This window comes from Girardinichthys multiradiatus, chromosome 12 (assembly GCF_021462225.1).
Source record: "Girardinichthys multiradiatus isolate DD_20200921_A chromosome 12, DD_fGirMul_XY1, whole genome shotgun sequence".
NCBI classification, from domain to species: Eukaryota; Metazoa; Chordata; class Actinopteri; order Cyprinodontiformes; family Goodeidae; genus Girardinichthys; species Girardinichthys multiradiatus.
This window is the reverse complement of record NC_061805.1, coordinates 25,171,166-25,243,254: the sequence shown is the minus strand read 5'-3', so window position 1 is coordinate 25,243,254 and position 72,089 is coordinate 25,171,166. Positions and strand designations below refer to the sequence as shown.

At 40.1% G+C, this 72,089-nt stretch overlaps 2 protein-coding genes across 4 annotated transcripts; one reads left to right on the top strand and one right to left on the bottom strand.

The window, feature by feature from the left end:
- Positions 1-43,254: 43,254 nt before the first annotated feature.
- Positions 43,255-45,162, bottom strand: htr1aa (5-hydroxytryptamine (serotonin) receptor 1A a). The gene has a single exon (XM_047382081.1). It carries the CDS (start codon positions 44,904-44,906, stop codon positions 43,626-43,628), a length of 1,281 nt encoding a protein of 426 aa, XP_047238037.1. The 5' UTR covers positions 44,907-45,162; the 3' UTR covers positions 43,255-43,625.
- Positions 45,163-47,231: 2,069 nt separating this feature from the next.
- On the top strand, positions 47,232-61,306 carry rnf180a (ring finger protein 180a). Of its 3 annotated transcripts, XM_047380765.1 has the most exons (5): positions 47,242-47,367; positions 47,441-48,356; positions 58,383-58,632; positions 60,496-60,621; positions 61,044-61,306. In XM_047380765.1, exons 2-5 carry the CDS (start codon positions 47,457-47,459, stop codon positions 61,247-61,249), a joined length of 1,482 nt encoding a protein of 493 aa, XP_047236721.1. In that variant the 5' UTR covers positions 47,242-47,367; positions 47,441-47,456; the 3' UTR covers positions 61,250-61,306. The 3 variants fall into 3 exon arrangements, with proteins under 3 accessions (XP_047236720.1, XP_047236722.1, XP_047236721.1); XM_047380764.1 differs by having other exon boundaries at positions 47,232-48,356; XM_047380766.1 differs by lacking the exons at positions 60,496-60,621; positions 61,044-61,306 and adding an exon at positions 58,777-59,065 and having other exon boundaries at positions 47,232-48,356.
- The last annotated feature ends 10,783 nt before the right edge of the window (positions 61,307-72,089 follow it).

The window sequence follows — 72,089 nt, the reverse complement described above, 5'->3', positions numbered from 1 at the left end:
CTGAAGAGAGTCGCCAGAAGTACAGGCAGACTCTGCTTAAAGTGAAGGTAGATGCAGCTAAGGTCGAATAAAGGGCATATAGTGACTTGCATGATAGGTTGAGAAAGAACAAAGTGACAAAGAAGAGACCATTGTGGATTAGGAAGTAGCAAAGATCGGTCAGGATGAAGTAAGGATGGCGTTGAAAAGGACGAAAAGTGGAAAGGCAGTTGATCCTAATAATATACCGTGGAGGTATGGAAGTGTCTAGAAGACACAGCACGTTTATCACAATTGACTAGACTGTTCAATGAGAACAGATGGCAACATTTAGTTGCCATTTGTGAAATGATGTTTCCTTTAAAGTGCCTTTGACTTTGAATTTTCACAATAAATCCAATTACAGTTGTTGAAATATATGGTCATATTTCACTAAAAGGGCATTTCCAGACTACTCTTTTGCGATTTTGTTGCGCTCTTTTATGATGTCAAAGTGGACCCCCGCATGTAAACTGACTGCTGCTACAATGGCCAGCAATACAGACAGCAGTAAAGAATCTGATATATATCTTAGATATATTTCAGTCACTATTAGAGAAATACAGCAGAGTCAGAGAAGAAAGTCAGATGGCAGAGCACAAGTGCTACGCTGTGCAGACAGCCAACTAATTCAACCAGAGTCTATTATTGCCATATGCCGGAGCACGGCTGGAGTAAATCTGCATGAATCATACCGCACCACCAGGAAATGGAACCAGCACAACATCCGGATTTTCAAAATAATTCCAGGCGGACTAGATCTCGCTATATTAATAAATACGCACATATTTATACAGGGGTTGGACAATGAAACTGAAACACCTGTCATTTTAGTGTGGGAAGTTTCATGGCTAAATTGGACCAGCCTGGTAGCCAGTCTTCATTGATTGCACATTGCACCAGTAAGAGCAGAGTGTGAAGGTTCAATTAGCAGGGTAAGAGCACAGTTTTGCTCAAAATATTGAAATGCACACAACATTATGGGTGACATACCAGAGTTCAAAACAGGAAAAATTGTTGGTGCACGTCTTGCTGGCGCATCTGTGACCAAGACAGCAAGTCTTTGTGATGTATCAAGAGCCACGGTATCCAGGGTAATGTCAGCATACCACCAAGAAGGATGAACCACATCCAACAGGATTAACTGTGGATGCAAGAGGAAGCTGTCTGAAAGGGATCTTCGGGTGCTAACCTGGATTGTATCTAAAAAACATAAAACCACGGCTGCTCAAATCACGGCAGAATTAAATGTGCACCTCAACTCTCCTGTTTCCACCAGAACTGTCCGTCGGGAGCTCCACAGGGTCAATATACACGGCCGGGCTGCTATAGCCAAACCTTTGGTCACTCATGCCAATGCCAAACGTCGGTTTCAATGGTGCAAGGAGCACAAATCTTGGGCTGTGGACAATGTGAAACATGTATTGTTCTCTGATGAGTCCACCTTTACTGTTTTCCCCACATCCAGGAGAGTTACGGTGTGGAGAAGCCCCAAAGAAGCATACCACCAAGACTGTTGCATGCCCAGAGTGAAGCATGGGGGTGGATCAGTGATGGTTTGGGCTGCCATATCATGGCATTCCCTTGGCCCAATACTTGTGATAGATGGGCGCATCACTGCCAAGGACTACCGAACCATTCTTGAGGACCATTTGCATCCAATGGTTCAAACATTGTATCCTGAAGGCGGTGCCGCGTATCAGGATGACAATGCACCAATACACACAGCAAGACTGGTGAAAGATTGGTTTGATGAACATGAAAGTGAAGTTGAACATCTCCCATGGCCTGCACAGTCACCAGGTCTAAATATTATTGAGCCACTTTGGGGTGTTTTGGAGGAGCGAGTCAGGAAATGTTTTCCTCCACCAGTATCACGTAGTGACCTGGCCACTATCCTGCAAGAAGAATGGCTTAAAATCCCTCTGTGCAGGACTTGTATATGCCATTCCCAAGACGAATTGACGCTGTATCGGCTGCAAAAGGAGGCCCTACACCATACTAATAAATTATTGTGGTCTAATACCAGGTGTTTCAGTTTCATTGTCCAACCCCTGTATATTGAATAAATCAGAAAAGAGTAGAATAACATAAGATGTATGCATACAAATGACCTTCGCTTTGCTAGCTGAGGGACACTCACAAGTGTATGCAGTCAGACTTCTGAACGAAAAAGGGTCCTGTCTGATTGGTACACAAAGCTCGACCCATCATTGGTGTCTAGCTTTTGGTCCTTCGCTCTTGACACATAAAGCCGTCATTGGATCTCTATCAGATGTTCGGATCCACCCCCTGTTGCCCCAGCAACAACTCCTACAGATAACCTGTTTATCTGCTGCGCAGTCGTGCTTTTTCCGGTCACTCTGACTATAGAAGAATTTCTACAACTACCCATGTCTATTTATTCTTATTAACTCTTATGGTTATCAGTGGAAGTTAAGCTTAAACATAACAAATAAGAAATGGGAAAACGCCTGTTTGACATCTGTGCATGTGGAATTCAGCTGCAGAGACTGAGCGGCTACTTCTGTTTGTACAGCAATAAATACCTCCACTCACTAACAGCAGAGTTGACACAGTCAGAAAGTCACTGAGAGGCCACTATTAAATCTATTCATAACTTAAAAAATATGATCAAAAGTAAATAGCATGCTGAAACTTACAAACTGTAAAAGCTAGCATAAACTTCAGCTAATAAAAACTTTTAACCTAACAAATCTTAGTCAAAACTTTAAAATTGTTGTGCACAGTCACTGAACTTGAGCTATTTTGAAGAATGGACAAAAACTTCAGCTGTGTAAAGCTGGTAGAGACATACCCCAAACGACTGGCAGCTTCTTGGGAAAACAAATGCATACCACAGTTTCAGATTTCTTTTTTAAAAACAATTGTTAAAAATCATTTCTCATTTCTCTGCAACTGTGCATTACTGTTAGGGTTTGAAAACTTTTGTATTGTTTATCACTCATGTCTGCTCTAAGTGCCTTTCCCTCCTTACATGCCACAGGAAGGGAGATGGGGACAAGAGTCAAGAGTGAGTTGTGCGTTTATCAGCAACATCTAGGGACTGGTACTGAGTCCTCACTCCCTCTCTGTTTAAGATCAAGACACATGAACCCTAACCTTTCTGACCCCCCCCCCCCACACACACACACACACACACACACCCTGAATGTTTGTTCAACTGTGTGTGAACCAGCATGTATAAATAAAGAAAGAGGGGTGCCAACATTTTGTAGTCTGTACTGCAGAGCTACCCTTGTCGCAAGTAAAACTGACTGTATCTTTCTTGCCTCTGAGTCGACTAATTAATACCTAACAATTACTTTGAGTTAGTCTATCATGTTAACTTACATTAAATACATTTTATTTTTATCAGTGTACAAAATGTGAAAATGTTGAAGGTGCATAAACACTTTGGCGGAGGACTGTAATTCAATTCAATTCAGTATATTAATATAGCTCAAATTCACAACACATGTTCTCTCAAGGCATTTTACAATACATGTAATGTACAACATTTGAAATTAAAAGTAAATGTTCATCTTTCTTTTTCTGCAGGTTATTCTCTTTGTTTTCCTTTGTCTCCTTTCGTTGACAGATGGTTATATTTGTCCGATTGCCCTTTTTTTATTTAGTGGCATAACCTTGGACCTGTTCATGTACCCCTGAATTATTCAAGCATAAAGAATGCACCCAGCATCATAGAAAGAACCCCTGTTGTAACTACACTTACTTATTAAAAGAGCCAATTTTAAATGTTATCTGCAGGCACTCTATTAGCAACAGTCCATCAGAAAGATATAATTAGTTCCTGTTTCTCAGTTGAGCACGTGAAAATACCAAAGTTAACTTGGTTTGACAGGCATAAAATTGTATTCTTGCTTCAACAAGTTGCTTCCGTTAGTTTTTAAATGTAGGTTACAGTAGATGAATCAACTAAGGCATAATGCATCTTTCGGGGTCTTTTTGGGGATCTTTTAGGCAGATTTTATTTGTCAGTTTGTTTTTGACATTTTCTCAATAACTATTCATCTAATTAATGTACTTTTTCACACTAGAAGCTCATTTTGCTTTTCTCTTATTTGTAAAAATAAATAGGACCCCCCCCCCTCTAAATCCATCATCATATAACAATGTTCATAATGTAAGTCTCAGTAATACACAGAGAATGCAGTCTGTTTTGGAAATAGATTTGTCTTGAAAACGAGACATGACGTGACAATAACATTATCGTTGTTAGAAACGTTAAACTCTAAAGATACAGTGAAATAAAAACAGAAAATTAACTTTGTGTTTAGATTATGATAGGATTCTCTCATGTTAAGTTGCAAAGTGCTTACTCTGAGACTCCTCCTTGACCTCAGCTCAGCATTTATTTATTCAAACCCCAGCAATTAATGGAAAAGCTGAGTTCGCAGGAGAGGGATAGGGGGACCTATAATTAGATATTGGACTTCTTGACACAAATGAAACTGTCGGAGTTGACAGTCTTGCATCAACTACCATCTAAGAGACGGCAGGCTTACCATAGGACTTTCTACTGAAACCCTGCTGTTGACCTTGTTGACCCATGACTGTGCTGTCACATTAATCAGTAATTACATCATTAGGTTCACTAATAATACCATAGTTGACAATCCCATCAGCATAAGTGATGAGTCAGGTTGCCGCACACACGGTCTCACACTACAAAAGATATAAATGATGAAATGACTTTAGGGGGTTAACAAAAAGTACCTTCTACTGGTGATCACAGATGTCATGATAAAGATGAATGTTCACAGATGAAGGTCCACAGTACATTAGTTTGTTATTCAGCCCTCGCCAAGCTGTGACATCCTCACCGACCTCCAAGCCTCTTTGCTGGATCAAGCAGCCTCCAGGTTGTCCTCCTGAGTTTCCTTGTTAGCTCTTGTAGCCAGGGATATGCACATAGACACTAGGTGGTGGTAGAGCACCTGTCCATTTTTCCTCTGGACAAAAAAGTGCCCTCCTGAAATCTTTTTTATTTTTCTCTTGTGAAATGAGACAGTGGATTCTCCATGCTTCTTCAAAGTTTTTCCCCACTGCTATAAATTAGCCACAGTGCACTGTAAGGATTAATCCTGTGAGGTCTGAGCGCTTCTGCAAGCAAATTTTAATCTGACCTTATGGGAATTGTGGTCACATTAAATGGTGATTACGTGCTGGGTTAGGCGGTGGCACGTGAAGTGGGATGTTGGGAGTGGCCAGGCTGGGCTGGAGTTGCTAGGAAAGGTTGGAAAATAATTTTTATCCCAGTGGACCAATTTAAACATGAAGAAACATATATAAGACATTCTTGCAAATATAGTAATACAAACATTACTTGTATTTTGTTTATTGTTTATTTGTGTTTTTATTTTCTATGTATTTATTTATTTTTTATCGTTTCATACAAATTACTTTAATGTGACAATCTCACACAGTAATGTTAATACCGCCACAGCACACTAAACTGATGGCTGGAGGCGGGGCTTCAGCCATGGGTCAGTGGAAACACAACAGGTACTGTACCGAGTAGAGCGAAACAGAGTTGTGCAGAGTGCAGACCCGCGCTGCCTAAAACGAGCCAGTGGAAAAGGGGCAATAGACAATAGGTGGTGCTGTGCCTGTCACAAATCTCACACTACAAACACAGCCGGCAGCTCCATGTGACGCACAAGATGTCCTTTTTTTCCACTTGAGCACCTGTCCCCCAAAATGTCTGTGCATGCTACTGCTTGTAACCTCTGGGTTGCCTTCAGAGCTTGATCACTGGCAGCCTCTGAGTTGTCGTTGAGTGTCTCTTTTCTGACCCTGGTAACCTCTGGATAGCCCACCTAAATTTAGTACTTGGTTTGGATGGCCTTCAGACCTGGTTTTTCTAGTTCCCTATTGTATTAGCTTATTCGAAATGGAAACTGCTCTTACACTCACTAATTTACTTTACTACTACTAATACTATTAATGTTGCTGCTACTATTACTAACATAAATATTTATAATAATAATAAGCATTGAAAAATATCTAAATCTAAATGACCGCATTGCTTTATCCCATAATATCCCTTCAGTTACCCCCTGGGACAAGGGATAGATGTACAAAATGTAAAGCTAGGGGTAAAGGCAGGGTGGATTAATACATTAATAATTGTCATATATACCCATAACCCTCACACACCAGCCTAGAAAACATAATTAAGTGTACATAAAATTGCATCAAAGTTGGACTCCAAATATCTAAATGAATTTTGCATTGACCAGTTGCAGATTTTCATTTCAGTGTTTTTCCTCCATTAGGCCAGGAAAGAAATTCAAATATGAGCCCCACATTCAAATATATTCATATATTCATTCGGGACTATATAAATGAATAAAATGGGTATAATATAGCCTAAGACTTGACAGTTTGGGCTTGAAGGTAAATTTCTGTCATGGCCAATGACAATTACTGCACATTTTCCAAATAAACAGATTATTAAAAAATGCTAGATAAAGTCTAACAGTTCTTAAAAGAAAACATTTTTATTTATCTTGCAGTTCTCAGCCATGTTTATGCTTAGAATTGCTTTGCTATCAATTTATTTAGATATGACAAAAGAAAGGTTAAGTAAAAGCTTTTCTAAACAGTACTTAATTAGGTGAAAACTGGACATTCAACAGCTCAGTAGAAAGCATGTGTTTTAGCCTGTTCATTAGTCTGTGGACGGATGTGTGATTAAAAGTGACCAATTAATGAGCACATCTTCTGCCTGTGTCAGAGTCGTGTTCCCAATTAACGCAACATCACTGAGAGAAAAACTGTCTCCGTGGTCGTGGAATTGTAAGCAAGTGGATAATGTCGTTATTAAAGATCTATGATGCAGCCATATTGTTACCGTGGGAAGGGCATGTTACTGCCAGAAAGTGTCAAACTTAGTGGTGGATTTTAAGATGCAGATTAACATGTAATTAATCAAATATTGCCACTGAAAAAAAGCTGACATATTATTTAGCTTTGGAACTGTGCACATATTTATAGGATGCATGGTGGGATTCTGTGAAAATCTGTCGTAGGAGCTGGCAACAGATGAATCAAAGACAGTGGGTGTTTTTTTTTTGGTGAAAGACTTCATTTTAAGGCAGTAGGTCCTTTTCTTGGCAACATATTTTTCTTTCAGAGAGGCAGTGGAAATAATGCAATAAGCCAAGTGATTTTTCCTTTTCCAAGATCTCCACCTCTTCCATCGTGTCTCTGGCTCTCTGTCTCTTACTCTGTCTTCCAGTGGCATTAACAAGGTGCCAGAGGCGGTGTGGTCAGGTTTCTGATTTTGACTTGATCTTGTGTGAAAGTCACTGCCACAGAAACACCCTCAGAAAAATCATATTGTTATTTCTGACCAAATGCTGAAAAACACAGAAACAAGAAAGTGTATTTTAATCTTCAGCATCATAATAAATTTGTTTACTATTATAAAGTCCTTGCATAGACAAATTTGATGTTTAACTGAAATAATTTCTCACTTCTTGGTTTCCTAGTAAATGTCTCATCCCATACCATATCAGGTTTATACAGGTGGCCCAAAAAAAACAAAAAACCCCACTTTTTTTACATCACTTATTGGTACTCTTGGTGGTAAAAAGGCCACACGATAAATCCATCCATTTTATCACAGTGGCATAATCTCAAACTGAAATAGTTAGAAAAATCGAACCAGTTTGATCTGACCAACTATTTGATCTAAACCACAAGTTTGACTTTAGATAAACAAGGTCACCTGTGCAGGTAGTGGTGGCCTTAATATATAAGACCTATATAAATAAATGAAGACTTTTTTTAGGTGACCAACACAGAGTTGGAAAACAAACTGCTATTTTATAATTTTTACTTATGTGTTTAATACTAACCTGTATGGATTTTATTGTTGTGCTTTGCTTAATTTTAGCTTGGTCTTTTTAAAGTTTGTTTTCATTTGCCTTGTTTGTTGATGAACAGTAGAGGCAGTGTGATGGCATAAAGAACCTCCCTCACTTAAAAGACAAGGCTTGTCATTATTGGAGGCAATACAGAAGGATATCGAAACAAGATTCTGCAACCAATGGAAATACCATATTTCTGCTGTTGGAGTCCACTCTCTATACTCTAAAATGTCTTTGATTGAGAGCAGGATTTCTTAGCAATTACCTCAACAATTTGGGAGAGGAGACGATGGAATGGCCTTCCTGACCTCAACCTCATTGAACGCCTGTGGGATGAGCTTGGGTGAGCTGTTCAGGCCAAAGTGACCAACACAATCAACTTGGCTGACATGTTGTCAGTGCTAGTTGAGGAATGGGATACCATCTCACAGCAGTGCAACTCACATACTCAACTCTTGCTCAGCCCACAAATGCATTGTCCCTGCAAATATGGCATTATTTAAAAGGAAATTAATATACTTTTCAATTGTATAGGCTTAATTTCCTAGAAACATTGTTACTACAAATAAATAATGTGTCCTTAGTTTTTGTGCTAAGTTTATTCAATAGTCAGCAATTTAGTTAAAAACAGTAGAACCTGGGAGCCCAGCCTGGTGTAGTGGTAGAGTGGGCACCCAACATATCAAGACTATTTTACTCTTGCCCTTTAGGACCTTTGTTGCTTGTCATCCCTCACCTCTGTCTCCCCCCTCCTGTTTAAAAAACTGTAAATAAAGGCTACCAGCATCACAAAAAACAAAACAAATATATTGCTCTATAAATCACTTAGTTGTGTACATACTATTATAATGATCCAAACATATTTTCACTCAGAGATAGAGCAAAATGGCAGGTCTTAGCTACTCATGCATTTTGAGCTGGTCAATTAGAGCACATTGGTCTTGTGCACAAGGTTAGAGCCTACATGAATATATATATATATATATATACATGAATATATATACATACAAAGCAATCTAAACATATAAATGTTGAGATTGCTTTGTCTTATAATATTATTTGAAGGCCTGTGGAAACAATCTATGCAGAATTCACATTCAAATAATTTAAAAGACATTGTGCTTGTAATAATCTAAAATGTGTTTTGATCTAAGTTTTTTAATGGTTTCATTTAGTTGTTTAGCACCTTTTAGAGCTTTTACCTGTTAAGCCCAAGCAGTACCAGTATGAAAAAAGCAAAGTAGAGCAACGCCCATTTTTCACCATCTCTAAAACTTGATCAAACACCGCCAGGTTTCTTTTTCCTTAATCCCTTACGTAAGGAGGCTTTCATGTTCACAAAAAATTCCCCAAATGAGTTTTGCACAAATACATTTAGTTTTACAGCTATTTAAACACACGCAATAACATGTAAAGGTACTCAGACATGGCTGACTCTGTGAACAAAATGCTACATAAAACACCTTTCTTTTTTAAGCTACCCCCCCATGTCTAGTATGATCAGAAAATAGAGAAAATCACTTTTCCAACAAGACATAACTCATCTTTGTAGCACTCTCTTTGATGATGTAACTTGCATGCTTATCAGATGCACTACAACACCGTAAAACACTTAACACGTAATGCTCACCCTCTACCGATGATCCACATGGCCCTGTCTTTTAGTGTTTAACCCTTTCTCTCTCCTAGACATGGCGATTGACTGAGCTTAACTGTGACTAACTCTATGTGCTCTCTTTCAGACTCTAACCTTGAAAACTGGCTCAGAGTTTATCTGTTCTTTCTTTCTAGGTGAAACGACTAAAGGAGCTACATCCATTAACATTTACTTTTCCTTCCCATAGAAAGTACTCCTGGATCAGGGCTTCTTTGTTCTCTTTGTGTTTCTGCTCTGTTCTCTCAAACCCCCAGTCGGTCGTGGCAGATGGCCGCTCACACTGAGCCTGGTTCTGCTGGAGGTTTCTTCCTGTTAAAAGGGAGATTTTCCTCTCCGCTGTCGCTACATGCATGCTCAGTATGAGGGATTGCTGCAAAGTCAACGCCAGTAACTGTCCACTGTCTCTACATGCTCATCCAGGAGGAGGGAATGCTGTAAGTCACTGACTGGATGCAATCTGCTGGGTTTCCTTAGACAGAAAAACTTTTTATCCAATTTGAATAAATAACTAACTCCGACTGCACTGTTCAGTACTTGACTGTTGTGAAGTGCCTTGAGACAACATGTGTTGTAAATTGGCGCTATATAAATAAAACTGAATTGAATTGAATTGAATGAAAATGACAAGCCTCTGCAACTAGCTTGTGCTCTGTTCTGTTAGCTTCAAGTAGTGTGTTTTTTTTCTAGAAAGTCGATCATTTATAATGACACAGAAGAGGAAAATTACTCGTTTGGAAGTTTTGGATGACATTCAGCAGACCAGTGTAAGAATTATGTTTATTGATTAATTAACATTTATCAAGAATTATAATTTAAAATCATAATTTGAAAAAAATGTATTTCTTAACCAAAAATCCTTACTTACGAATAGAAATCAGAGATGTCCTCTGGTGTTGTGATTATGGGCTCAAAGCTCTTTAATAATTACAATTAGCTATTCATCATTAATAATTGATAAATTATCTAAAACCACAAAATGTCAAATAATGGCAAATAATTCTGATATACCATTATTCTGGTCCAAAAACCTTCACCTAACTAACAAGCACTATTCTACACAAAGGGAATAAAAATGACTGCCTAACAATAATAATAAAAGAAAAATATATGCGCATTGAGTGTCTATGAAGATCAAGCCAGCAGTTTTATGGACAAAATGTGTAATTTGGGTTAAATGGAAAGAGAAGTCCTCCTGGTGTGCTGATGTCTCAATTGCAGTGATCAGCTGATAAAACGGTGGGGCCACGCCCCTTTAGCCTCTAGCAGCTGAATGCCCCAAATCTCGCACAAAGAGTCAGAAAACTCTGAGGCGGGAACTCAGTGGAAAATCTCCAGCAATAAAACTGGAACAAAGAGTGGTCGGGCGAGGCTCAGACCGCAGTTGCTTTGAATGAAAAACTTTTAAAAGTCCAACTGCTAACTCCTGGTTGATTTGGGATCAGCCGGACATAACATGAACACGCATGATTCACAGCACATCAAAACACAGCTCAGCATAAAACACTTCAATCGGTATTGCATGCCACAAGTTGATACCTTGGATTAACTACTGGTGATTCTAAATCACCTTAACTATGCCTCATCCTGCCCAGACTTCTAAATGCACCTATCCGATTTAATATAAAAAGAACGAAATTACTTGATTTCTTCTTTCCACCGGTTGAGGATGGGTCAGGTCTGAAGAAAAACAAGGGAGGGGGGATCGCGCATCCGTGATCACCTCAAGAAAAAAAAAACGGTAAACCTCTCATCCGTCCAGGAGGGGAAAATATGAAGAACCGTTTAGTCGACTGAATTAACAAGGAGGAAACTCATCTCCTTGGAAATTAAACCTCTGTGGGTTTTTCACCTGCGCCGGGTGTCGATCGGCATATGAATCTTCTGACGTTCTTGTATCAGACAGATTTCCAGCTTTCAAGCTCTTCCAGGAATGGGCTTGTGGAGCAAAAGTTTCCCATGTGTTATGCATGTGTGTCATTCACATTTGAAAACATGGGATGCATATGTTGTCACATGTTAATCTCATTTCTTTATATTGTAGGACATGATTCCACACTAAATGACAAAACTGTACAAATTTGTACTTATGAATGCTATGAAGAAGTCCAACACAAAAATATTTGACCAAAAAGCACCATTTATTTGTTTTTATTTGAAACCATTGGTTTCCGTTGTTGTATTACCCAGCAGACTGCCTGTGTTAAGACAGTATGAGATTTTGTCTTCATACTGGCAGAAAACAGTAGCAAAACACACCAGCCATGAAGCTCATTTCTTCTTTATTCTCTCGTTCTCTCTTACATATCTATGCAATCACTTCTCTGTACTCACTCTACCTGCTTCTGTTATCATTTCGACATGAAGGCTTATTCCAGTGATGGGCAATGGGGTATATGACTGGTGAGGCACAGACTCCTCTAGAGTCAGATGTACAAATATATTAATAGAGACTTTCAATTTTGACCTTAATTGAAACATGCAAATGTTTTAAAAGCTTTTCATTATGCTTTACTCAGTTGTACTCTGAAGATCCTGTTTAGTAAAATCCTTTTCCAGTTTGGAGAAGTAATCTTTGGTTTTGTCAGACCAAATTTAAATAAGAATATGGTTGCAAGACTTGTCTTTGAAAATGCCCCTTATCCTCTGCGTAGCTAAAAGAAATGTAGCAATGTGCTGTTAGCTGTGTGTGCAATTGGGCTCAGCATTGCCCTCTATCAGTGCAGCACTGTACGTTTTGCCTCTCGCTGCCCATTTTCACTGTGCATTGATGGCCAAGTAGAGAGATTAAATAATGTCACACATATTAATCAAATACACTGCTCAAAAAAATAAAGGGAACCCTCAAATAACACATCCTAGATCTGAATTAATGAAATATTCTCATTGAATACTTTGTTCTGTACAAAGTTGAATGTGCTGACAACAAAATCAAACAAAAATCATCAATGGAAATCAAATTTATTAACCAATGGAGGCCTGGATTTGGAGTCACACACAAAATTAAAGTAGAAAAACACACTACAGGCTGATCCAACTTTGATGTAATGTCCTTAAAACAAGTCAAAATGAGGCTCAGTATTGTGTGTGACCTCCACATGCCGGTATGACCTCCCTACATTGCCTGGGCATGCTCCTGATAAGACGGCGGATGGTCTCCTGAGGGATCTCCTGCCAGACCAGGACTAAAGCATCCGCCAACTCCTGGACAGTCTGTGGTGCAACTTGACGTTGGTGGATGGAGCAAGACATGATGTCCTAGATGTGCTCAATCAGATTAAGGTCTGGGGAACGGGCGGGCCAGTCCATAGCTTCAATGTCTTCATCTTGTAGGAACTGCTGACACATTCCAGCCACATGAGGTCTAGCATTGTCCTGCATTAGGAGGAACCCAGGGCCACCAGCATATGGTCTCACAAGGGGTCTGAGGATCTCATCTTGGTACCTAATGGCAGTCAGGCTACCTCTGGCGAGCACATGGAGGGCCATGCTGCCCTCCAAAGAAATGCCACCCCACACCATTACTGACCCACTGCCAAACCGGTCATGCTGAAGGATGTTGCAGGCAGCAGATCGCTCTCCACGGTGTCTCCAGACTCTGTCACGTCTGTCACATATGCTCAGTGTGAACCTGCTTTCATCTGTGAAGAGCACAGGATGCCAGTGGGGGATTTGCCAATCCTGGTGTTCTCTGGCAAATGCCAAGCGTCCTGCACGGTGCTGGGCTGTGAGCACAACCCCTATTTGTGGACGTCGGGCCCTCATACCATCCTCATGGAGTGGGTTTCTAATAATTTGTGCAGACACATGCACATTTGTGGCCTGCTGGAGATCATTTTGCAGGGTTCGGGCAGTGCTCCTCCTGTTCCTCCTTGCTGCCTTTTTACTATTAAATACAATTGAAGTGGGAACATATTAACCTTTCCCAAAAGTGTTGTTTAAAAGCTTGTAGTGTTTGAATTGATCTGCATTATCTGATTTTTTTTTTCTTTTTTTCTTTTTACTATTAAATACAATTAAAGTGGGAACATATTAACTTTTCCCAAAAGTGTTGTTTAAAAGCTTGCAGTGTTTGAATTAATCTGTATTATCTGATTGTGTTTTTTTCTTTCTTTTTATTTTTACTATTAAATACAAAAATAAAAAAGGGATAAATCTACCCTCCGGTGTGTTTTTTCCTCATTATTTAAGAAGTAATCATCAGAGTGAGCATAAGGCAGAGATGGCAGGAAGACGGTTGACGAAGAAAGTATATTATAGCCCTTCAAATCCGGGAAGTTTTGGGGGTATAGATAGGTTGAGGAGGGTTATGCAAGATGAAACGGGAAAGAAGGTCGCGGTTGAAAAAGTTAAATATTTTTTATCAGGAGAAGATACCTATACTCTACATAAACCTGCAAGAATAAAGTTCCCGAGAAACAGAGTTTTTGTCACCAGACCATTGAGGCAGTTCCAGGCTGATCTCTGTGACATGCAAGCTCTGGCCAAGGAAAATGATGGTTATAATTATTTATTAACCGTCATTGACATCTTTTCAAAAAGGGCGTATGTACGGGTTTTGAAGAGGAATACAGCCGCTGAGGTGGTAAAGGCATTTGAATTAGTTTTTAAAGAAAGTCAGATCCCCAAAAAACGTCAGACTGATGCCGGTAAAGAATTTTTTAACAAGAAATTTAAGGTTTTAATGGAGAAACACGGTATTGAACATTTCGCAACAGCGAGTGAAGGAAGAGCTTCAGTGGTCGAGAGATTTAACCGCACATTAAAAACAAGGATGTGGAGATATTTTGCAGCTAACAACACCCGGCGATACGTTGATGTCCTGCAAAACCTAGCAAGAAGCTACAACCACAGCTACCACTTTAGCATTAAAATGAGCCCTATGGAAGTGATCTCACAAAATGCCTTTCAAGTGTTTCAGAATCTGTATGATGTCAAGTCCAACAGATATTGCAAGGACTCAGTCACAACGTTTAAATAAGGGGATCTTGTCAGAATATCCAAGGTCCATGGAGTGTTTGACAAAAAATACGAACAGAGTTTTACGGATGAAGTGTTTACAGTGTATGAGCGGATACCCCGATCTCCTCCTGTATACAAACTCAAAGATTTGGATGGAGAACCTATCGAGGGTTCCTTTTACACAGAGGAACTTCAAAAAGTACAAATATTTAACGACAAAATGTATCAAGTGGAAAAAATATTTAAAAGATGCACAGTCAAGGGTATCAAACAGGTTTTTGTAAGCTGGAAAAACTGGCCTGAGAAATTCAACAGTTGGATCAGGTTTGATGAACTTCGAAACGTATAAAAAGGTTTGCACTAAACCTCACAGTTGACACAGCATCATGAAACATCAGGTAGAGGATGATGGTTTTTACGTTACCCTTACCTCTAACGCTAGAAGGGAAGTGTTTAAAAATAATACCAGCTCAAGTTTCCGTGTAAATTTAGCTCAACATATTGATTTAGAAGGCCAATGGCTGGTTGCATTAGCAGAGATTTCATACCCTCATACATGGCATAATTTACCGGATCATGAAGACTACTTTGAATGGAGGAAGGTTGGTGATGTGGAGATCAATACGCAAAGGATTAGAGGAGGCTACTAAAACCTTATTCAACTCGAGACAGAAATGGACATGTTTTCCAAAAAAATAAACTCGGATATCTGCGTGAAATTCAGCAGAGTTCAAAAGAAATTTATATTTCAAGCAAGCGCTCTGTATGAAATACGCTTCTCCAACACTCTAGCTTATATGCTGGGTGTGAAACCAGGGGAATGGATTAATGTATCTGAACCAAAACTGCCTCCTTTTCCGGCAGATATGAAGGCCGGTTTCTATCATCTATACTGTTACAGTGACGTGGTCAGCCCACAAATAGTACTTTTGCACCTTTACTGAGGACCGTCAAAGTACAAGGCGACTTCAGTGATATGGTTACTCTGACGTTTAACCCCGCCCACTACCTTCCAGTTTCCAGAAGACATATTGAAAATATCCATATAGAAATTAAATCGGACCAAAACATTCCTGCAAATTTCGTCTATGGTAAGACCATCGTAAGACTACACTTCAGACTGGTGATATCACAACATAGCCTGAGATACATTTTTATTTGTATAAACTATTCCAGAGATGTATATAACATCTAAGACCAATTGGTTATCATTCATATTCCCCCTGATCCTTCAACACTGTGCACCAAGCAGGCAAAAGAGAACATAGCACAACTAAGTCTGAGACGTGATCCGAATCGGTTTGTAAATTATTATGTAAGTCAATCAGGCGTTAATCTGCCAGGGTTTTATGGGGCTCCGGTAATGTATGGACGTGGAATTGGATCATTATTTTCAAAATTATTTCGCTTCATATCCCCTCTGGTTAAAAAAGGATTTGCTATTGCAAAATCCCATCTGAAAACAGCGGCATCAAATATAGCTTCTGATGTCATCGGTAGAGCCGTGAGTAAAATGAGTGGTTCTACACACACCGACGGTCAAGAAGGTTCAGGAATTATGGTTTTATCCAAAAGACCCAGAACAAGACCCCCTGATAATCGTTTAAGGACAGTTAAAAAACAACGACAAGCACGAAAAAGGAGATCAGTCGGAGCTGACAAAAGAAGAAGATGGAAGTCTTGCGCAAGTTTTGATATATTTAAATATTGGCTCTTTTACATAACAAATCATCAGAGTGCACGCTGGTAGAGCTGGACTTATTTTCTGCCCCGGTGAGCTATCGATCGAAGATAAAATTTACACCGAGATCCAGCCTTTATCAGCAATCACCGATGGAGGCCCGATCGAGTTTTTCATTCTGGGAGACGGAGAAAAGTATCTGGATCTCAATGATACGCTGTTGCATCTCAGAGTGAAAATTACTAACGAGGATGGAACAAACCTGCCGGATGATGCACCTGTATGGCTCATCAACTACCCGTTAAACACCATCTTCAGTCAGTGTTATGTCACTCTCAGAGATCGATTGATTTCACAATCCAGCGCCACCCATTCATATAGAGCCATGATTGAGACATTGTTAAACTTTTCTGAGGATTCTTTAAAAACCCAGTTTAGCTCTGGTCTTTTTTATAAAGACACTGCCGGGGCTCTGAACTCTATTGTTACAACTAACGGCCCTAACCAAGGTCTTAACAGCAGAGCAGACTTTATGGCAAATTCCAGGGAGGTACATCTCGTAGGCCCCCTGCATTTTTCTGCGAGAGACTTCTTTTAAACTCTGTTGACCTCAAAATTAAACTTACAAGAACCAACGACGCCTTTTGTCTCATGGCAGCAAGAGACTCCACTTTCAAACTCAGGATATTAGGAGCCTCTCTTTTCATCAAAAAAGTTTCTGTCTCTCCAGCCGTTCGATTGGGGCACGCTTCAGCTTTAATGAAAGCAAATGCTCTGTATCCACTTTCACGTGTGAATGTAAAAACATATTCCATCCCCGAAAATTCAAGGGTATGCAACCAAGAGAATATTTTCTTAGGTGTCTTTCCCAAGTATGTGGTGATTGCATTACTGGATCATGACACTTTTACTGGAACACGCGATCTCAATCCGTTTGACTTTAATCATTTTGATATGGAATATTTAGCCTTGTGTAAGGATGGTAGACAAATTCCTGCTAAGGCCTTCCAGCCCAATTTTAACCAAGGTAATTCAGTGAGAGTATTACAACTTGTTTATGGCTACAGGACGACATCTAAAAGATCTTCCACTGAGTATATCACATCAGGAATTTAATGAAGGATACTCTATATTCGCATTTAATCTTAACCCGGGAGAGGATGCAGATGCTCTATCTCCAGTTTCCAGCGGAAATTTAAGATTGGAAATGTGTTTCAGAAACCAGTTGCCTCATACCACCACGCTGATCATCTACGCGTGTCATGACTCTATTTTAGAGATTGATTCAAAGAGGCGTGTGCTGGTGGATTATTATTAATCTAATCAGACATGAATAATCATGAAATTGAGAGCCTGATGCGTCATCTGCTGGGAGATTTGTTTTGCGGTGTAGGGGCGTGCGACCAGCTACCGCTGCTAGCTGACAAATTCCCAGGGCCGGCCTACTTTATTGTGAACACACATCCTTCACACATGCCCCGAGAACACTGGCTAGCTCTGACTTTGGATGAGAATGGTCACTCCAGCTTTTTTGACTCTTATGGATTCTCTCTGGATTTCGAGTTCTACCCGTCTAGTATCGTAACATTTTTAGAAGACAGATCCTTAAAAATATTGTATCATAATAATCAGCTTCAAAACACTCTGTCCACTGTGTGCGGTCACCATTGCATTTTTTATCTATGTCATAAAGCATGAGGATTAACATTGCAGCATGTGTTGTCAAAATACACTGGAGATGTGGTTAAGAATGATTTAATGGTATCTAACTTTGTGAAAAAATATCAGAAATGCGTCATTAATCAAAGTTGTACATTTTATACTCACGGAACATGCTCTTTGGAGATGTTTCTGGATGGTTATGGAATTTAAATTGTCTTTTTTTTTTTCATAGTTTTTCTTATGAATTAATATTTGTCTAATGACATCATATGTTAGTGTGTGAAGTAGAGAACGAAGCTAGACTTGAAAATATAATCAATAAAGATTTTATTGAATAAAAGAAATAGGCTACATGTTTCATTTTCTTATAACGGTTTATGGTGAAAATGTAATCCATCGGGGTGGTAGTGTCGTCTTACGAAGATTCTTTTTTGGCATCCCATCAGCATTTTTTGGATCTTCCAGCTCGGATCTCGACCAATGGGAGGAAAGACTTATCTGTCTTTTTCTTCTTGTTCTTTTCTGCTTAACTCTGGGTGGTGCTTCAGCAGTTTCAATAGATGTCCCCTCGACCTCTGTTTTGAACCGTCTATATTCATCACGAGCATAAGGGTTAATGACTGAAGATATGGGGATGTCTACCACTGACAAGGTATGTAGAAAGTCTGACCACCCTCGGGGTGGGGGGCCTCGGTAGGAGGGCCAAAAACAGAGTTCAGGCGGGCGACCAGGAGGTCGTCCCGAGCAGGCACAGAGTTCAGGTGGGCGACCGGACCTGCACCACAGAGTTCTGGGCGGTTGGCGGCGAAGCCGTGGAGGCCTGCGACGAAGTAGCCAGCGAAGGGACCGACGATCCGGAGGCCGGTGGCGACAGAGATGCAGGCGTCTAGGAGGCCGGCGGCGACAGAGATGCAGGCGTCTAGGAGGCCGGCGGCGACAGAGATGCAGGCGTCTAGGAGGCCGGCCACGACAGAGATGCAGGCGTCTAGGAGGCCGGCCACGACAGAGATGCGGGCGTCTAGGAGGCCGGCCGCGACAGAGATGCAGGCGTCTAGGAGGCCGGCGACAGAGATGCCGGCGGTGCAGCAGCCAGCGGCGAGGATGCAGGCTGCCCGGAGGCCGGCAGCAGAGATGCCCGGGAAGCCCACATAGCGAGGAGTCAGGCGGTCTGTGACGTGGAAGCAGGTGCCTCAGAGGTCTGCGACAAAGCCACAACCGCAGTGAAGACTTGGGCCTAGGCAGGGCCCGCAGAGGCTTGGGCCTGGCGTCCGGCCTTGGTGTGTCTAGCTGTGGCATGTCTGGATGTAGTATGTCAGTCGTAGTGTCAGTGGGTCCTGGAGCCAAGATCTGAGGCGGTCCGTCCTCGGACCCCTCAGGAAACTCAGGAACTAGGATGAGAGGCGGTCCGTCCTCGGACCCCTAAGGAAACTCAGGAACTAGGATGAGAGGCAGTCCATCCTCGGACCCCTCAGGAAACTCAGGAACTAGGATGAGAGGCGGTCCGTCCTCGGACCCCTCAGGAAACTCAGGAACTAGGATGAGAGGCGGTCCATCCTCGGACCCCTCAGGAAACTCAGGAACTAGGATGAGAGGCGGTCCGTCTTCAGACCCCTCAGGAAACTCAGGAACTAGGATGAAAGGCGGTCCATCCGAACTAGGATGAGAGGCGGCTCACCACTGAACCCCTCTCTGGACTCTGGGTCCTGTAGCTTGGCTGCAGGCTGTGAGTCCAGAGGCTTGGCTGCAGGCTGTGAGTCTAGAGGCTTGGCTGCAGGCTGGGAGTCTAGAGGCTTGGCTGCAGGCTGGGAGTCTAGAGGCTTGGCTGCAGGCTGGGAGTCTAGAGGCTTGGCTGCAGGCTGGGAGTCTAGAGGCTTGGCTGCAGGCTATGAGTCCAGAGGCTTGGCTGCAGGCTGTGAGTCCAGGGGCTTGGCTGCAGGCTGTGTCTCAGAATCCTTGGAGCTCTGTGCTGCTCTAACGGCCACAAGAAGAGGGTCGAAAGGACCTCCAGCAGAAAGAGGAGCTGGAGCGTCGAGCCATCCCTCCGCAATGAATTCGGCCTGTAGAACAGAGTGCACCAGATTCAGATCCTCTGGATGATCCATTAAATGAAGTACAAAATCACAGCAACGTCCCTTCATGAAATCCTCTTTCATTTTCTCCAGCCTGGCTTGAACCCAATTCAGGGCTGGAGGCTGCACCGGCGACTGGTGACCTGCAGAGGGCGCTGGGTGACCACCCACCAACTCCGGGGAAAGCAGCTGTGAGGAGACCGTGGCGGATGGACCCTCCGTAGAAGGGTTGGAGGCGACAGTCCGAACCTCCCCAAAGACAACAGCCCTGCTGCTGCGATGCCATCCTGGGCGGGAGCCGAAACCAGCGGGAAACTCTGTCGACTCTGGAGTTGCTGCAGACGTTGAAGACTCAACCAAGACTGCAGCTGGCGTGAATGGCCCGGAGGAAGTTGCGGTGAGCGTGGACAACTCACTGGCCATGGGTGAGGAGGAGGGCTTGCGACGATGACGGCGGCGACGTGAGGAAATTGAAGTGGCTGAAACTGTCGGAGGAAAACTGGAGCGGATCTGACCCGGTATGAAGGCTGGAGATACCTGCGTCGGTTGGCGTCCTCTAGCTCCCTCCATTTCCTGGAGCAACAGGGGCGAAGGTAATATCTCCACCTCTTCTCCGTAAATCCTCCTCAATTCCTCCTCCTGCTGTGTCACCCACTTCTTCAGCTTTTTACATTTATCTGCTTGGTCCTGGTACTGGCTGGTTCCTACTGTCACATTAATATTTGTTGTTGGACCAAAGTGCAGGTAGGAGCTGGGAAGCCGCATGTTGAGTGATCTTCAGCTTTATTCAGAGGGATCCAAACGTAACATAAATCACTGCAGGAACATGAAACACATGGCAGTCAAGGATAGAGACCCGAGTTGAGAGACGAGGAACCAGCAATCAACACATGAAACAGACTAACTAATATACTAAGGGAATACAAAGGGCAGTTAATCAAAGGAAGAGGGAACAGGTGAGACAAGGAGGCAGGGAGACGTACATATCAGCTAGGGAGAAAACAGGACGAGTCTTTATAGGAAATTATGCTTACTATAAAAAAAATATATATATATATATATATATATATATATACATAGATATTATTGTTATTTTTATTTTATTTATTTTACTTACATACCTTGCTGCTCCACAGCTGATGGCTATGTATTTTTTATTCCAAGTTCGTTATTGGCTTTAGTTTGCTTGATCAAATCTGCTGCTTCTGCTTCTTCTTCTTCTTTCAGAGATACATCCTCTGTCAAATCTGTAAACAGTTTTATTTGAGGGTTAAACAAGTCTATAATAATACACATTCACCCTCAAATAAAACAAATACATGGGTTGGACAATGAAACTGAAACACCTGGTTTTAGACCACAATAATTTATTAGTATGGTGCAGGGCCTCCTTTTGCGGCCAATACAGCGTCAATTCATCTTGGGAATGACATATACAAGTCCTGCACAGTGGTCAGAGGGATTTTAAGCCATTCTTCTTGCAGGATAGTGGCCAGGTCACTATGTGATACTGGTGGAGGAAAACGTTTCCTGACTCGCTCCTCCAAAACACCCCAAAGTGGCTCAATACTATTTAGATCTGGTGACTGTGCAGGCCATGGGAGATGTTCAACTTCACTTTCATGTTCATCAAACCAATCTTTCACCAGTAAAACAGTAAAGGTGGACTCATCAGAGAACAATACATGTTTCACATTGTCCACAGCCCGAGATTTGAGATATATATATATATATATATATATATATATATGTATATGTTACTTGAACAATATTAGAGAACATTCACATGCAGTTCATGATTTCTTAAAGATGAATACTTCTAAAGATGGCATTGTACTTCTGAGAATCATTAGAAGCAGGTTGAACTACTAGTATTTTCAGTGTAACAATTTTAAACCTTTTTTAGCAGTGCCAGACTTGACGCTGTTGAGGATGTTGAAAACATTGATGTTTCTGCTCTGGAAGTCCTGTGAAACTAACGTGTTTTTTATTGCCAATGCCCCGAAATGCTGAAGAGGTCCAATTACCGAATAACATATTCATTTTAACTTGTTCATGTGGACTGTCCAGGATACCTGAAGAATTGCACTGAAGCTGTACATAACTCACTTAGCTCTGACATGGGAAGCTGTCTGTATAAACACTCCCTATATCCCAAAACCACAATTTCATTTTAGAAGCATGTATTACCAGTGAGAAACCAGTGACCTTTGACATGCAGCAGACCACTTTGACATAGACCAGGTCCTCACCTGTTCATGAACCTCTGTCTTGACACATTATTGCCTGTGTCACACACACACACTCACACACACACACACACACACACACACAGTATGATGGCTGAATCAGACGGATAAGGTTAAAGCTTGAGGTTGACTCGGAGTTCAGTTGGAGAATAACAGTTTAACCCCTTGATAACTTTTGCTCTAAGCTGAAAAAATGTTTTAGGAAGGTTAAAGGTAACTAAAATTATCATTCCTTTCCAAAATGGAGTCTCTCATGATTACAAACAAACACATCTTCATTAGAGTGTTTATAACTTGTGTTGTGGAATTTTCTTATCAAAGTGGGTAGAAGTTGACTCATAACAAGAGAAAATCCGGACTTTGTCTTAATAAGTTTTATTCAAAGGCATTCAGCGTTTGAATGACTCTGTCACCAAGCAAGTCAGTTGAAACAGAGCCACGAACAGAAATCACAAACAGTATTTATACTAAAAATGAGGGTGTTATCTCAACTTCAAGGAGTTTTAGAAATATGGCCCCTAGACCCTCCCCGGGTCAGAGTTAACAAAGTTATTTATGAGGCCACCCATCTACCTTCCCTTGAAATATACACTTCAGGAAGGGTTAACCATGAAACTCTCCAGCATTTGAATTTAGAGTTCATCTGCTAATAAAAACAGAACACTAATCAAACACAGAGGTCAGAGGTGAGAGGTAGATGGAAGGTCACCTGTGAGTGATACAACACAGAAACAAATGAGAGAGGTGAAGGGAATATCAGAGCATTTTAAAAGAATTTTCCATCACACTCCTTTCTTCTGATTACAAGATAATCACAAAACTAAAAGAAAATTCTACAAAACCATCACCCACGGAAAAATGACCTCCACCAACCGGTTATCTGGAAAGAAAGTAGCTAGAGCATAAGTAGTATCAATAGGAACTGGTACCAAAAATGGTTGATCATTAATAGCACGTGGAATCAAACAACAAACATAGCAACTATCATTTCTTATCTTCCTCACGGTTTGATGCATCAGTTGCCACCAGACATTATCAGTATGATCATAGTAGTCAGAAAAGTGATGGATCTCTCTTCGAATCCGCTGATGAGTATTATTAAAACAATTCCTCAAATTAGCCTTACATTGTCTTTGCTGTACCTTTTCCCAAATGAACACAAGAGTTATAAAAATACTTGAAATACCAATCATTAGCATCAGAACAGACAATCTTCCATTTAACTGCATCGTGACCTTGAAGTGGAATGTCCTTTCTTCTGGTACTGAAAGCAAACAGTTTTTTCTCAAAGAAAACAAATTATAAACAACTTTTAAAAAAATAATAATAATTAAAAAAAATCCTGCTGCCTCTCCTGAGTGGCTTCTGCGCTTCAAGCTGCCCTGTTACCAGTCTGGTACAGGTGGGCGGTCGTAGGAAGCTCCTCTAAAAATATATTTAGAAACAGGAACTCTAACCTGCTGGAAGTCAGGCTTCCATAGTCCAACTTATGATTTCTAACTTTCAGGCAATGCGATGGCCTTAAGTAGATTCTGAAATAACGTTGCACTGCCCAAGGGATTATTGTGCCCTTGTAAGAACAGCGTTCTTCAACCACCTCTTCAATCACTCGCCAGTGATCAGCTTACAGTTCTTTATCTTGTGGTGGTCCGCTGTCCTCACACCTTTCAGGCCGTGGATGATCCAGTTAGAAGATGACTCGTGTCCTGGAAGCCAGATGAAGCTGGAGGAGCTGGAGCTTTCCTGCAGCTTTCCTGGGTGTCTAGTAGGATCTGATATGGGCCATTCCAGCACCTGGACTTCCTGTGTTTTCTCCTAGATTCTCTGACCAGAATCCAGTCGCCAGGAATAAAGAACTGGAGGGTGGAAGTGGCTGTTTCTGGTAATGCAGCCTTCACCGTCTGTGAAACTTGAGAAAACACAGTGGACAGGTTTTGACAGTAAAACAACATCCTATCTTCACACAAAGATGTGGAAGAAAATTATCTTGGCAATATCCCCATGTCCAAAATAGGAGACCTGCCACACAGCACTTCAAAAGGACTGAGATTTGCCTGTGTCCTTTGTCTCAATCTCATATAAGTGAGAACAATAGGTAGAGCCTTCACAACACTTGGCTAACTTTCAATTCAAAGTCCCATTCTCAAACCTAAGTGCTTAACTACATGAACTTCATCAAAACATCCAACAAAATCAAAAGAATTGATCTTCTGACTTCACCTGATATACTAGCAATGACCATCAGCTAAATATTCTGAATATCAAAAATGTGACATGATGTTTGAGGAAGGTCTGATTACAGGTCAACATTTCATAGTTTCAGAAAACCCAAAAAGAATTTCAAAAATGGTCTAATCTGTGGAGATGTAAAATTTCACAAAAAATCAACACCATAATTTCAGAGAGGTTTTCAGAATGTGGTCTTAGGGAGCTATGCACCATTTATATAAACAAAGTACAACGTCTCTCTCGCATTGTCACTAAGTCCTCACTGGAGGTCTGAGCTACCCTTTTTCCCATGAGTGCTACAACTTTTGGAACCCCATGTTACTTTATTCTGACATTCCCCTCTTCTGGCGCAGGGTCCAACCCATGCGACAATCCAGCAAAAAGTTTGTACAAAAATGTTTTAGTAACCAAGATCACATAACATAGAACCAAAGAAATGAATTCTGACATAACTATGTGTCACTATGAATTTAACGAAAGCAACATAAAGAACATCCAGATGTTTTTTTTAACTGCAATTCAGTTCCATCAACAACTAAACACAAACTTTAATTATTCAGTTCATCAATGTCTCACTTAGAAATTAGTCACATATCATCCTAATTTGTCTTGTACAAAGATGAGTATTAGATTAATGGACATCCAATGTAATTTGGATGAATAAACCCTACAAATTGAATCAAATAAATAATTCCCACCAAGTATGAAGGCATGACTCTGATTCTTTATCAAAAATATATTCCTTACTTTTGCATATCTTGAACTGTCAGCTAGCTTAATGGCACCAGGGAAACTTTCAATCTAATAAATCACCAATGATTCTGCATGCAAAACTAATTCTTCAAACTAGTTTAAACTATTTCATTAACCTTTTAGTAATAAAACACATAAATCTAAAAGTCATGCTACATCCTTAATTATTATACAAAAAAACATGTTTTTAAGGCAACAATCACTACAAGCATTTTGATTCTATTGTCTCTTAAACAATGTTAAAACTCAGGAAGGGAGGTGCTGAGCGTTACCATGACAACAAAGGCATGAACCAACCTAGTAGGTGGGCGGAGTCAGGCAGAACTAACCTCTGATTGACAGCCTATGGGCAGACCCACAGTTTCTTCATCCCATCCCACATTAGTGTAACTTAAACTGCAAAGCTATTAACATGCACCTACCTGAGAAACAAGCTGCTTCTTAACTCCCCTGAAAACTCAAAGTTTTAATCAATCTGAGATTTAGAAACATTATTCTAAACATGAATTATTGTTTCATGCAACATATAAACAAACATTAATTCCAACAAAACAAAGACAAAACATCAAAGACAGACAAATGGCCAAATTTGAAGCTTCAAGAAATCAAAGAAATTTTTAACAATCTCTTTTCAGAATATGTTTTCTCAACCATATCTTTTAATGCTATAATTGATCAATTTTGTTATGACAATCGTCAGGATCCTTTTTAAAATGAGTGGACATAGTCCAAAGAGATCTCAAAGTATTTAGAAGCACAGCAACAGTTTTCTCTTATATGAATCCAAATTTACTGATGCTGAAACCTTTTGCTAATTCTTTGTACTGTAACTCTGTAATAATAACTACAATCCTGAGAGTTATTGTTATAGTTCTCTTTTTGTTTGGCTCAATTTGATCGCAGCTGCATTGCAGAATTTCAAGTTAAATGCAAAGAAGTATTTTTTATTTAATTCAATTCAAATTCAAAGATACTTTATTGATCCCCGAGGGGAAATTAGAAAAGTCAGCATTGACATTTTTATGTTATACCCAAACTAAACAAAACTGCAGTGTTTGACTTAATCATAAATTAAGATAAGAAGCTTGTCTCCAAACTGGACTTTTTCCCACATAGTGTTTAAAAAAGAACAAACATCATTTTCTTTAATTTGGCTATTTAAATTTTGAGAGTTGGGGAAAACTTATTACTAGAACCCCTCTTTAATAATCCAAATGCTGATAAATGTTTCAATATTTTATCTCTTAATAATCTGAAATTACCTTGTGTATCTTTGTACTCATATGTATTCTTTTAATCTTTAAACCTTAAGAAATCAAACAAGGAGACTTGAGTTTGAGCCGACCATCCTCTTACTGTTAAGATAGCCTTTATTTCTTTTCTTTTCCTAAAATAAAGGATTTTACTTGTCTTGATTCTGTTATAAAAATCCTAACCTTGGTTCCAAAACTAAACTCTTCAACCCCAATCTGTGTCCCCAGAGTAGACATTTTGAGTATTATTGCATTTCAAAGTCACCAAAATGACTGGAACTCATCATTGACTTAGATCTATTCTAATAGGTAATCGGTCTACCTTTAATTAAGTATTATAATTTCATGGACCCAAAATCTATGGCTTACAGGCTTCAGGAGTCCAGGAACCACAAGTTGAGTACTACTGCATTGAACAATGGTGTTAACTTTCTGCAGAGATTGAAGGATTGGCTAAATATATTATTTCTGCTTGGACAATAATCAGATTTAAAATTATTAGTTCACAGCTCCTAATTTACCTCAGATCATATTTGCTTCTAACCCAGTTCATAAGAAGCTTCAGACAAACATTATGCTAAAAAAACAAAAACAAAACAAAACCCAGATCTGTTTTAAAATAAAGAAAAAGCATGCTTAAAAAAACTTGTTACTGTGGTGGAAAATAACTCCACAGTTCTGAAGGCCTTTTCATGCAGAGTCTTTTAGGAAACATGAGATTAGTTTAACTTTTGTGTGGTACCACTGTCCAAACAGATTCTTTCTAAATAACCCAATTTTTTCATACTCATTTTAAAGGTTTGTTTTACCAAGGAAAATGTGTTTAACAAAACCAATTACTCTCAAAAGTTTTAAAAGTTTTTAGCTGGTGATATCTTAGAAAACAACAAGTGTTTTAATATTTCTATGCAACACAGAACTGATCAGGTGTCCTTTCCTTCTCCAAAGGGAGAAAAAAGAACCTGCAGAACCAAACCTTTCATAGTTTTTTTGTCAGGACCTGATATAAGGTACAGTGTAAATCAACACGCTGCATGAATCAGAAGAGGGAAGAAAAAACCTAATATAACCTCTTCCCAGCAGCTGCTGTGAAAAACAATGAATTTGTACTTTCCATAAGCGTCAGTTAACACTTGCGGACAAAAACTGCACCAAACTGTAAGTATTGTGTCAGAGACTGTATGAAGACCATCTGCAGTAGAACTAAGCCTGTTTTAATGAGGTCTCTACCCATTAGATTTATGGAATACAAAATCTGACAACAGAAAATAATATCTGAAGGAGAAACCCATCAGGTTTTACGTATGCGCTGGGTTTTAAAAATGCTCCTTCATGAGATCTGTCCTGAGAATAACATAGAAACACTTGGTTACTGCTGAGTTTTGGAGATGTTGTAACTTCCTCTGCATTTTCATAACTTTTAATAACTATAATAATTGACCCTGAATATTCCACGACGAAAGAGAACTTGTTTCTCTAAAAGAATTAACTGGAAAGTATCAAATGAGTTAAGTTATCACCCTTTTAAAGATACTTTTCTAACCCTAAAATAATATTTTAATCCGCTATATCTGTCAACGTCAAGCAAGCGTCACATGAGCAGCGGTTAATAAGCGTTCTTCATTGCAGAAAATAGGAAAAGATTTATGCAAATGTGTGTGTGTTTGTACGTTACCAACATCAGTTTCTAAATCGCTCCAGAGTCAGACTGTCAGGCACACAGTCCTCTATCAGTCCAAAAAACAACCAGGCCCTTCCCCGGTCTGTTGGTGGGACATTCAATCATTCTTTGTCCACTTTAACTTCTCCAGGAGGGAGAAAGAAGAAACTTTGCTCCGGTTTCTCTTCTGCCCGCATAAGATGTGCTTTCAATATAAATCCAGTGTATCACTCTTCTGGCTCTTGCAAACAGCATGGATCGTTGTCCATCTCAGAGAATCTGGATTTTCTTCTGAGTTTCGTTTTTTTTTTTTTGTAGAAAGTCACACTGCGATTTTCAACATGCAGGAAGGCAGATCTCTCTCTTTCAGGCCGTGCTGGAGAAGCGTCTCTGGTGGAGTAGCCATGGAGAAGGGCAGGTTTCTAAGGTCCAGACTCAAAAACGCAGATGTTGAACTCAAATCCCATATATGTGTGTATTTGTGTGTGAGAGAGGCAGAAGAAAAGTTTAGTATAGGTTCAGATTTTGCACAAAGAAATATTATCAGTCAGTCAGTCAGTTGTCCCCCTGCCTGTCACTTCCTTCCACAACATGAACTATACTCCTTTCTAAAACAACTTTCTTTTCGCATCTCTAATGTCCCTTTTCAATTTTACCTTCTTTTCCGACTGATCGCAATATTTAAGACAAACAAAACTTCCTTCAGGAAAGTTTTAACTCTTTAACCCCTTAATTGATGCACTCTGTGCTTTTTAATCTTTTCTTATGTTTTTTTATTTATTTTTCCATCAACTGTTTTACTTGAAACTTTTTTAACTATTTTACTTATTTACACTCAAACTTCCACGCTGTGAAAAACCAAACTTATCTTCCAAATTAAAGCACATTTAACACAATCATCCCCACTTTTTCCTTTCATTATTTTATAAATCAGAGTCTGAAGAAGGAGACACCCCTGATGCCTCAAGGTTCCGGAACCATTTTTTTTTACCTGTTCAGCGGCACGTCTGCCCACTGGCTTTTCTCCTTTATGAGGTGTAGAAAATTGCTAAAAACCACCCGCAAAACCCTGTGTTTTGCTTTATCTTATTGTTACCAATAAGAACCTCCCTGCAATTCCTTTTGCAGGGTAACCGGGCCCTCAGCTGATGTCCTCCCTCTCGCAACTCTGGAACCTAATTAATTAGTTAGGAGATGATGGTTAATGTGTAATAAAAATAATAATATACATTATATCATACAGAGCAACTTCTCACCCAGATATATTTGAAGACAAATTGTTCGGATCTAATCAGCCAGAAGCCGCAGGCGGACATGAGGACTCCCCTCCGTAAAATGGAAGTGGACTGAGGACAACGTCTCCAGGCTGGCCGGGCGTCCGTGTCCCATCCTGCGGTCTCCTCTGGCACGTTAGATCCTGTTCGTGACGCTAAAATTGTTGTGGAATTTTCTTATCAAAGTGGGTAGAAGTTGACTCATAACAAGAGAAAATCCGGACTTTGTCTTAATAAGTTTTATTCAAAGGCATTCAGCGTTTGAATGACTCTGTCACCAAGCAAGTCAGTTGAAACAGAGCCACGAACAGAAATCACAAACAGTATTTATACTAAAAATGAGGGTGTTATCTCAACTTCAAGGAGTTTTAGAAATATGGCCCCTAGACCCTCCCCGGGTCAGAGTTAACAAAGTTATTTATGAGGCCACCCATCTACCTTCCCTTGAAATATACACTTCAGGAAGGGTTAACCATGAAACTCTCCAGCATTTGAATTTAGAGTTCATCTGCTAATAAAAACAGAACACTAATCAAACACAGAGGTCAGAGGTGAGAGGTAGATGGAAGGTCACCTGTGAGTGATACAACACAGAAACAAATGAGAGAGGTGAAGGGAATATCAGAGCATTTTAAAAGAATTTTCCATCACACTTGGAAACAGTATACTGAGGGTTTGTAAAGTTTCTGATAATACCATATTTTTCTTGTTCTATTTATATCATACACACCCCTGTGTTGTAATTGGTTCATTCAATGTCTCGCCCCTAATGACGACAACCAATCAGCATGGACAGTTACGCCCCTCTGCCACATCCCGTTGACCCATGACCTCCCCACCCCCCCTTATGACTCCCCTTAAGTTTACAAGTTCACCTATCAAAAGTTTGATAAAAGGGTGTAGTATTATCTCTGATCCACATGTGGAAAATGGGAAAGATCAAGTGAAATTTCTGGTGCCCTTGAACATTTGTCCGTTTCAAATAAAACATTAAAACCACGCATAAGTAATTTCCAGATTAAAGCACACTGTGACGGAGTCACGTGCTGACGTTGTCATCGGAACATTGTGACGTTTTTGATGGTTTTTTGTTCGACTTGTTTATTTAATTATGGATATTTAGAGTGATATATAAGAGTTTACTTGAGTTGGAAATAATTGCTTAGAGTGTCTTTTTTATTTAGTCCCCCCAACTGCTTATGGGCGGAGCCTGGAGCTTTAAAAGGGGCTCTGCGCTGCAAGGAGTCAGTCTGGGTTTAAACTCCCAACAAGTCACATTGAAGGTGATGCTATGGAGCTACAACTATTTTGTCTTTTTTTAACTTGCCTGGACATCCATTACAAATATGTTGCACAGCACTTCAATTTTTTTCACCTAATGATAAGCTAAATAAATAACTCCTAAAGTTGAACTACGGCACTGGCATTTCATTTTTGGCCAAGTCATACTAGAGCTCGGTCACAGTGCACTCTTTCCTGACTTTCTTGGGAATCTTTAGTCCACACCCTCCATAGGCAATTTTCCAAACCAAATTCCCATCTCTAACCCTACAATTCATCTTGTTTGTTCCATCCAAACTAGGATCCAGCATTTATTTTTTGACCAAGATTTAATTAACCCTGGTACAGGGTTTGGTTCTATTTTCCTGTTCTTCAAACAATGATAAGATAACCATTACTAACACAAGCATGCACATAAAGAACAAAACAGGCAAGTAGGAGGTGGTAACTCCCTCCAGCAAACTGAGAGGGCACTTGTTTAGTTTGGCAAGGTCTCTGTTTGATGCAGTTGGTGTTTATGTTACGTAGTGGTGTTTTGTATCCCACCCCTGTGTCACACTTAATCCTGTCAAAGTTTAAAATCTGAAGAACTCTCATAAAACAACACAGAGCAATCCTCTGGGAAAGGAAACTTTAACAAGCATGTTTTTCCAAAGGCAGACAAGTTCTTTAAAGCTTTAAAAATTGAGGTGAACTGTTCCCAGGGTCGTGACTCTTCATCTCCCTTATGCTTTTGAATTGTCTGTGAAAGCAGCAATTGGCACAATGGATTAGACATTGTTTACCCGTTTTTGTGTTTGCTGTTGTCCTTGAATCTGTGTCCTCCATCTCAGTGATGAATTTGTGTACAAGGCGTGTCTGTCTACCCACAAGAGGCTATCTTGTCCATCAGCATTTGTACCATTTTATGAAACAGAAATGACAAATTTGCTTCTGACAAACCTCTCTTGTAAAAAATAACCGTATCTAAAAACAGCCAAATGCTCATTACTCCATGTCAGAAAGAGTTCTGCGGTGTTCTGTCACCGTCTTGAGTAAAGAGAGGAAAAGTCTCTCGGGTGTGATGGGCTACTAGATCATTTAACCAAGCTCACAAAGATCAAAAAGGACCCTAAATTATACATTCTATGCCATAAATTTGGTCACATCTGCTTTTCTTATCCTATTTGTCTTAGCTTTTTATACTTGATGTTCATTTCTGAGGCATTTTTTTTAGGTTTAGTTTCTTTTCAAAATTACTTATGTTTTTTCCATCCAGTTTAATGTTTATATTTCTTTCATTCAATGCACCTTTTTCTTCCCTACAAACAACTTACAAAAACTAGCTTCAGCTTTCTTATCCTCAGTTGTTGTAAAAATCAGTATGTCATCATAAAGGATTGTGATTATTAATTTTATTGTGCATACATCTAAAGTGTTTCAGTACATACCCAGTCAAATACACATATCACCCAATTAAAATGCAACCATAGGCCTTAGTGGAGTATAAAGAGAAAAGGAAGGCTGTGAATAATTGGTTGTATAATGTACAAATGATACTGCCAATAAATTTGTCCATTAAGCTTTTGCCATTGTCAAATAACATCAGTGTCTTGTTTAGTGCTTTTAATAGAGCTGAAATTAGCTGACACATTCAGCTTGAATTAGAAGAAAATAGACATCAAAACTGTGTCCTAAATAGATCAAATACTTAATTGTCAACTCATGAGGCCTTTAGTTGTTATTAAAATGTCACAGAGCTTGTACTTTATTATTACAATAACACTGTCAGCAAACTATATGCCAGGGGAATAGTTTTGGACTATTATTAGACTATTGGGACATCAACAAAGTGGACCTTGATCCCTTTGAATGCAGCCTGCAGCAGCCTCCTTTTTAACAAAACATTCTGTTTGACAATCTGACAGATTTAGGATGACAATTAAAATTACTGTAAATTTTTATTTTTACCACAAAGACAGGAACTGTCTGATTCCACCTAACAAACTTTGTATTTTAAAATTACACACTGAAGAATTTACAGTTCCTTGCAAAATTGTTCAGAAACCGTCCACTTTTTTACATTTTGTCACATTCTAATTGAAAATATCAGTATATTTTATCAGTGTTATTTGATAGACCTTCAAAAAGTTGTGCAAAATTGTGAAATGTATGGAAGATGATACGTTGATTTAAAAGTTGTCGTTTTCAAATGGATATCTGAAAATGTGACGTTGATTAGTGTTCACCCTCTTCAACAAGTTTTATTTTAATTTGATCTGACAAGAATTTGCTTTTTGTGCACTTTTTGTGGCTTATGGAAAAACTACAAAGAAGACCTCTTAGAGTCTCTTTCATTAATGTCTTTTTTTCTTTCCAAAAATGCCATAGTTGTAGGTGCATGACTAATAGTAATTATGCTAACAGATTGTCCCACATGAGCCGTGGATTTCAGGAGTTTCTCCAGAGTTACCATTGGCCTTTTCACTGCTATTTGATTAATGCTCTCCCTGCCCAGCCTGTCTGTTCAGCTGGACGGCAAAGTGCAGTTGTGTCAAACTATTTTCTTTCATGTAGTGTGTGTTAGGAGTCAGACCTTTGATGAACATTACGTTTTATCTAATAGAAAAGGAACAACTTACAGAGAAGCACAAAGAGAATTAAAGCTGCAAGCAGCATTGGGCCGCCCTCACAGCTCAGCTCCGCTTGGCTTGTGTCGTCACTATATTGTACTGTACGGTTATGCCAAGTTCTGTTCTGGCAAGAAATATTGAAAATTTGGTCAAATTCTAACCTTCCTGATGAAAGCTGCGCTCAGTTCCTTTTTGGAACTGAAGACCTACTGCATTGTTTTGAAAATGTCATTTAAAATTATGTTATTAGACAAAGTTTGAAACTCCCACAGACTGTCATTGAGGGCCATTCAACACAGAAACCTGTGACTTTGTTCTCAGTTGGTGTGGCTAAGGTGATGTCGTCAATTGACCATACCAACACGTTGAACAGTCCTCCATGATGAAGCACACAAAATATATCAGGGAGAAACAGCCATTTGAAATGTTCTAGGGGGTGCAGTTGAGTCAAATCACAATGTAATCTAATTGAACTGTTCACCGGTTGACAAAGATAATTTATATTCAGTTTGAAGCAAATCGAATCATGCTTGTATAATTTAGAGCCGATCGTGTGCAAACGGCCAACAGTCACTGTTCACAGTAGGATTAAATATCACCTTGTTCTGTGTCATTAGAAACTGCTTGAAGCTTTTATGAGTGAAATTGTAAGAGGAGATCCACCATTGAAAGTAAGTTCCGGTTCTAAGTGGACGGGGCTAAAGTGATGTCAGCAAATGTACCTGTGAATGTACTGAGAGCTGGCCTGTCATGACACACAGAAAGTTTGGTGCGGCTGTGACCTTGTTTGTGGTAGTTATTACACATTCGTTTTGTATGGTGAGAAGTCAGATGTTGAGGCTTGACCATGGCCACATGGTTTGATGCAATGAAACCATACATAATCCTGTTGAGCTGTTTGTAGGCTGACAAAGATCATTTATATCGAGTTTGGAGATCATGCATGTGTGATTTACAGACAAACGTAGGTAAATGGCAAGACATTGAAATTTGATGCGCTGCCACACCCACACGCTTTGATACAGCAAAAAGCTTTTGATAACTTTTGATCCCCAATGCCTTGAGGGTATACCAAGTCATTTTGAAGTCAGTCATAAGCTGTAGGAGTTTGCTCAGATACGTGTGTAAATGAGAGAAAATGGCGGCTTTGATCCAAATGCCTTCTTGTAGGGTTTGGACCATAGCTCCAAGAGACTTTTTTGTTGGTCCTGAGAAGTTACATATGTGTACCAAATTTCATAATTTTCACTTAGGCATATTTTTTTTAACGTTTTAGAGGGCGCTGTGGAGGAATTTTGCCACACCCACCAAATATTTCACTGAATATCTTTTGGGGGCTGGACTAAGATCGATCATATTGAAATTGGTGCAGAGCAGATGATACATGCGGAATTTAGAGCCAAACATATGGCAACGGCATGGTGTCTCACGTGCCACGGCCACATCCACACCCTCCAGTAAAAACTATCAGCAGGGCTGGGCTTTTACGATGTCATCATTTGACCACATAGAATAGTTGGTCACCTGAGAGGGATCAATAATAACAAGCTTGGTACATGTCAGCCTTTCTATGTGGAAATTACAGCTTCTTGAATTTTTTGGCAAGAAGCCAAAGTTTGAGGCCTGGCCCCGCCCCCTTCAGCATGCTCAACATCTCAAAATTTTTCATGATTTGGAGGTATATACTTATGTACCAAATTTCAAATCTCTACGACTTATCAGTTGGCCTATCTCACTTTAGGGGGTGGTGAAGTCTATTGGGCATGCCCATTTTCAATACAAAAATTTTACTTGGGGAACAATTTTGGGTTTAGTTTGGTGAGGTTTTGAAAATATTAGGGCCTTTATAAAGCCTCTTCATTTCAGAGAAAAATAATAAACATATGAATTACAATAGGCCTTCACAGCGCTTTTGCTACTCGGGCCTAGCAGGACTGGTAGAACAGGCAAGGAACACAGGCCGTCACAGGCACAGCAATGAGGAGTATAACAGGAGGATCTGGTGGATAACAATGAGGAGGAGAGAGTTTATACAGCTGGGGAGATGTAAAGATTACATGCCGGTGTGACAATCAGGAGAAAATGAGGAACAGCTGCAGAAGGTAGGCAGGGACTAAGCCTGGATTTACACTGCATTCTATCCACTGCGCTGCACTATCTGGGTGCCAACGTCTTCGCCCTTCTCATTTACACGGTATCCACTCCACTCCAGAGTTGCTCCAATAAGCATGCGCAGATTGCGCAATTAAAGCAGTGATAAATGCGGAAGTAACTTCTTCAGTCCGTGGAAGTTAAATCAGTCAAAACTGCCTGTCTAATGGAAACAATTGCTAATATATACAAGTGTATATATAAATATATGCATGTATTTATCAATATAGTGAGATCTAGTCTGGCTTTAGTGAATTATTTTGAAAATCTAGTTGTTGTGCTCATTTTGTTTCCTGTTGGTGCAGTATGATTCATGCAGATTGACTCTGGTCGTGCTCTAGTATCTGGCAAAAATAGACTCTGGTTGAATTTTGCCGGATGACCTGCCGCCCTGCGCCACGATGTGCTGCATTGCGCCGCCCTGCGCCACCCTGCGAAGACAGTGTAAATGCTCTCATTGACTATAATGACTGTGTATTTACTTTGGTGTTCGAGTGGAGCGGAGCGGATGCAGTGTAAATTGGAGTTGAAGAGTGTTGGGACCATTCTTTAAAACATTATTTTATTAAAATAATATTTTATCTGATCTTGCATTGTGAATGGTTGTCTAAGTTAGTTCCAAGACTAACTTAACTTCACTTCCAGATTCTTCAAGAAAATCCTTGGTTCTCAAACATAAATATTGCATGGTAATGTTGCATCACTCTTTTGGTCATGGTTTTCAATCATCTTTGATCAACTTGTTTATATTGTACATAGCCCATTAGTCTTCATTATTCTTTAATTCTGCTGGGTAGTTTAGTTGGGTTGTTTTAGCATAGTAAAGAGTTTGTTGACTTTGAGTTTACTTATCACAAGGAAATTAATTAAAATGGCAACAACTGGAGAACATAAACACCAAGGAAATGAATAAGAGACTCAAAATAAACCCTAAAAATGTCATGATATGACATCCTTGGACTTGGTTTGTGCTTTGTGTTAAATTTTGTTTAGTTCTGTTTCCCTGTGTTGTTAATCAGTTCCACCTGTCCCCTCTGCCTCCCTGCCAGCTTGTCACACCTGTTCTTAGTTCCTGTGATTACCTGCCTTTGTTTTCTCCCTGTATATTAGTTGGTCTGTGTTCTTTGTTCCCTGCTGGTTCCTCTGTTTATTTACTCACTGTTCTGCCATGTTTAATTTCCCTGATCAGTTCTTTGTGTTTTGCTACTTCCTCGAGATTGCTAATTAAAGATGGAGATTCCTTTAATTATGCGGCTGCCAAGCTCTTGTCTGCTCTTTGGTCCGATCCAAACTCAGAAGCTGACAGTAGGAACCAGCCAGAAAAAGGACCAAGCAGACAAACAAGAAGAGCTGAAGAAGTGGGTGCGACAGCAGGAGGAGAATTTGAGAGAAAGGTATGGAGAAGAGGTGGAGATTGTACCTTCACCCATGTTGCTCCAGGAAATGGAGGAAGCTCAAGGACGCCAACCGACGCCGGTAACTCCAGTCTCCATACCGGGTTGGATCCGCTCCAATTTGCCTCCAACAGTCTCAGCCACCCCCGCCTCTTCACGCCGCCCACACAGCCTGACATACACACACAGCCTGACACACCAGAGCCTGACTCTTTGCCTGACACACCAGAGCTAGACACACCAGAGCCTGACACACCACAGCTAGACACACCAAAGCTGGACGCCAGGTCCAAGCCTCTGCGGGTCCTGCCTAGGCCCAAGTCTTTGCCGCGGTTCTGGCTTCGTCGCAGACCGCCTAACTCCTCACTTCGTGGGTTTGCCTGGCATCTCCGCCGCCGGCCTCCGGGCAGCCTGCATCCTCGTCACTGGTTGCTGCACTGCAGACCTCCTCGCCGCTGGTTGCTGCACTGCAGACCTCCGAGACGCCTGCGTCCACGTCGCAGACCTCCGAGACACCTGCATCCTCGCCGCAGACCTTCGAAGACCTTGCTTCTTGGGTTCCTCTGGCCACGTCGCCGAACTCCTGACCTTCTGCTTCTTCGTCGCTGGCTTCTCTGCCGCTGGCCTCCGGATCATCAGCCTCTTCGCTGGCTACGTCGCTGCAGGCCTCCAGAACACCGGCTTCTTCGCCGCTGGCTTCGACGCTGCCAGCCTCCGGATCATCGGCCTATTCGCTGGCTACATCGCCGCAGACCTCCACGTCTTCGCCGCCGACCGCTCAGAACTCTGTGGTGCAGGTCCGTCGCCTGCCTGAACTCTGTGCCTGTTGGGGACGACCTCCTGGTTGCCCGCCTGAACTCTGTGCCTGTTGCGGACGACCTCCTGGTCGCCTGCCTGAACTCTGTGCCTGTTGGGGACGACCTCCTGGTCGCCCGCCTGAACTCTGTTTTTTGTTTCTGGCCCTCCTTCCGAGGCCCCCCTCCGCCCACCCTGGTTGGAGTATTTCTGTGTTTTGGACATTTGTGTTTTCTAGTGGTCGTCTGGGATCCGACCTTGAGGGGGGGGGGGTTATGTCATGATATGACATCCTTGGACTTGGTTTGTGTTTTGTGTTAAATTTTGTTTAGTTCTGTTTCCCTGTGTTGTTAATCAGTTCCACCTGTCCCCTCTGCCTCCCTGCCAGCTTGTCACACATGTTCTTAGTTCCTGTGATTACTTGCCTTTGTTTTCTCCCTGTATATTAGTTGATCTGTGTTCTTTGTTCCCTGCTGGTTCCTCTGTTTATTTACTCACTGTTCTGCCATGTTTCATTTCCCTGATCAGTTCTTTGTGTTTTGCTACTTCCTTGAGATTGCTAATTAAAGATGGAGATTCCTTTAATTATGCGGCTGCCAAGCTCTTGTCTGCTCTTTGGTCCGATCCAAACTCAGAAGCTGACAAAAAACACCTCAACACCTAAAGATCTTAAAAACTTTTCATTTTCTTATGAGGCATCGAACATTGCACAGATGTACAAAGCTTGTAATATTGTTATATAATCTAACCCTGCTTTAAACTTCTCCACAACTTAATCTCTGACCTGTCTGCTGTGATCCTTGGTCTTCATGCTGCTGTTCACTGATGTATCCAACAAGCCTTTGAGACCTTCACAGAGCAACTGGATTTATACTGAAAAATAAATTACACAAAAGTGAACTCTAATAATTATGGGACTTCCGAAGGGAACTGGTTGGACTAAATTTTATTGAGGACTGTCAGAATAAAGGAACATGACTACAGTTGTTCACCACGCTGTTCAGATTCCTATTTATAACAGTTTTGTCAAGCTATCTATCTATATCTATCAATCTATTCATGTTAAATATCTATGATAAGTGTGTCAAAAAGTTCCACATTTGCCTGCACCAATTTTTAAGCCTCAGTACCAACAAGATCCTTCTATGCATGCAAACAAGCGTAAGATGTTAGGTTCAATTGTCATAAGAGCAACAAATCTAGCAAGCATCTAGTTGGTCATATTCTATATAATCATCTCTCTTCTTTTTTGTCACTTATCTCCTGAGATAAATTAAAAGCAGCTTGTATCATCACCCTGCACCCACCTGGCTATATTTCACTCAAGAATCCCACAGTGAGTGGGATTAATTTAGTCCCAATAACCTTTGATATAACAGCACAGTTCGAAGCAACTCAGTTGCTTTGTAATCCGATGTATCAGGACCAACATGTAATGATATTAATGGTTTCACTCCATGTGATTCACATTTGAGAGTAATACCTTTCTGTGCTCTGCAGTTCATCCTCTACAGTATTAGTTTATCTGAGCCTGTCAGAAGCTCAAACCCTGACTCTGTTTTAAATCCAAAAAGGGAGATTAAAATCAAAAAGGTGGAGAAGCAAAAATAAATTTTTTCCTGTGACATGCCCTCAGAGAACCCACTGGCATTCCAGTGAGTCCAACCAGGACAACACAGTCCCTGTTGGACCTCTTTGGCTCACTGGACCATTCAAGATGGCACATGGATGGCAGCCTCAGTACTTTGCTCTCTAGTACTGTGTGTGTTTAATCTGTTTTCTGCCACCGTTTTGTGGTCACTTTCACAAAACTCCTAAACATCTGTTAGTCCTCTCTAGGTGTTTTTCTCCATTTTACATTGACGCCAACTTCACTGGGTGTCTTGGTTGGCGGCTCAGAAACTCTGTATGTGATTTGATGAAGACGGAGATGAGGTAAATGGGCAGGCACAATCGTGAAGCTTCGGCAGCAGGGACTCCACACACCTTGCCCTGGCCTAAGTCAGCTTCCTGGCTAACAAAATGGACGAACTTCTGCCTCTCATCTTAAATCAAACTCAGACGTCCGCAGATCTGCAGCCCTCTGTTTCACCAAAACTTGTAAGCACACCCTGGACTGTGCACTACAGAAGCCTGGCCAGCTGCTTCAAGTGTACTGCAGTGTGGAGCTCTCAGAGAAAAAAAGAGGAAGTGGAATCTGCTTTTACATAAACGAAACTTGGTGTACTGATGTCACAATGTTATTGAAGACATTTAGCCCCCACCAGGACTCATTTTTTTATTGACTGTAAACCTTTTTAGTCACCGACAGAGTCCTCCTCGTTTATTTTAGCCAGTGTTGACATCCCACCACAGTTTTGCACATTAGAGGCTGAAAAACAGGTTGCTGAGCTGATAACAGACATGGGGAAAAAACATCCCGACACTCTCATCATTGTTCTTGGTGATTTTAACAGAACAAACCTTTCCAGTGAACTTCCAAAATACAGACAGTATATTAAGTGTCCCACCAGGGATAAAAACACTGGTTGTCCCACCAGAGATAAAAACAAACTGGATCATTGTTACACAGATTTAAATGATTTAAAACATTGTTCTGTCACCAAGGCAATTTTGGGACCTTCTGATCACTGTCTGCTTCATCTAATTCCAACCTATAGGCAGAAAGATAAAAACATCTAAGCCTGTGGTTCAGACTGTTAGAAAGTGAACTGATGACTCAAACCAGTTTGCTTACTGGGCAAACAGGTCAGCAGAAGACAAATCAGAATTAAGAATTCAGAAATCAGGAAATAGAATCAGAATAAGATAATAAATAAGATAATAAATCTAATTCTTAACTATATTGATTACTCTTACTTATAGATTCTTCCTATATTCTAACGTGTTGATTAATCTTACTGTTGGTTCTAAACAAAGCTTAATCATCATGCTTCTTTATTAAATGAGAAGGTCAGGATTTTATGCTTTTGAAAGATTTTGACATGAGAGTCGTTAATGAGATTTGTTTGTTAACTTAAGTGGAATTTAACAGAATTGCATTTTGTAAATCTCATTTTTTAATGATATTTTCAAGGGCAATTACAAGTTTTATGTTATAATCAACCAAACTCACTTTATTTATTTTAGATTCTCAGTTGACATTGAGAACTGGACAGATTAAAACCTGGTTAGTTCACCGCTCCATTACAAATCTAACACAAAGAGATGGACAACCATGTATCATTATATCAGCAGTCAATTTGGATCCACTAATCAAGAATACAGGCATGTTTTTGACTGTGGACAAAAATGCAACCATGAGTGTTGTAGAGAACAAAGCTGGAAAAACACCCTAGTTGATAAGGAAAGTTTCATGATGCAATGTGACACTTTGCCATATTTGTTAAAATGTAATAATTTTGTATTTTGATGAGTGAGAAAATGAGAAAATACATCAGTTAATGAAGTTTCTAAAGACCCTATAAATTTAAGGTGATCTGAATCCTTTTTGCCATAACTAATCTGGACCTTCAAGACCAACATTCCTTCATGGGTTTAAATGCTTACAAGGTGTTTGTTGGCCTAAAAAACAGATTCAGCGTACATTTTTTCCTACTGGGTGATGTATGCAATAATAAACCATTTATTATGGCTGCAGTTAAATACAGTAAGCACATGATTTTTTCATTAATGCACTAGTAACATATCCTTTTCATGCCCTACCACCAGTAAGAACATTTGGTTACATTAACTGCATGCAACTTGAATTCAGAGCAACATGTTCTGAGTAAATCTTCTAGAAGTTGTAAATAAAAGAGAAGGTTGCAAGTCTGCAATTATTCTCTTTAGAATTAGTCACACCAGCCCCAAGCGAAGATTTATGATTTTAATCGATAAGACTCACATAAGTTTCAAATAAGTATTGTTTTTCTGCCCAGTATTTGATGCCTCTATATCTTCTCTGCATGTGCTGTTTGTCATTTTCCTGTCTGTCCTCAACATGCAGCCTCTCCATCACTCTAACAGATCCACTACAAGCCCCACCTTGATGTGTTGCCACAACAACAGGTGAAATAGCCACCCATCTTTTGCAACATGCATGACTCACTGGGACTTCTTCCTGCAGGTTTTTTTTTCTTTTTCCTGTGACAGTTCCTTATCTTTTTATCTTGTGTAAGTGGATTTGTGTATAGGGTTTATGTAAGAGATGAAAGGAGTTACAGTGGGAAGGTTGCCTGTTATGTTTTCCACTACATTGTGTATTGTTTCTGAGTATTTAGTAGGTTTCTGTGAAATCTTAAAAAGTTTTCACTGTAAAAGATAGATTTATAGAATTACCAATGTGTAATACCTAAAGATTTTTTTGTTCACTCAATTTTTGGATAAATGTGAGAAAAGACTTGGAGGTATGATGAAGTGGCAGAAGGGTAAAACATGCAAAGATTTAGAACATGCAATAGAAACCAGATATTTACATACACTGTTTAAAAGACAACCCTTTTTTTCTCACTAGCTGACATTAAATCACACTAAACTTGCCCTGTTTTAGGTTTGTTAGGATAACTGAAGGTTTTTGTGTTTGCTATATGACAGAGTAATTGGAGACATTTGTTTTTAATTTTCTTTAAAACTAGAAGTTTACCTATGTTTCCTTAGTATTTGTTTATCTCAGTATCCCTTCCTCCTGACAGACCTGGTGTAACTGAGTCAGAGTTGAGGTCCGCTGAGCCCAAACAAATCTATTCAGCTCTACACACCAAAACATTGACTTTGTTTTCATTCGGCCACTTTGTAACTAAAAGTTGTAACTAATAAACCTATGTTTAGGACCATTGTCGATTTGTAACGCCCATTTGTGTCCAGGCTTTAACTTCCTGGCTGATATCTTGAGATCTTGCTTTAATATTTCTGCAGCAAAACACTCCTACATCATGCTGCCATCCTGATACTATAAAGTTGGAATAGTGTTCTTATGTTTGCAAGCTTTCCCTTTTTTTTTCAAATGTATTTCTTCAATGTGGCCACAAAATTCAGACCACATGACATGTCTCCAGTAATTATGGTCTTTTGCAAACCGTTATCTCACTTTATATGTTGCCTTTGGAGTAATGGCTCCTTCCTCGCTGAGTGGCTTTTCAGCCCATGTTAAACTGTTGATATGTAGACTGTGTAAGACGTCAAATGCTCTTGGAGGGGGTGCTGCTGGCCTGGAGATTCCCTTAGCAGCAGTTTATTCTGATTGTGCCTTTGATCGCCTCTGAACCAAGCAAATTATTCATTTCTCACAACCTGACCTTTGCCAAGATGCATGATTTTCTGCATGATTTTCTGCAACTCAGCAGAAACTCTGGTGTATTACTCCTTATGTCCTGAACATAATGGCAAATGTACTTCCAGAAAGTTTTAAAAAAGGGTGGCCACATGGCGACTACTGATATTCCTGGAGCGGTACATCCAAAACAAAAAACCATAAACTTTTGGCACCTTAGGGAAATAATTAGTTTAAAAGTCATACCCTTTGCCAAAGAGAAATTGATAAATGGATAAAGGTGAGGCATCAAATTTGCAGAGGTTGCCAATTCCCCTCTGTCGCTCCTTCGCCCCCACACCCCATCACCCCCTTTAGTGGTGATACTGGACATAAAATAGACTCAAGAGTTCTTAATGACAAACTGATTGCTTTTATTTGTTGTCAGTGCTACAGAGCTCATTGCGTGGGACTAGAAGCCCCTCGTTCTTCATGATAAAAATGCATGGAATCAGCACAAGACATGTCCTGCGTGACAATACAACAATGGTTGTCATCGCATGTGGGGGGCTACATAGCTACAACACTGAAGAAACGTGAGCTTGTACATTGAGAAGGAATATCTCCGCCTTGATGTCTGCTTTATTTATACACAATCCTTCTAAAACATATTCTGTCCCTGAAGGAAAGTCTGTAAGTAGTTTTTTTTAATTATTATTATTTGCTGCTCTGCACAGTTTGTGAAAATTTTTCTTTCTGCTGCACCACATTTTATAGAAGTAAAGCCACATGTGCGTTCATGGTCTGTGGAATTTGCACTTTATGATCTTCTTGAATGCATTTTGGAAGTCTTTGTTAAAGTAGGCATATATAATGGGGTTCAGGAGGGAGTTTGAGTATCCCAGCCAGTTGATAACGTCGCCCAACCAGTCGGGCATGTAGCAGCTCTCCGCACAGAAAGGCAGGACCAGTGCCACGATGAAAAACGGCAGCCAGCACACAATGAACGTCCCCATGATGATCCCCAGCGTCTTCACCGTTTTGCGCTCCCTGGAGAGCGCAAGCTTCCGTTTTGCTCCCGAGTTCCTCTCGTTCATGTTCTCATATCCATGAGAGGAGGACTGAGGGGTGTTTGGCAGAGGCAGGTGCGTCTTGGAGTTGCTGATAACTTCTATAATCTCCAGCGACTCGCCCTCGTCTCCGTGCTTTACAGCGCCGTTTACGCACGGAGAGCTGCATTTTGACTCGTCGCAGCGCCTCCAGCCTTTCCCGCGGGTCTCCCCATTGATTTTCTTGTGAAAGAATGCCGGAGACACGGCCAAACACTTGTCCGAAACTTTCGCAGTCTCGGTTTTCTTGACCGTCTTTCGAATTCGAAACCGAGCGGCCCTGAATATTCGGCCGTACAAAACCAACATGAGGATGAGAGGGATGTAAAAAGCCCCGAAGGTGGAGTAGATGGTGTAGCCCGGATCCTGGCTGATCATGCATGCGTCTGGGTTTGCCCTGTCCTCAGCGCTCCTCCATCCTAACATAGGCGGGATGGAGATAGAGAACCCGATCAGCCAAGTTGCGGAAATCAGGAGCGCAGCTCGCTTTGGTGTTCGTTTATTTACATAATCAATAGGGTCTGTTATGGCCCAATACCTGTCCAAGGCGATTGCGCACAGATGCAGGATGGAGGATGTGCAGCACAACACATCCAAGGAGATGAATATGTCACAGATCTCCTGCCCCAAAGTCCACTTATTTAAAACCTGGTAGAGGGCTGCCATAGGTAAAACCAACACCGATACCATCAGGTCTGTAACAGCCAAAGATCCAATCAAGTAGTTTGCCACATTCTGGAGAGATCTCTCCAGGGCGATGGCCGCCACGACGCACGCGTTACCAAATATGGAGCAGAGAATGAGGGCCCCCAGGAGTAGAGATGTGAATATCTGGTAAGCCAGTACCATATCGGACACAAATCTAGACCCCGTGGCGTTGTTTCCCCCGATCCAGTCGGCGACCACGTCCATCCCTTCTGGGTAACCGCCGGTGACGTTGCTGTTGTTGTTGCTGTTTAGAAAATCCATGTCGGCGCACTCAGTGCAACTTTTCTACAGAAGCCGGCGATGTGTAAGAGTAAAAATAAGGAGAAGGCAGTCAGCTGCTTACACTGCTGCTGCTGCCGTGCGTTTTTTGGTGTCCATCGGAGTTCCTGCTGTCGCTCTCAGGATGCATGACGCTGTTTTTGTGAGTATGCATGAGCGTGTGCTTGTGTGCGGGTGTGCATATGTTTGTGTGTGGAGGGGTCAGCCCATGTGTGTGGACAGCCAGGTGTGCACTGGTGCTGCGAATCATCTGAGTCTGGTGAGTCCGTGAATTCATTTATACCGACCCCTCTTGGTACGTCAGACCGGGAGGAGTTCACACTGGAGTTTCTAGCAGCTGCGCTTCCCCAATGCTTCACTTTTAGCTACTGACACACGATGAAGACACTCTTTTCTTTCATTCAGCTTTTTTTTTTTTACCCTGTATTATTATTATTATTATTATTATTATTATTATTATTTTATACCAACGCCGGTAACGGGATAATGCTTAAAAACTGTCTTGTTTATGATGAAACAAGACAGATACCTCCTAATCTGGAAGTATTTTATTTCTCCTTAACCTATTATTAAATTAAATTAAAGCAGATTATTTTTCTAATTGCTTCCAAATGAATCTACAGATGCTGAGTTGAATTTTAAATCCAGAAGGACAAGACGTATAAATTCAACATGTGCAGACAGCGGAAATTGTAGTTCAGGACCAAGAACAGTTCCTTCTGGAGGGCAGACAGGAACGCTGCTGCCATCTGCTGTCAACGTTCTATATTGCACCGGCTGCTCTGCGGGCTTTTTCAGTTTAGATAAACGACTGTGCTCTCGATGGAGAGGATAGGCTGGTTTTCTACTTTAGTGAATATGTTTTCGGTGATGCTGCGAATTGAACTTTATGTTCAAAGTGGATTTGCTCACAAAACAAACCCACAGAATATGAGATTCGTTCCTCCCTGTCATTATTTGTATAAGATTTCTAGCAGTGTCCAGTAATGAAAACGTGTCTATATGTAAATAAGATAAAGTCATAGAAATCTTTATTGCAATATAATTTTTTAATAGGCTTCCCAACCTTGACTTTATCTTTCCTGTTAATGTTTTTGGATTTATGCATTTGTTGCTACCTTCTTTGAATTGATTTTTAAAGAAATTATAAATTCAGCCACTAAAGTAAGACAAACCTTTAACAAACCTCTTTGACAATTATGCATTTAATGCGGATTTGATTGCCCTATTAATGATAATAGTCAGATTGAAAAATCAAAAGTGATGATCCTTTTTCAAATATCCATTTTCTTTGCGAAAGTGTTGGTACCCTTTTCACATTTTGTTACCTTACAACCACAAAATTCAATATATTTGATCCATATAATATATGACAGAATAACACAAAGTAGTGTAAGATTTTGAAGTGGAAGGAAAGGGATACATGGATGGATGACCTGCCCCATTTAGGAAAACTGACACTGCACACCAACCTGAACACATAATTCCCATTAGACATGGTGGTGGCAGCATCATTCTTTGGGGAAGCTAGTCAGAGTTGATGGGAAGATGGACCGAGGTAAACATAAGACAATCCTGGGAGAAAACAACTGCAAAACACTGGAGACTGAGGCAGACGTTTGCTTCACAGCTGGACATAGACCCTAAACATACAGCCAGACTTACAATGGATTGGTTTAGATCAGAGCTTATTCAAGTGTCATTATGGCGCAGTCAAAGTCAAATGAAGAATCCGTGGCAAGACTTGAAAATTGAGGTTCACAGATGCTATCCATTCTTACTGAGGGTGAGCTAGAATACAAAGAAGAATGAGTAAAAATTCCAATTCTAATTACAATTGTGATTGTAATTACAGCAAAAGCTAGTTCTGGAGAGTATTGACTTGACGGTCTGAATACATATGTACACATCACTTCACAGATATTTGTAAAATATATGTAAGACAATACAAATGTCTTATTTTTCTCCCATTTCATCACCATGCACTACTTTGTGTTGGTCTATAACATGTAAATAGAATAACAACAAGAAATTTGTGGTTGTAATGTGGCAAAACTAAAAAAGTTGCAGAGGTCTGAATACTTTTGCAAGGCACTGTATCAGATAGTCAGAAAAAAGCTGACTCAGTGTTATTTAACATTAGAAAAAATGGGGCTCTGGCTTTTTCAACTCATTTTTGTGAGTTTTGTTGGTCCACAATGGTGAGCTTTCTATAGGTTGAACAGCATTATAGTCAGGCAGTGAACAGAGCACCTATTGTAATGAGGCTCAGCTGGGGACTTTGTCTTTGTCAGCTGAGGGGAATGTACTAGTGGGCTCAGAAGGGCAGGACAGGCCAGACCAGAGAGCTGCACTGGCCATCTGCCCTGGACTGGAACGCTCTGTAGCTCTTAAATAAAGTGCTTGAAAGTGCATGCAGATGAAATGGGTGGCTGAAGGAAGAGTAAGTGATGTATGAGAGGGGGTAAGACCTGTTTAATTGGTTGAAGTTAAATCCCATGTGTTCTGTTAAACAGGCTTTAAAGCTCCATAATGAGCTCCCGTATTGGAATGTCTGTCGATGGTGGCACTAGAAGGAACATAAGAAATGGTAATGAAGATCCTAGTGAGGTAAACAGCAGCAATGAGGTTCATAATCAATGGATGAAGCCAATGAGACCTTGCCTGAGGGGTGCAAATCAAGCTGGAGAGCACCTGGGGAGAACTGCCCTGCCAGGAAGAAAGGCGCACAGAAAGACCTGCCCTGAGGACAAACAAGGAAGAAGAGGGGAAAAAAAACAAGAAAGGGATGATGGAAGACACTTCAGAGGTAAAGACAGAGAACATGAACTGCCTAGAATGTTGGAAACATTGTGTGCAGATCAAGCCCAAGATGGACCAAGAAGAGGAACCTCTGAAAACATTTCCAGCAGTAACTCTGACATGCAGTTAAAAAGCGTTTTGGAAGCTGGAGAACCATCAAACCTCTCTAAGAGGCAGCATACAAGTTCTAGATCACAAACTATTGGCTTTCTCCAGACTGCAACAAGCAATTTAAACTCTACATCTGGCCGGCCCGCTTTTCAAAGCAGATTTACTCATCCGTCATCACCAGCTCCGTCATCCAGAGATTCTGATCCATTCTGGACAGAAGTAAGAATAGGGGCAGGCACAGGGCAACCATCACAAAACCATTCAAGTCAGACAAACTCCTCAGAATCACATGATGAAGAAGGGGAAGATAAGAATGAGGACGTCGAAAAAGGCGAGGAAGAAGGTGGTGGAGTGGTTGATGTGACGGGTCAAGCCATGTACTCAACAGAGTCGCCACCTTGTATCCCTTCAGAAGAGAGGAGGATGAGTAAAAGAGAGAAGAGCAGAAGCAAAAGTGTGAGACGGAGGCAAAGGAAGTGGGGGAGATTGAGGCTGAGTCAGCAGCAGGAGAGGACACAGGTAAATCCCACTGTGAATACAGTAATTGTGCCTTTTTATCAAATGTTCTCACAGTGAGTAAATACTTTTTATGCACTAAAAGAATCAGAAAATCGTTGTATATTCAATTTCTCCTCTCCTGCTGTCCAGTCAATGCTACATTCATGCAGCATATTTAATTTACTATCTATTCAACCTGAAAAAAACAGAAAATTGGAGCTGATACAGATGTATGTGTATCAGTTAACATGGGTTAGACACATCATGGCCGATAAGGAGATAGGAGTCTTGGCAACAGTATGACTTTGGAATAGGAAGAACTGGTGAATCAGCTGTCAAATCAAACATCAACCCATTACACTGAACATTTTATCAAAGTATTCCAGCTTCAGATTCCTTTACAGAGCTAGTCAGTTAAGTGTAAATACAAGATGAAAGCCTAAAGCCAAAACAAAGTAAGAGCTGTGTGGGCATACATAGCACAGAATAGAAATTAAAAACGCTTAGCTTCTCTCCTTTCCACCCTATTTAATTTTAGAGCCTTACATGACACTGTGCTGTGTGTTACTGTGTAAGTTCAATTCAGCCAGACTTGACAGCCATGTCTGCACCTAGCTCATTTCAATAGCCATTGTGTTTTGGTGGTTTAAAGTGGGGTTATGTCTGAATTAGCTCCATGATGAGGCTCAGGCAAAGAGCCCTTCAAACCTGGCCAGACAAAAGGCCTCTTTCAGTTTTGATTGGTTGCTGCTGATCTGTAGTCACACTGCCAGACTAAAATTATTCTGACTGCTTAACAGGAAGCTTAACAGGAGTGATCGAGTTGAGAAACTTTTGTAATATCAGTGATGTAATAGATGACAGATAATGATGGTTTTAGACAGTTTGGTACCCCTGGTAAAGATGTGTAAAATAAAACTTTAAAACAGATTAATCTTATATTCAGAGGCATAATCTATTACTGAATAGTTTATAAAAACACATAGTTTGAGTACATTTATTCAGAGGTGTAAAGTTATTTTTTTACAAAATCACCACAGCCACAGTCATTGGCACGCTTGCTTTTAATACTAATTTCCCAACCTATTTTGCAAACTGTGAGCTTTGGAGGTTTGTTAATCTCCCTTACCATCCTCTTTGCTGTGTGTTGGGCGACAGTGGCTCAGGTTGTAGGGGATTGTCCTGTAACTGGTGGGCTACTGGTTTGAATCCCTGCTCCGACTGTCTCAGTCATTATGTCCTTGGGCTCACCCAACACCTCACCCGCCTTGCCTGATGATAGTGATCAGGGGGTCGATTTTTATGGCAGCCCCACTTCTGTCAATCTGCTCTATGGAAGCTGTGGCTACAATGTAGCCTACTACTGCTGGCATGTGAATGTGTGGATGACTAATTGTATTGTGAAATGCTTTGGAGCACAGGAACCTAAAAAAGCACTATACAAATGAATGATATTTACCATTTACCAAAATGACCTTAGATTTCTCCCCATCCCGTTTGTCACAGTGTTCGATGTTTTAATCTTTTTAATTGTTGTTCTGGCTGTAGATACTGGTAGATTTAGATTGGTAACTGTTTTTCATGAAGCCACTTCATGACTTGTGAAGATCAGCACATACAGGTCCTTCTCAAAATATTAGCATATTGTGATAAAGTTCATTAATTTCCATAATGTCATGATGAAAATTTAACATTCATATATTTTAGATTCATTGCACACTAACTGAAATATTTCAGGTCTTTTATTGTCTTAATACGGATGATTTTGGCATACAGCTCATAAAAACCCAAAATTCCTATCTCACAAAATTAGCATATCATTAAAAGGGTCTCTAAATGAGCTATGAACCTAATCATCTGAATCAACGAGTTAACTCTAAACACCTGCAAAAGATTTCTGAGGCCTTTAAAACTCCCAGCCTGGTTCATCACTCAAAACCCCAATCATGGGTAAGACTGCCGACCTGACTGCTGTCCAGAAGGCCACTATTGGCACCCTCAAGCAAGAGGGTAAGACACAGAAAGAAATTTCTGAATGAATAGGCTGTTCCCAGAGTGCTGTATCAAGGCACCTCAGTGGGAAGTCTGTGGGAAGGAAAAAGTGTGTCAGAAAACGCTGCACAACGAGAAGAGGTGACCGGACCCTGAGGAAGATTGTGGAGAAGGGCTGATTCCAGACCTTGGGGGACCTGCGGAAGCAGTGGACTGAGTCTGGAGTAGAAACATCCAGAGCCACCGTGCACAGGCGTGTGCAGGAAATGGGCTACAGGTGCCGCATTCCCCAGACCTGGGCTACAGAGAAGCAGCACTGGACTGTTGCTCAGCGGTCCAAAGTACTTTTTTCGGATGAAAGCAAATTCTGCATGTCATTCGGAAATCAAGGTGCCAGAGTCTGGAGGAAGACTGGGGAGTAGGAAATGCCAAAATGCCAGAAGTCCAGTGTCAAGTACACACAGTCAGTGATGGTCTGGGGTGCCGTGTCAGCTGCTGGTGTTGGTCCACTGTGTTTTATCAAGGGCAGGGTCAATGCAGCTAGCTATCAGGAGATTTTGGACCACTTCATGCTTCCATCTGCTGAAAAGCTTTATGGAGATGAAGATTTCATTTTTCAGCACGACCTGGCACCTGCTCACAGTGCCAAAACCACTGGTAAATGGTTTACTGACCATGGTATCACTGTGCTCAATTGGCCTGCCAACTCTCCTGACCTGAACCCCATAGAGAATCTGTGGGATATTGTGAAGAGAACGTTGAGAGACTCAAGACCCAACACTCTGGATGAGCTAAAGGCCGCTATTGAAGCATCCTGGGCCTCCATAAGACCTCAGCAGTGCCACAGGCTGATTGCCTCCATGCCACGCCGCATTGAAGCAGTCATTTCTGCAAAAGGATTCCCGACCAAGTATTGAGTGCATAACTGTACATGATTATTTGAAGGTTGACGTTTTTTGTATTAAAAACACTTTTCTTTTATTGGTCGGATGAACTATGCTAATTTTGTGAGATAGGAATTTTGGGTTTTCATGAGCTGTATGCCAAAATCATCCGTATTAAGACAATAAAAGACCTGAAATATTTCAGTTAGTGTGCAATGAATCTAAAATATATGAATGTTAAATTTTCATCATTACATTATAGAAAATAATGAACTTTATCACAATATGCTAATTTTTTGAGAAGGACCTGTACCTGCCCTACGTCAATGGCATGTTATCTTGTCTTCCTCATTCTGAAGAGTGGCCAAGAGAAATGGGTGTCTGTATCATGCCATGTTTATACTGCACGCAAACATGAAGTCAAGGATTACAAAGGTTCTTATGCAATGTGGTTGATTTAAAATGGGACAGTGTAAATTAGAAACACCAAAAGATGAATTTTTGAAAACCTTTCAGTTTGAGATTTTGCTACCAAAATAAGAGCCAAAAGTATTTGTTTGTGTTCTAATACATTTACTTGATGGACCTGCCCTTGCCAGTAATACCAGTTATAACTATTCTGTAAACATCTCCACAAAGTTTAGGAGTGTGTTCATACTTAGATGAGAAAACTAGTATTGCAGCCTCCACCTCTGCTCTAATTCATCCCAAAGGTTTTTAAGAAGGTACACCTGCAGCCATTGAAGTGATTTTAACACACTGATTTGGTTGGTATGTACACATACTTATATATAAATTAATTCTGGCTTGATGATTTGAGCATTTTAATTAATTTCTCCATAGAAAAGGAAGTTGGGAGTGATCTTGAGTAAAATTGGAAATTGCAGGAGACAATTTCGTAGAGGCAACCTGAATCCTAACTACAACTTATGCTCCAAGAATTACAGATCATGTTAACGTAATGCCAAAATCTGCACAAAAGTGCTAAACTAAATTTCTGTAAGAAAATAATGAATTTTATTTTGGCTTTGAATGCAGAGGGTCAGCAGTTTGGGTCAGCACACAGCTTGTACAATGATGGAAAGTACACTTAAAACATTTACAAAATACAACCACAAACTTTAGTGCATTTTGTTGGGACTTTATGAGAAAACACAAAATAAAGCACAACTATATGGTTGAAGGATGGTGATGACTAATTTCTTTTATTTAAAGAAATTTAAATCTTAAACATGTACAAAACTATAAACCTACCAGGCTATGCCCGTTCAACTAAACTGACAGGCTAGAGAAGGAGAGGATTAATCAGAGATACAACCAAGAAGCCCATGGTTATTCTGGAGGAGTTTGCAGTTTTTCACAACCCATGTAAGGGACAAAGTAAACAACTCCCATCAAATAAGACCAAACTTTCACTTTTAGATTTGCATGCAAAATAATATTTGAGGTCAAACACTTTCACAGCACATGAACCTGAAAAGATCATCCATAGTGTAGAACATGGTCATGATAGCATTATTCTGTGGTCATGCCTTTCATCAGCAGGGTCAGGGTAGCTGGTAACACTTGATTTAAAGATGGCTGGAGCTAAACGTACAACATTCATGGAGGAAAATCTGTCAAGTCATGAGACTGATGCAGATGTTCACCTTCCAGAAGGACAACAGGTCAAAACATACATCAAGAGTCACACCACCTGCTTTAAATGAAATCATATTTAAATGTTACAATGACCCAGCCAAAGTCCAGACCTAAATCTAAGTGACAGTCTAGGGAATTATTTGAACACTTATATGTTCTATCAAATCTGCCTAAGCTTATAAGCTTTTTTCTTAAGACTGATTTTCCATCCAATTCACAACTATCCACTACTTTATTCTGGTGTATCACATAAATCCCAATAAAATACATACAGGTTGTTGTTGTACTTTCGCAAGGAACTGAACTTTAGGTTTAGTTACACAGGAGGTATTTCACAATAATATTGTTTAATTAATCATTTAATATAATCACTAAGTCATATATGTTTGTAGAAATGCGTTTGACTTTTTAGTTTAGTTGAATGTTATCATATCTCTGTTTTATGTGATTATGAACCAGCTGTATGAACCAAAACACTGTTGTCTTACATCCAGTGTTGCCAGGGGAGAGCATCAGTGTCCATGATTACTTAAGAGATGTGTGTGCTCACAGTCCTCTCCTCGCTGTGTGTTAATGGTACACCTTGAGAGGCAACGTTGCTGCTACAAGGAAGTTCCTGGAGCTCCCCCTGGGTGAGAAAGTGGTAATTACTGTGGAAACACCCCTAGGCTTTCTTAAGACTGAAGCTCCAGACAGAAATCCCCCATGGGACTGCGGCCGGCACATCTGTGTGAAGAAGGTGGGAGCACAGGTAAATCCTTTTACATGAGGTCTAGCTGGGATTTAGAGATGGGAAACTCAGTGTGGACTCAGGGACAAAGACACTTAGAAAACTGACAAGTCAGTAATTTAGTATAGAAGCGCTTAAGAAATAGTGAGGAAATATTTGGCGTGCTGCAAGACACTTAAACATATACTGATGGTGCAAGAAATATAAATGCAAAACGGCATATACTCACTGGCCACTTAATTAGGTACACCTGTCCAACTGCTCGTTAATGCAAATTTCTAATCAGCCAATCACATGGCAGCAACTCAGTGCATTTAGGCATGTAGACATGGTCAAGACGATTTGCTGCAGTTCAAACCAAGCATCAGAATGGGCAAGAAAGGTGATTTAAGTGACTTTGAACGTGGCATGGTTGTTGGTGCCAGACGGGCTGGTCTGAGTGTTTCAGAAACTGATCTACTTGGAATTTCCAAGCACTACCATCTCTAGGGTTTACAGAGAATGGTCCAAAAAAGAGAAAATATCCAATGAGTGGCCGTTCTGTGAGCGTAAATGCCTTGTTGATGCCAGAGGTCAGAGGAGAATGGCCAGACTGATTCAAGCTGATAGAAAGGCAACAGTAACTCAAATAACCACTTGTTACAACCAAGGCATGCAGAAGAGCATCTCTGAACTCACAACACTTTGAAACTTGAGGCAGATGGGCTACAGCAGCAGAAGACCACACCGGGTGCCACTCCTGTCAGCTAAGAACAGGAAATTGAGGCTACAATTGGCACAGGCTCACCAAAATTGGACAACAGAAGATTGCAAAAACGTTGCCTGGTCTGATGAGTCTCGATTTCTTCTGCGACATTCAGATGGTAGGGTCAGAATTTGGCGTCAACAACATGAAAACATGGATCCATCCTGCCTTGTATCAACGGTTCAGGCTGGTGGTGTTGGTGTAATGGTGTGGGGGATATTTTCTTGGCACACTTCGGGCCCCTCACTACCAATTGAGCATCGTGTCAACACCACAGCCTACCTGAGTAATGTTGCTGACCATGTCCATTCCTTTATGACCACAGTGTACCCATCTTCTGATGGTTACTTCCAGCAGGAAGTAGGGTTACTCCCAGCAGGGTTCCGGTTTACTCTCAATGGCAACATTTAAAATATATATACATATATATATCTCAGGTCCTGAAAAGGGTGGTTCCTAGTAACTGGGGGTGATCCACAATAGACCTATCTATATGTGGACTCATTGTCCTGGATTAGACCAATAAAAAGGGCGTCATCTGCAAGCATCAGGAGTTTCACAGATGGCTTCGCTGAGGAGCAGTCATAAGTCAGTGCTAATGGTTTTTATGCGGGAGAAGACACTCCCCAGCCTCATCTACTGCTGACGTTCAGTCAGGAAGCTGGTGATCCACTGACAGGTAGAGGCCAACACTGTGAGCTGGCTGAGGCTCTGGAGGAGGATGTTTGGCTTGATGGTGTTGAAGGCTGAGCTGAAATCCACAAACAGTATCCTGGTGTACGTCCCAGGATGGTCGAAGTGGTACATGATGAAGTGTAGTCCCAGGTCAACTAACTCATCGGCTGACCTGTTTACCCAGTAAGCAAACTACAGGTGGTCCAGTGGGAGGCCTGTGATGTCCTTCAGATGTTTCAATGCCAGTCGCTCAAAGGATTTTATGATGACAGATATTAGGGCTACAATTCTGTGGGTTCTTAGGAATGATGTGGAGCATGTGAAAAGTGAGGGAACCTCACGTAGTACCTAAGACTTGTTGAAGATTTAAGTAAAGGTCGGGGTCCAGTTGGTCAGTGCAGGCTCTCAGGCATAAGGAGACAATGTCAGGTCCTGAAGTTTCCCTGGTTTTCTGATGCTGAAAAAGCCTGTTTACAAATTCCTATGAGATCTTGAGTCCAGACAGGGGGTCTGAGGAGAGGGGCGTGGCTGAGGCATGGGGAGGTTTTGTGTCAGAGAGGGACATGGTCTAGTTGGTACAAGATGTGAACAACTGCTTTTTCAAACCTGCAGTAGAAGTTAAGGTCGTCCCCCAGATGAGGATTCTGCTCGGGGTGGGGGGATGGTCTCCTGTAGGCAGTGAGGTTTTTCTGACCATTCCAAACTGTAGCTGGGTTGTTAGCTGAGAGGCAGTTTTTTAGCTTCTTTCCGTAACTTCTCTTAGCTGCCCTGATCTTCTTGGTCAGTTTGTTCCTGGCCTGCTCATGCACGGCCCAATCCCCATTGCTGTAAGCCTCTTCCTACCTCCTACGTAGCATCCTCAGATTTGAAGTGAACCATGATATTTTGTAGTTGTATGTGCAAAAGATTTTGGTCTGCACAAAGATGTTCTCACAAAAAATGGATGTAGAAAGTAAAACTTTCAGCAAATGTATTCAATTTAGTGGCTGAACCGCGTTTTGGTTAAACAAAGGGCAGCAGATCTGCACAAGTCAGAGTTTATAGAGATGAGAATGAGCAATTCATCTATTTTGTTAGCCAGGGAGCAGACATTAGCCAGGTGGATTGAGGGCAAGGGTGTGTGGAGTCCCCATTGCCGAAGCCTCACAAGTGCCCCTGCCTGTTTACCTCATTTGCTTCCCTGCCAAATCCCATGAACAGCTGCTGTGGTGCCAACCAAGATCTCAGTGAAGTTGGGGTCACTGAGAAATTGAGAAGAAGCCTCCCAGAGAGGACTGTCTGATGTTTTGTGGTTCCCTTCTAGTGAAAGTGACCACAGAACGGTGGGAGAAAGCAGAATAAACACACAAAAACACACAAAGTACTAGAGAGCAAATTACCGAGGCTACCCTCCGCGGTGCCATCTTGTAAACATTTTTCATAGTAGAACAAAGCCTTGGAGCAATTACAGCTGCATGTTATGAGGGTTATGCCTCGAACAGCTTTGCACATCTAGAGTCAGACATTTTTGCCTTTTCTTTTGCAAATAGCTTAACCTCAGTCAAATTGGATGGAGAACATCTGTTAACATCAATTTGTAAATATTGCCACAGAGTCTCAATTATATATAGGTCTGTACTTGAATTTGGCCTTTCTAACTCATCAACATGCTTTGATCTAAACTGCTCCACTGTAATTCTGGCTGTATGTTTCTTGTCATTGTCCTGTTGGAAGATGAATTTTTGCCCCAGACTCAAGACTTTGCAGCCTCTAATAGGTTTTGTTTTACAAAAACGTGTATTTGGATCATTCTCATTTTGAGAGGCCATGTAGCTGTTACAGAAAAGCATTTCAACAGTGGGATGCTGCCATATGTTTATGGTAGTCTATTTTTGTTTGTTTTGTTTTTGTAGTTTTGTTAGTTTTCTGTCACACATTTGCTTGTAAACCATTTTATTCTCTATTTTGGTCACATCTAATCAGAGCACCTTCTTTCAACTGTTTGCTTTGTCCACTACATGACTTGTGGCAAACTGCTAATGGGACTCCTCTCGGCTTTATTTTTGCAATGGCTTTTTGCTTGCAACTCTTTCTTTATTTTTGACAAGTCTGGTGTGTCCCATTTTAATTATGTTTGAATACTTTTACAAAGGAATGTATAAGTGATAGGTTTATTGTTTGTTCATTAAAAATTCTGTGCTTTATTCTGAGATTAGACAGCATCCCAGCACATTTTCTTTGTTTCCATAAATCAAGTTCAAATAACAGCCAGTATTTATATAAAATCATTTTCACCAGCAAATAATATCTATACTCTACAGTAGGAGGTGTTAAAATGCAAATAAACAGATATTTTAGCCCCTTGAACTAACACCTGTAACATCTCACACATATTATTATTTGACAAAAAGGTTAAAACTCATCAAAAGGGGTGATAAAGAGAGAAAGACAATCACAAGAGGTTAACAAAGTGTGTTGAAATGTTTATCACCAGTTAGTGCAATAATGTCTTGTAGTGGGAATATACTGTGTTTGAAATTACATGTAGTGTGTTTGCAATACAAGTGATTCCAAGAAGAGGAATGGAGTTTAAAAAAACAATATTAGGATGGCACACAATGCAAATCTATAATAACAAACACAGTCGCTTCAAAATCATGTATGAGAAGAAGCCTGTGGAGTGACACTTGCACTGGAAAGATTATGTTTCTTTTTCTGGGTCCAGGCAGAAGTCTGGCTGCAAAATTTGGACAATACAACTGAGTGTGCATGTCAAAATAAAGACAATTGTAACAGCTTTGAAGTGATATAAGCAGTAATAACTTGCTTCATTTCATAATAATAAGAGAATTTACTTGAGTCTTGAAATGTCTCTAAGTTGTAAAAATCTGTTCTCTACCAGAGGGTTAAAATATTTATCAATCCTTAAATGGTTGTCAAGTAAAAGACCCCGGACCTGAAAATTGGAAAAATGGGATCCAAGACTCAAACAGGTGTTTGAAAGACAATTTCTCACTTACTGTCATTAAACTAGGAATTCAGAATAGATTTTATTGGTGTATGGTTATAAGGACTCACAGGCACATAAAACTGCCTGTGCTCATCATACTTTAGAAATGAGACAAAGATAATGTTCAGCTGAAAAACTATATATTCCCTTTTAATGTGTGGTATTTGTTCATTTTTCTTTTTTGCTTTAATATTGCTATTTTCTTCATGCTTCCTTAAAAAGACACCACATGGTAACACATCAAAATAAGCACATGCACATTTACACATTTGCAAAAGCAGTGGATTTGCTGTCACACATAAAAAGATGTTTGGTTACATATGCTGGGATGCTGACTTAATTCTCAAGCTTCTGCAAACCACCCATTTTTTTTCTTTATTCTTTATTCAAGAGTTCAACAGAAACCCCCGCCACCAGCTGCAGCTGCAGCAGCAATGAGGATGAAGAAGCCCTGAGCATGAGAGACAAAGAAGGTTTCATCTGTGCTGTGTGCTTGGATGTGTACTTCAGTCCTTACATGTGTCACCCATGCAACCACATCTTCTGTGAGCCCTGTCTGAGGACACTTGCAAAGAACAACTCCACAAATACCCCCTGCCCTCTCTGCAGAACTATCATCACTCATGTCTTCTTCCAAAAGGGTGAGTTGGTGGTCAAAAACTGTAACTGTAAATCGTTAATAAGACATGCAATCATTATTTAAGTCATCTGTGCATAAAGTAATATGCTCCAAAACAGCATTAAATTTGTTTTGATTGAATTTTTAGTCCTGTGTGTGTTGGTAGTTACACAGATAAGATCTCTTGGCTGCTGATTGTTCAGAGGGCCCAGCTGCACATGTCCTGCAGGGAGCAGGGTAAACCTTTTGTTCAGATCACACCAGATGAGTCACAGAGGCCGAAAGGACAAAATCAAATACAGCCAAACACTTTTGTTTGGTGCACTCCAATGAATATAAGAAGTAGTGTTCTTTTTCCATAAAAACATCACCCATGTGATAGATATATCGGATGTTTATTTCATATTTCACCTGTTTAAGGGAAAAAACAACATGTAGGTACCTCAGTATTATGCACTGTACTGTATAATTTAAATGTAAATAAAAGGTTTTGCAAACTATTCATACTCATTGTTTTATCTGACAGACCAACACAAAGTAGTGCATAACTGTAAAGTGGAAGAAAAACATTTTTCAATGAAAATAAAAATCTGAAAAGTGTGGCATCCATAAGTATTATGTAAAATAAAACAAGCAGCAGAACAACATGGGTCTGTGCCATAAAATGTGTAAACCAATATCTTTGCACATCCAGAGTGTAAAGTTTTTGCCCATTCTTCTTTACAAAATTACTCAAGCTCAGTTCAAGTTGGATGGTGAGCATCTGGAAACAGCAACTTTTACGTGTTGTCACAAATTCTAAATTTGAAATTCAAGTCTGAACTTAGACTGGGTTATTCTAAAGCATAAACATGCTTTGATCAACACTATTCCAGTGCAGCTCTGGCTGTATGTTTAATACAGCCAGAGCTGCACTGTCTTTGTCCAACTGAAAGGTTAACCTCCATTCCAGTTTCAAGTCTTTATAGGTTTTCTTCCAGGATGGCCCAGGGTTTAGTTGTACCTAACCTATTAACTGCTTGATTGTAATATTTTATTTATCATTTAGAAATTACATCATAATATATGACAAAAATAATAATAACATAAAAGCATTGGTTAAAAAAAGAATAAATAACAAATTAGCTTGAGATATTGTTTTATACCAAACCTGGCTTTAAACCTGCACACCTTTATTCCTGACCTACTGGTCATGCTCTTAGAACTTTATAGTGATTGAAAACCTTTGCATGGCCCCATGAATTGGAATTCATGTGTTATTTTTATTTGATGACTTCTGAGAGTAATTGGATCACTGGGTTTTATTGATTGGTATAGGGGAAAGTGGTCAGAAAACCTATGCATGCTGCATTATTTCATATTTCATTTTTTATTTTTCTGTGACAGTAATGCACTGCTTTGTGTTGGCCTATCACGTAAAACCCCAACAAAATTTATTAAACTTTGTGGTTGTATTGTACAAAAATTTGTAGAGTTCGTTCTATTCACTTCCCAAAGCATTATATGTAATCTCTTGCTAACTATACAGAGATTTCATCCAATATAATAGGATATAATAGGGCAAGAATGTGAATAAGTAATGACCTCTCATGATTCAGAATGGCCTACTTTTGGATACAGAGCATGAGCAGTATGGACAGGTATGACTGTTAGGACAGCAGAAACACTAAGTGCTTTTGTTAATAAATAGATGACAAGAAAAGATGATTGTCTTTGTTTCTAAAGCCACGATCACAGTTTGGAATATGGAGAAGAATAATACTAAGGCTAGTGATGCTAAATCTGCTCTTTTCCAATGTATTGTAGAAGTCAGATAGTAAAGAAGTGTAGTTGCTTGTTAATTACCACTTTTCATTTTATTATTATCTTTTTGTCCTCAATTTAGAGCTGAACCAAACAGTAAAGACATTTTTCCCAAAGGAATACCTTACCAGGAGGCAGAACTTTCAGAGAGCACCTTGCTCAAAGTGGCCTCTCCCAAGCTGCAGGAAGCTCTTCCACATCTTTCGAGGCAAGTTTTTGTTGTGTAATTACAAATTTGAAAAATGCCAGCAGCTAATTAGGTCTCTCGTATATGGAATCAACAGTGGAAAATTTAACTGCAGTTTGTTTTGCAATTTTAAGAGTTTTAAACAGTTCCTTTAAGATTCAGCAGTGTGTTCAGCAGTTTGCTTTTGCAGGAGTTGCTGATAACATTTTATAATCCACAGAAAATAACCTGTGGCTATAGCAGCAGTTATGTCAATATAAACTGAATACGTATTTTAAAAATTCAGAAATTTGAAGTAGAAATCTCAATTACATCTCTAATTTGTCTTAGCTGCATGAATCAAAAAAGCAGGTGGAGATTCTAAATGGATACAAAATACAGTCATGTAAATCACATTTGTCATCTTTTAAAATGAGCTTACATTATTTTGTTTATTAAATAAGGTTTCCAGAGGCAGTCAAACCCAAGTATGAGACGCCATTTCCCCCATGGAGCAGGATTTCCCCTCGACACCATGGACTTCGAGGATGACTCAAGAGGTTGGCGGTTCGACATGGACATGGTTATAATCTACATCTACTCCGTGAATTGGGTTATTGGCTTCTTCATATTCTGCTTTCTTTGCTATTTATTCTTCCCTTCCTTTTGACAATCTTGCCAATTATGATGGAATGAAACAATAAAGGAGCATGTTGAAGACTCATAATGGGGAAGTCATGATTTAAAGACAAATTACATGTATTGTAGAAGAACTGAAACTTGAGCAATCACTTTTAATGAAAAGCCAGTAAATGAACGTAAAGCAGGTGCAATGGTGTGGTTATAGGAAAACAAGGATGTGGCAGCTTGTTATCTCATTAATAAGGGATTAAAAAGAGGAAACTGTGTTGACACTAAACGTTCTGTTTTCTAAATTCATGTGACCCACATACTTGTAATGAGTGTTGCACAATATGATTCATACCCAACCAGAGCAGTGTTGATAAATTTTTTTGGCTGAAGTGTTTCATTTTTGACCTTTTTCAATTATTGTTTAGACCAAATTGGCAGGTGTAATTTTTATTATGTTATCTACTGAGGTGCTATACAATCATAGTGTCATGATTTGTGTAGCGGAGGACCCCGGAATGCAGACAAGGAGGCAGCATGACGGTAAGTAAAAATTTAATCTTGGAAAAAACAAAAACTCGCTCACTAGAGGAGGCAGGAACAAAACAGTGAACAGGCAGGTGAGACAGGCATGGCATGATCCTTAATGTTTCCGCGAGTAATGAACAGAACAGATGTGTATATATGGAGCGAGAACCAGGTGAAACGAGGAGACTGAATGCTAGGTGCAGGTGAACCGAATTCAATTCAATTCAGTTTTATTTATATAGCGCCAATTCACAACACATGTCTCAAGGAACTTCACAACAGTCAGGTACATACATTCCAATTAGTCCTAACCATTGAACAGTGCAGTCAGAGTTAGTTATTTATTCAAATTGGATAAAACGTTTTTCTGTCTAAGGAAACCCAGCAGATTGCATCCAGTCAGTGACTTGCAGCATTCCCTCCTCCCGGATGAGCATGTAGAGACAGTGGAGAGTCACTGGCGTTGACTTTGCAGCAATCCCTCATACTGAGCATGCATGTAGCGACAGCGGAGAGGAAAAACTCCCTTTTAACAGGAAGAAACCTCCAGCAGAACCAGGCTCAGTGTGAGCGGCCATCTGCCACGACCGACTGGGGGTTTGAGAGAACAGAGCAGAGACACAAAGAGAACAAAGAAGCACTGATCTAGGAGTCCTTTCTATGTGAAGGAGAAGTAAATGTTAATGGATGTAGCTCCTTTAGTCGTTTCACCAAGAAAGAAAGAACAGATAAACTCTGAGCCAGTTTTCAAGGTTAGAGTCTGAAAGAGAGCACATACAGTTAGTTACAGTAAAAGCTCAGTCAATTTCCATGTCTAGGAGACAGAAAGGGTTAAACACTAAAAGACAGGGCCATGTGGGTCATCGGTAGAGGGTGAGCATTAAGTTGTTGCCAGCAAAAGCTCGGACGATGCCCCTCTCCAGAAAGGTGTCACAGGTAGACACAGAGTCAGTCCAGGTGTAGCTTCTAGGAAGAGAAAAGAGAGAACAAAGTTAAAAGCTGAAATAACAGCAAATAATGCAAAATTGGAGAGTAGTGTGAGAATGTAGCGAAGAGGGTGAAAGTGGTCATTATGTCCTCCAACAGCCTAAGCCTATAGCAGCATAATTACACAGATAGTTTCAGTTCAGATTGTTTAGTTAAACGGCGCTTATTTACAACAATGTCGTCTCAAGGCACCCCACAAAGGGTTTCTCTGATTGTCATTGTTATACTAAAAACCACAAGGATTGGGATACCTCTCTCTGTCAGACTGATTATAACCATTGGAAAAGAGAAGGGGCCATACAGGTAGCAGAAATGGAGGGTGTGTTTGCACCTCAACCATAACTAAGCCGGTTTAGGCTAAACCTGACTCCCCCTTACTCCATCCAACAGGGAGGGAGGAAGGCTCCCTCCTTGATAAACTAAGCCACTCTAACTATAAGCTTTATCAAAAAGGAAAGTTTTAAGCCTAGCCTTAAAAGTAGACAGGGTGTCTGCCTCACGGACTAAAACTGGGAGCTGGTTCCACAGGAGAGGAGCCTGATAACTAAAGGATCTGCCTCCCATTGCACTTCTAGAGACTCTAGGAACCACCAGTAAACCTGCAGTCTGAGAATGAAGTGCTCTGTTAGGAACATATGGAACAATCAGATCTCTGATGTATGATGGAGCTAGATCATTAAGGGCTTTATATGTGAGGAGGAGAATTTTAAATTCTATTCTGGATTTAACAGGGAGCCAATGAAGTGAAGCTAAAATAGGAGAAATATGATTTCTCTTTTTAATTTTCATCAGAACTCTTGCTGCAGCATTTTGAATCAACTGAAGGCTTTTAACTGCATTTTGTGGACATCCTGATAGTAAAGAATTACAATAGTCCAGCCTTGAAGTAACAAATGCTTGGACTGGTTTTTCAGCGTCACTCCTGGATAGAATATTTCTAATTTTGGCAATGCTCCAAAGATGAAAGAAGGAAATCCTAGAAACCTGTTTAATATGGGACTTAAATGACATGTCCTGGTCAAAAGTAACACCAAGGTTTTTTACTTTATTACCGGAGGTCAATTTAATGTCATCCAGGTTAAGTGATTGACTTAGCAGTTTCTTTTTTAAAGACTCCGGTCCAAAGACGACAACTTCTGTCTTGTCTGAATTTAGAAGCAAAAATGTTAAAGTCATCCAAGTTTTTATATCTTCAAGACATGCTTGTAGTCTATCTAACTGGTTGGGTTCATCAGGATTTATGGATAAGTAAAGCTGCGTATCATCAGCGTAACAGTGAAAATGTATCTTATGCTGCCTGATAATTTGACCTATTGGAAGCATATATATAGTAAAGAGAATTGGCCCAAGTACTGAACCATGTGGTACTCCACAATTAACCCTGGAGTTTAAAGATGATTTATCATTTACATGAACAAACTGGAATCTGTCAGACAGATAAGATTTAAACCAGCCTAGCGCTGTTCCCCTGATCCCTACAGCATATTCCAGCCTTTTTAAGAGAATATTATGGTCGACTGTATCAAATGCAGCACTGAGATCTAACAGAACCAGAACAGACAGAAGTCCATTATCTGAGGCCATAAGAATATCATTAGTGACTTTCAGCAGAGCTTTTTCAGTGCTATGATGAGCTCTGAAGCCTGACTGAAACTCTTCAAACAGGTCATTGCTGTGTAAATGCTCACACATTTGATTAGCAACTATTTTCTCAAGAATTTTAGATAAGAATGGAAGATTGGATATAGGTCTGTAATTTTTCAAGTCACCTTGATCAAGCGAAGGTTTCTTAAGGAAAGGTTTAATTACAGCTAACTTAAAAGCCTGTGGTACATATCCATTTACTAAAGACAGATTAATCATATCTAAAATGGAGCTGGTAATTAGAGGGAACACTTCCTTAAATAATTTGGATGGGATTGGGTCTAACATACAAGTTGAAGGTTTAGATGAAGCTAATATTTCTGATAACTTAGGAAGCTTCACAGGATCAAAACAGTCCAAACACAAATCAGGTTCTGCAGTTATTTCCAATGTTGTCTCACTTGCTGAGGATGAAGTAATCATCTTCGGGAGTATGTCAAAGATTTTATTTTTAATAGAATCAATTTTATTTAAGAAGAATCCCATAAAGTCATGACTGCTAAGAGCTAAGGGAATGGATGGCTCAACAGAGCTATGACTCTGTGTAAGTTTAGCAACTGTACTAAAGAGAAACCTAGGATTATTCTTGTTCTCTTCTATTAATGATGAGAAATAAGCTGTTCTGGCTTGGCGAAGTGTATTTTTATACAACATGTGATGGACCAGACTTAAGGAAGGACAAAAGGTGTTTACAAATTGGAAAAACTTCAATTTAATACTGTCAAAAATAGTTAACAAAAGGTCAACTTCAATATAAAAATAACTCAGATAATAAATGAAATGAGTTTGGGCCCAACTCAGCTGAGGTCAACTGAACAGCAACAAAACTCAAACAAAACTGACCTCCAGACCAAAAAACAAAGACTACTTAAATAGGAGTGGAATAACCTAGACTCAAATGGGGAAGGCACAACATAAAAACAAATGAGAAAAATACATACAAACTAATTAACAAACATAAATGACACAAATTAATCTTTAACTTAACACAAATAAGTGAATACTAAAGTGACAAAATAACTAACAACTTTAACAAGTTAAGAAGTTAAGTCCCCCTCTCAGTCTTTTGGAATAATGGTATGTTCCTGGCTTCCACCTCCAGCTGGTCTGCATTTGCAGAACCTCAAAGAAAAAAAAACAAGTATAAGTAAACCATTCAGACAAATCTTAACTAAAGTGTGCACCCATTAGAAAATATCTGTCTAAATAAAATAACTTAAACTTATGTACAGGTCCTTCTCAAAATATTAGCATATTGTGATAAAGTTCATTATTTTCCATGATGTCATGATGAAAATTTAACATTCATATATTTTAGATTCATTGCACACTAACTGAAATATTTCATGTCTTTTATTGTCTTAATACGGATGATTTTAGCATACAGCTCATGAAAACCCAAAATTCCTATCTCACAAAATTAGCATGTCATTAAAAGGGTCTCTAAACGAGCTATGAACCTAATCATCTGAACCAACGAGTTAACTCTAAACACCTGCAAAAGATTCCTGGGGCCTTTAAAACTCCCAGCCTGGTTCATCACTCAAAACCCCAATCATGGGTAAGACTGCCGACCTGACTGCTGTCCAGAAGGCCACTATTGACACCCTCAAGCAAGAGGGTAAGACACAGAAAGACATTTCTGAATGAATAGGCTGTTCCCAGAGTGCTGTATCAAGGCACCTCAGTGGGAAGTCTGTGGGAAGAAAAACGTGTGGCAGAAAACGCTGCACGAGAAGAGGTGACCGGACCCTGAAGAAGATTGTGGAGAAGGGCCGATTCCAGACCTTGGGGGACCTGCGGAAGCAGTGGACTGAGTCTGGAGTAGAAACATCCAGAGCCACCGTGCACAGGCGTGTGCAGGAAATGGGCCAAAGGTGCCGCATTCCCCAGGTCAAGCCACTTTTGAACCAGAAACAGCGGCAGAAGCGCCTGACCTGGGCTACAGAGAAGCAGCACTGGACTGTTGCTCAGTGGTCCAAAGTACTTTTTTCGGATGAAAGCAAATTCTGCATGTCATTCGGAAATCAAGGTGCCAGAGTCTGGAGGAAGACTGGGGAGAAGGAAATGCCAAAATGCCAGAAGTCCAGTGTCAAGTACCCACAGTCAGTGATGGTCTGGGGTGCTGTGTCAGCTGCTGGTGTTGGTCCACTGTGTTTTATCAAGGGCAGGGTCAATGCAGCTAGCTATCAGGAGATTTTGGAGCACTTCATGCTTCCATCTGCTGAAAAGCTTTATGGAGATGAAGATTTCATTTTTCAGCACGACCTGGCACCTGCTCACAGTGCCAAAACCACTGGTAAATGGTTTACTGACCATGGTATCACTGTGCTCAATTGGCCTGCCAACTCTCCTGACCCTGAACCCCATAGAGAATCTGTGGGATATTGTGAAGAGAACGTTGAGAGACTCAAGACCCAACACTCTGGATGAGCTAAAGGCCGTTATTGAAGCATCCTGGGCCTCATAAGACCTCAGCAGTGCCACAGGCTGATTGCCTCCATGCCACGCCGCATTGAAGCAGTCATTTCTGCAAAAGGATTCCCGACCAAGTATTGAGTGCATAACTGTACATGATTATTTGAAGGTTGACGTTTTTTGTATTAAAAACACTTTTCTTTTATTGGTCGGATGAAATATGCTAATTTTGTGAGATAGGAATTTTGGGTTTTCATGAGCTGTATGCTAAAATCATCCATATTAAGACAATAAAAGACCTGAAATATTTCAGTTAGTGTGCAATGAATCTAAAATATATGAATGTTAAATTTTCATCATGACATTAAGGAAAGTAATGAACTGTATCACAATATGCTAATATTTTGAGAAGGACCTGTATAGTGTCATCTGAAACGAATAAATGTAAAACAATGAAACAATACTAACACTTTGTGGTGGTGGTAGAAGCATCCACCACACAACATTAGGCTATTTTTCCAGTTTAAGTAGGAATCCTCTAGGTGTGTAGAGCGCCATTTTCTCTCCAATTTTCTAACATTGTGCTTTAAAGTACGCAGATCTAAATTAAACCAAGGAGCCTGCCTCCTATGAATGATTACCTTCTTTTTCAACGGGGCTGCATTGTCTAATGCATCACGCAATGATGAAGAAACACTATGAACAAAAGAATCAATTTGTGAAGGGGCAGAAACAGAATTATTGCCCTCCATTGTGCTTTTCAGTGATAATGAGGAAATTAAAAGTGGAACAGATTTTTAAAGGTTGTTACAGCATCGTCTGATAATGATCTACTATAATGAAATTTTCTTTCAGGTGTGGAGTACTCGGTTAAATTAAACTCAAAGGTTATTAAGAAATGGTCAGACAGGACAGGGTTATGAGAAAATATTGTTATGTCTTTACACTCAATGCCATATGTCAGCACAAGGTCCAGAGAATGAAGACAAAGGTGGGTAGGTTTGTTAATGTTTTGAGCAAAGCCAAGTGAGTCTAAGATAGCATTAAACGCTATATGTAGGCTATCACTTTCAGTGTCAACATGAATGTTAAAATCCCCCACTATAATAATTGTATCTGTATTTAACACTAAATCAAATAAAAGGTCTGAAAACTGATCTAAAAATTGAGAGTAAGGGCCTGGTGGACGGTACAAAACAACAAACAGAAGTGGTTTTAATGCTTTGCAATTTGGATGAGGAAAACTAAGGATTAAATATTCAAAAGAGTTGCAGCTATTGATTGGTCTGGGACTAATCAATAAATAGGACTGAAAGATGGTTGCTACTCCTCCTCCTCGCCAGGTATTTCGAGGAATGTGAAAATTTAAATAATTAGTAGGAGTTGACTCATTTATAGTAACATAATCCTCTTGCTGCAGCCAGGTTTCTGTGAGGCAAAATAAATCAATCTGATTGTCACAAATCAGGTCACTAACTACAAATGTCTTTGAAGAGAGAGATCTTATGTTCAGTGCACCACATTTAATTGCTTTATTTTTCTTTTCGGTCTAAGTTGTGTTTATTTTTATGAGAATTTCCTGATTTCCTCCTTTTAGATTATTTTTTAATCTATTCAATTTTGGCCGTGGGCGAGACACTGTCTTAATAGGGTAATGGGTGGGTAGCAGTACAGAAGCTGCAGAGAGGAATATTAAACAACGACCCTGCTTCCTGGTCTGAACCCTGGGTTGTCAGAGGTTTGGAGAACTAATCAATTCGGCCAGATTCCTAGAAAGAAGAGCAGCTCCATCCAAAGTGGGATGGATGCCGTCTCTCCGGATCAGATCAGGTTTTCCCCAAAATGTTTGCCAGTTATCAATGTAACCCACGTTGTTTTCTGGACACCACCTAGACATCCAGCGGTTGAATGACAGCATGCGGCTAAACATGTCGTCACTGGTCAGATCAGGGAGGGGACCAGAGAAAATTACGGAGTCCAACATTGTTTTGGCAAACTTACACACCGAAGCAACACTAACTTTGGTGACCTCTGATTGACGTAACCGGGTGTCATTACCGACAGCGTGAATAACAATCTTACTGTATTTACGCTTATCCTTAGCCAGCAGTTTCAGGTATGATTTGATGTCGCCCGTTCTGGCCCCTGGCAGACATTTGACTATGGTCGCTGATGTCTCTAGTGCCACTTTTCTGACTATGGAGCTGCCAATTACCAGAGTTGGCTTCTCAGCAGGTGTGTCGCTGAGCGAGGAAAATCTGTTAGAAACGCAGACGGGGTTGGTGGTGACCTGTGGGCTGGGATCTAGGACTATGCTTTCTACGTACTGTCACCCAGCCGGCCTGAGGCCCTGGCTGCGCGGGCTCTGCTGAAGGACTGCTACGGGGAGCTACCCTCGGTGGCTCCGCGCTGGCTAAGCGGCCTCGGCTATCTGCTGGTTTTTCAACAGCGCGGAGCCGGGCCTCCAATTCCGACACCCTCGCCTCCAAAGCTACAAAAATGCTACATTTATTACATGTACCATTATCACTAAAGGAGGCAGAGGAGTAACTGAACATCTGACACAGAGAGCAGGAGAGGGAAACAGCAGAACGGGTAGCCATGGTGGAGATAAAGCTAAATTAGCAACCCCTTACCACTACTAGAAAAACCGTGTAAAACACGGAGAATCCCCAAACGTTAAATGTAGCAACAGAAAATATGTGTTTTAACATGCTTAAGTATTAGAACAAGTAAGAGATATCACAGTAGAGAGAAATCAGATCAAACGAGAGAGCCTTCACACACCAAACAATTCACCAAGGGCAACAGCGAACACAGGAAGTGACGTTACCCAGAGCTCCAGCCAATGTCCTGTTTGACACCTTGGCCTGAAGATGATTGAGGACAGGAGAGAACAAAACGTGGCTGGAGCAAAACAGAGACTCTTGAATACAAACTTAAACACAACTAGTAAACCATGAAACTAAAGCATAACCAGATCCAAAAAACCTAACTTGACTAAACATGAACAAGAAGACAAAAACTAAAGCATGACCAGGAAATTAACAGAAGCATGATTCAAAACCTATCAAGAAGAAGAAGAAGATCCCAAAAACACCCACAAATCATGACATATACTACAGTATATATAAACAATCCTCTTAGTGGCACGAGTGCCTATAAAGAATTGTTTAAAAATATATCTTGAAAAATACAATGCACATATTTTGTCCATACAGGAAAGCTAATAAAGAACACTTTCTAAGATGGTGTGGTTTTTTTTGGGATTTTTTTTCAGGAAAACCCACAATATGTAGCACCGTCTACATTCAGTGGCACTCCTGGTAAAAATGTGTAAGAAGCCTTTTCTTTTTTATTACACTTTTATTTTCACTGTGTAAAATTTAGAGAACACATATTCAGTAGAGAGCAAAACATACTAAAAAATATTGTTTTAACAAAATCACTGATGCCACAATTATTGATGGTGATCAGATGGTGATCATGGTGATTACTGATGGTGGTCAGAGGGCTCGGTGGTACCTGTGTGTGGCAGCTTCACTTTTCTCAGTCTGCCCCAGGGCAGCTGTGGCTACAATGTAACTTACCACTGACAATGTATGAATGTGTTTATGAATGGGTGGATGACTGGTTATAGTGTAAAGTGCTTTGGTTTTTTTTTTTCAAATTATTAGTTTACTTCTCATGTTAATTAATTAAAGGTTCTTAAAATCTTCAATTAGTAATCATTCAGGATTGTAAAGGAGGTAAACATATCTGTGAAAACTTGTTAGAGAACTGCAACACACTGTGGGGTCTTGGGGTCATCAAGTCTCCAATAACAACCATAGAACATTATCACTATGCCAACCAGTTATTGGGACTAATAAAAAAATTCTGTCCTGCCATCACAAATATAAACATGCCGAGTCTGCTAAATGTAATGGGGACTTTAAAGGATTTAACAACAAGAAAACAAGATTTTCTGCTTGTGATTGACTATATGTATTCATGTGTTCAACACAGTAACGTAATCCTTGCTGTGATTCTGAATTTAAACCTACCATATTTATGAAATCATTGTATTTTTGAATTTAGTATTGATAGAATGATTGTATGAATGATAGAGATAGCCCGTTATGTAAAATATATTGCACTGTAATGGCTTTTTAAGATGCATTATTAGAGAGGTAAACACCTTTCCGGGTCTCTTAAAGAATGTGTGAGCAATGTTTAAATGAGGATGTGGTTTGTTTTTCAAGTAGTAAATTAGGTCCATATATTTATAATTTATCATCTTAAAGTAGCAAGCTCTCAGGCTGTGTTAGAAACTGCAGAAACATCTTTGTGTATTTTTTACTGAGGCAATCAAATTCATCTGTATGATTGCAACTGCCTCAGAACTCAGAAATTGTTTTATAAACTGTATTTATTGGCCATGTGTTTACCATATCATGTGTTTAACTTTTTGGTGCCATGACTAAAACATTTCGAAGGCTCCTAATTGATTTAGGATATTGCATATTCTTCTTTTTGCGGTTGGGAAAAGCAAAGTAGGGCGAAACAGCCACTAAAAGCCTGCGGCAAATTGAGATACATTAACAACACATGGATGCAAATGTTTGAGAAGATAATTTCCTTTTGTGATGTAATTCTAGAAAACAATATTAACCCATCTGTTGATCACTTGTATGCATTTATATAAAGCATATATCATTGTTTTATTTTCTATAGAGCCAGTGTGTTGTGAATACACTACGCAATGTGTGGCTACTTTGATAATAAAAATATATCTAAATATTGCAAATAATTTCGTTTAAAGATAAAAAGACATTAGAAACTACAGAGGTGTTAAGGTATAAATTCATAAATATCAACATTGCCCCTTAATCAGTTCCACATTCCTAACTATAAGGACCTCCAGGTAGTTTAATATGAAGTATTATATTAACCTTGTAAGGTTTTAGTGAACAAGAGTTGTCAATCTTTCTACATTAGTTTTGTACTACTAGACAGTACTACAAAAGGACTTGTTGGGTTGAGTCTGAACAACTAAGAAACAATAAAACAAGTTTTTATCATTTGGCACTGATTAATTGGTGGAAGGATATGTTTTGAAAATGTATTCTGTTTTTATTCAGTTTAAAAAGTCCAAGTTAAAGGTTGGAATAATTAACAAAATTGTAATGATAGGTTTCTTACCAACGCTGATCTCAGAATTGAGTATGGACTTCTGTAGATTTGCATTATCACATTTTCACACACCCTTTAGTGTTGCTAGAGTGTTTGAGATTGTTTTTGACTTGTACAGCTAATAGTAG

What these genes read in the sequence shown, in the direction of transcription:
- htr1aa (XM_047382081.1), bottom strand. Translation starts at nt 44,906, where the DNA reads ATGGATTTTCTAAACAGCAACAACAACAGCAACGTCACCGGCGGTTAC.
- rnf180a (XM_047380764.1), top strand. Translation starts at nt 47,457, where the DNA reads ATGAGCTCCCGTATTGGAATGTCTGTCGATGGTGGCACTAGAAGGAAC. An exon ending in AGCAGCAGGAGAGGACACAG is followed by an intron (nt 48,357 to 58,382) that starts GTAAATCCCACT and finishes TCTTTATTCAAG; the next exon opens with AGTTCAACAGAAACCCCCGC. An exon ending in TCATGTCTTCTTCCAAAAGG is followed by an intron (nt 58,633 to 60,495) that starts GTGAGTTGGTGG and finishes TCCTCAATTTAG; the next exon opens with AGCTGAACCAAACAGTAAAG.